Source organism: Salvelinus alpinus, chromosome 3 (genome assembly GCF_045679555.1).
Source record: "Salvelinus alpinus chromosome 3, SLU_Salpinus.1, whole genome shotgun sequence".
NCBI lineage: Eukaryota > Metazoa > Chordata > Actinopteri > Salmoniformes > Salmonidae > Salvelinus > Salvelinus alpinus.
The window spans coordinates 24,092,763-24,164,851 of record NC_092088.1 but is presented as its reverse complement, the minus strand read 5'-3'; the positions used below and the strand labels follow the sequence as shown (position 1 = coordinate 24,164,851).

The window sequence follows — 72,089 nt, the reverse complement described above, 5'->3', positions numbered from 1 at the left end:
TTAGTTGTGCTGTGTTCACTTGAACAGGTAGGTGGTGCGGTGCTCCTTCGTGGGCAAATTTTGTCATCAAACTTTGTCATCAAAGTCTGGCATTCTCTGGATTTATGCTGCTTTCAAGACAACTGGGAACTCTGAAAAAAACAAGGTCAAATCATGACGTCAGTGATCTTCACGTTGGAGCTCTAGAAAGCGACCCGAGTTCCTGACAATTCTGAGTTGGATGACCGTTCTAAACCGTATTTTCCCAGTCAAAGCTCGTTTCCGAGTTCCCAGTTGTCTTGAATTCACTGAAGTCTGAGATTTCCCAGTTCCGAGTTTCCAGTTGTTTTGAGCGTGGCATTAGTCGTGCTGGATTGACAGCATGGCCATTGTTCAATGTTTATCCTTTTAAGCTTGGAAAAGAGACCCTTAATCCTAGACATGGACCACACACCCATTCCACTGAATAGCAGGCTAGTGATTGCTTTGCAATGTTTGCAGTTGGCCACTGATTCCTTCAAAACCACTCACTGTTGAATTTGCGATTTCCAACTTGTTGCGTAATGTTTATGTCCAATGGCCGATGAGCACCAATACGTTTAATCTATAATTTCTCTTCATATGACAAGGATTGAAAAGGATTTACCAGTAGATTGTCGACTTGATTCATGATGATGACTGCTAGCTTGCTAGCTAAGATTTTGAAAGTATAATGTTAACATAATCAGTCTAATCAAAGCTACGGTAGCTATAATGTGATTTGACGTAATTTTATCTGTGACCAATGACATTGAGCCTTCTTGGATGAGGACTTCTAATGTAACTCTATGGCAGCACCCAAAGAGCATACATTTTCCAGCTCTACCCATGTGTTTAAAAAAAAATATTGTTTGCAAAATGATACACGTGACACGTATTAATGCAAAAATAACATGCAAAACCGTTTCTCTTTGCTTATTTGAGCTGTTCTTGTCATAATATGGACTTGGTCTTTTACCAAATAGGGCTATCTTCTGTATACCACCCTTACCTTGTCACAACACAACTGATTGGCTCAAACGCATTAACTTTTAACAAGGCACACCTGTTAACTGAAATGCATTCTAGGTGACTACCTCATGAAGCTGGTTGAGAGAATGCCAAGTGTGCAAAGCTGTCATCAAAGCAAAGGGTGGCTACTTTAAAGAATCTCAAATATAACATATATTTTGATCTGTTTAGTACTTTTTTGGTTACTACATGATTCCATATGTGTTATTTCATAGTTTTGATGTCTTCACTATTATTCTACAAAGTAGAAAATGGTAAAAAAATAATAAAATAAAAAACCTTGAATGAGTAGGTGTGTCCAAACTTATGACTGGTACACTGTGTATATATACACTGCTCAAAAAAATAAAGGGAACACTTAAACAACACAATGTAACTCCAAGTCAATCACACTTCTGTGAAATCAAACTGTCCACTTAAGAAGCAACACTGATTGACAATAAATTTCACATGCTGTTGTGCAAATGGAATAGACAACAGGTGGAAATTATAGGCAATTGGCAAGACACCCCCAATAAAGGAGTGGTTCTGCAGGTGGTGACCACAGACCACTTCTCAGTTCCTATGCTTCCTGGCTGATGTTTTGGTCACTTTTGAATGCTGGCGGTGCTTTCACTCTAGTGGTAGCATGAGACGGAGTCTACAACCCACACAAGTGGCTCAGGTAGTGCAGCTCATCCAGGATGGCACATCAATGCGAGCTGTGGCAAGAAGGTTTGCTGTGTCTGTCAGCGTAGTGTCCAGAGCATGGAGGCGCTACCAGGAGACAGGCCAGTACATCAGGAGACGTGGAGGAGGCCGTAGGAGGGCAACAACCCAGCAGCAGGACCGCTACCTCCGCCTTTGTGCAAGGAGGAGCAGGAGGAGCACTGCCAGAGCCCTGCAAAATTACCTCCAGCAGGCCACAAATGTGCATGTGTCTGCTCAAACGGTCAGAAACAGACTCCATGAGGGTGGTATGAGGGCCCGACGTCCACAGGTGGGGGTTGTGCTTACAGCCCAACACCGTGCAGGACGTTTGGCATTTGCCAGAGAACACCAAGATTGGCAAATTCGCCACTGGCGCCCTGTGCTCTTCACAGATGAAAGCAGGTTCACACTGAGCACGTGACAGACGTGACAGAGTCTGGAAACGCCGTGGAGAACGTTCTGCTGCCTGCAACATCCTCCAGCATGACCGGTTTGGCGGTGGGTCAGTCATGGTGTGGGGTGGCATTTCTTTGGGGGGCCGCACAGCCCTCCATGTGCTCGCCAGAGGTAGCCTGACTGCCATTAGGTACTGAGATGAGATCCTCAGACCCCTTGTGAGACCATATGCTGGTGCGGTTGGCCCTGGGTTCCTCCTAATGCAAGACAATGCTAGACCTCATGTGGCTGGAGTGTGTCAGCAGTTCCTGCAAGAGGAAGGCATTGATGCTATGGACTGGCCCGCCCGTTCCCCAGACCTGAATCCAATTGAGCACATCTGGGACATCATGTCTCGCTCCATCCACCAACGCCACGTTGCACCACAGACTGTCCAGGAGTTGGCGGATGCTTTAGTCCAGGTCTGGGAGGAGATCCCTCAAGAGACCATCCGCCACCTCATCAGGAGCATGCCCAGGCGTTGTAGGGAGGTCATACAGGCACGTGGAGGCCACACACACTACTGAGCCTCATTTTGACTTGTTTTAAGGACATTACATCAATGTTGGATCAGCCTGTAGTGTGGTTTTCCACTTTAATTTTGAGTGTGACTCCAAATCCAGACCTCTATGGGTTGATAAATTTGATTTCCATTGATAATTTTTGTGTGATTTTGTTGTCAGCACATTCAACTATGTAAAGAAAAAAGTATTTAATAAGAATATTTCATTCATTCAGATCTAGGATGTGTTATTTTAGTGTTCCCTTTATTGTTTTGAGCAGTGTATATATATGTGCCCCATCTGCCCTGAACGACGTTTCGCCACTGTTCTTAAATCATTTCAATGCACTTTTATGACTCAAAGAAGAGTCTTCAACTAAATTTATAAGGTGATTTTTTTCAGCTCTCCTAGCTGTGCCCGGAACTAGAGCAAGCACACCTGTAGTTTTGTTTTTATTTGGAACACAACCTTGCATACCCGCAACCATCCCACAATTACTGTTGTTTACGCAATCAAAAAACGGCCGTTAAAAATTGCAATCTGGGTCAGGTGGGCATCATCTGAACGCTTGTTCTAGCTACTAGCTACGTTATAAAATACAATCTTATAGTGTTAGACTTTCAAGAAGGCAAATCAGAGAAAATTATCGTGATTTTGGTGCGCATAGAAAGGATTAATGATTGCATTCAGGTGTGTGTTATGGAGCAATTCTTTTTCACAATAGACACACATTTTGTTCAGAACAACCCAGGGTATGACGCCATATCATCTTGTAACTGTACATCAAACATAGAGATAATAAACGTTTACACTGTAAACAGTATGACATGAGTTTTATGATTTGGAAATGTGAAGTGCACATTTTGGACTCACAGGTGTTTGGCTTGCTTGTATGACATCAACGCGGTATTTATTATAATCCTCGACGTCTCATCTTTCAAAATACATTTAAAGCATTTCACTCCGACAACAAAACATTTGCAAAAGTTGCCCAATAGCGGGAGGGATGGGGACAACTTCTTGTGGCGTGCAGTGCTCAAGTTCAGAATGGCTGTCAGTCAAAACCCATACAGAGCTGTGTAGCCTAGAGCATGAGCGCATACGTCAACAAATCAAATCAAATGTTACTTGTCACATGCGCCGAATACAACAGGTGTAGACGTGTTAAGTTAAAAAAAATATATATTTAAACAGCAGCAGTAAAATAACAATAGTGAGGCTAGATACAGGGGGTACAGGTACAGAGTCAATGTGCGGGGTCACCGGTTAGTCTAGGTAATTGAGGTAATGTCTACATGTAGGTAGAGTTATCTATTATGCGTAGATAGTAAACAGAGAGTAGCAGCAGAGTAAAAGAAGGGGTCTGGGGTAGCCCTTTGATTAGCTGTTCAAGAGTCTTATGACTTGGGGGACATTTTGGACCTAGACTTGTCCCTCTGGTACCACTTGCCGTGCGGTAGCCGAGAGAACAGTCTATGAATAGGGTGCCTGGAGTCTTTGACAATTTTTAGTGCCTTCCTCTGACACCTCCTGGTACAGAGGTCCTGGATGGCAGGAAGCTTGGCCTCAGTGAGATACTGGGCCATACGCATTACCCTCTGTAATGCCTTGCTGTCGGAGGCCGAGCAGTTGCCATACCAGGCAGTGATGCAACCAGTCAGGATTCTCGATGGTGCAGCTGTAGAACCTTTTGAGGATCTGAGGACCCATGCCAAGTCTTTTCAGTCTCCTGAGTGGGAATATGCTTTGACGTGCCTTCTTCACGACTGTTTTAGTGTGTTTGGAAGCACAATTGGTTACGGGACCGTAAAACGGCAGCCATCTTCTTCGGCGCCGTTCTCTCTCATTTATAGCATGTTACTTATCAGTGCCATTTTCAACCCATATGCGGGTACGAGTGTAAAGGGCTACCGAGCTTCTATGATTTGTGGCGTACAGCAGGTCAGCCACCAGGGGGAGACTCGTCGAGGCCTGGTGGCAGACGGAGTCTACATCACGAGGCGATGGCTCCCTCTGCTGGACGTGTCAGGTCTCGACGGGCTCTCCGGCCAAGACTAATTGGGGCTGATTGTGGTTGGTGGGTAATCAAGGGCTGATTGCTCCCCAGCTGTACGAGTCTCATAAAGCTGCCAGAAGGGCAGCACACACGGAGAGGGACTGGGGGAAGAAAGGTGACTTCTGTTTAGTTGGAGACGGTGCCCGAGCTAAAAGGAGGGAGTTGAGTTTTTGTGCCCGACAGGATACAGCAAGATCCAGAACCCAGAAGACGGTATCCCGGAGAGGGTCTCATAGGGGAGACCTATCCTTTTGATTTATTATTTAAATAAACACCCTTGAAACCGAGCTAATCCTACTCTGTCCATGTCTGATCTGTGTAAACGTCTTGACCAAAACCCCTGGTCTGCCACAAGTGGTGTAGAATGCGAGCATTCTGATAATGTGGTCAGATCAGGGTTGACTTTTACACAGCATCAGCATGGACGAGTTGATAGCTCAGTTCGTCCGGGCCCAACAAGCAAAACAGGCGGTTCAGGAACGAACGCTGGAGGAACAGCGACTACAAAATGTCCGCCTTGTTGAGGAAATCAAGAAGCTGCAAGGAGGAGCGTCTCCTGAATCACATCCCAACCAGTTTTTAATCAAGCTAACGGAAGACGATGACATCGAAACATACCTCTGTACGTTTGAACGGACAGCACTACGGGAAGGATGGCCAAGGCCGAAGTGGGCAAGTCTGCTTGCCCTGTTCCTCTCTGGGAATTCCCAAAAGGCGTATTGGGACCTGAACGATGAACAGGCATCTAACTACGACAGACTCAAACGGGAGATACTCAGCCACTACGGTACAGCCTGTCCCATTGGGCTCAACTGTTCCACGACTGGAGGTTCGTACCCGACGCATCTCCCCGAGCCCAGATGAGCAACCTACTGCGCGTCACCAGGGCATGGCTCCTAACCGACAATCCACCCTCTCCATCCTCGACAAAGTGGTCCTGGATCGCTTCTTAGGGGCGCCCCCGACCTTGCAGGGCCTCCTGGAAGCAGTGGAGACGCATCAGAACACTCAGGCCCTGCTGAGTGGGAGCCGGGCCGAGTCGGCGACCCGTTCGAGGAGACGGAAGGACAGCCCCACCGCTGTGTACCCCGAACCGACAGTCGGCAGGGCCAAAGGACCGCAAACCCATGGAGAGACGGCTGGGGTAGGGCCGACCCGCCACCGACGACCCCAGGTAGATGGAGACCAAAGGAGGTGTTTTGAGTGTGGCGCCTTGGGGCACATTGCCTGGAATTGCCCATCTCGAGAGGAGTTGATGCCATCAGCAAGCCCCAGAGGTGAGGTGGGTCACGTCGTGAACTATGTTACCTCCTGTTGGACGCAACACGAATCGACTGCACCCATGGTCTCGGTGAAGATTGATCAACACGGAAGCTCTGTTAGACTCCGGAAGTATGGTTACGCTCGTAACCACGAGCCTGCTGAACCAGGAGACAGAACGTGGTAGGGAGATGTCCATTTCCTGTGTTCACGGTGACACAAAGCGGTATCCAACCGTATGGACCAACATCGTGATGCCACAAGGGAGCTGCCAGATGATGGTGGGTGCAGTACTAGAGTTGCCGGTACTGCTCCTAGTGGGACGGGATTGTCCGCTGTTCGCGGCCCTATGGGGGCACGAGCTGAAGTAAAAGATACGAGCCGGCCGAAGAATAGAGCGGGGACAACCCATCGCCTGTGAGGCCCGGAAGCAACCGGTTGACCAACCTGTATCTACGGGTCTGGAGTCGGAGTCGGAGGGGGCGCCGGAACCCGACCCCCCTGGGGAACCACTGGAGGAGGAGCCCAGCCTCCCCCTCCTCGATTTCGAAGGGCCAGTCGAGACACCCACTGGGGGCCAACTGAGAGGACAATTCGGGACCTCCCAGTGGGAGGATCCGAACTTGAAAGCCGCCGCAGCCCAAGTGATTGTGGTGGATGGACAGCTACTTCCGGGGGTGAGTGACTGGCGATACACCCATTTCCAAATCAAGAATAACCTTTTGTATCAGGTATTGCGCCTACAGGGGGATCTTCGAGAGGTATTGTTGCTGCCCCGACGGTACGTGGGAACCGTTCTTCAGCTGGCCCACACCCACCTGTTGAGGGCGCACCTGGGAATGGAGAAGACCCAGGAACGGATCGCCGCCCGGTTCCACTGGCCCGGGATGAGGAGGGCCGTGGAAGACTACTGACTCAGCTGCCCGGAGTGTCAACTCACTGTCCCAAAAGCATGCTTCCGAAACTTACTGGTCCCCCTACCGGGGTGCCCTTTGAACGCATCACCATGGACATAGTGGGACCCCTGGTAAAAAATGCACGAAGACACCGGTACATCCTGGTGATAGTAGATTATGCCACCGTGTATCCCGAGGCCATTCCCCTACGGGCGGCGATATCCAAGGGAATCGCCCGGGAACTGTTCCACCTCTTTAGCCGGGTGGGCATCCCGAATGAGATCCTGACAGACCAAGGTACTGAGTTTATGTCCCGCCTAATGAAAGATTTGTGTGCTCTCCTGCAGATCAAGCAGATCCGGACCTCCGTCTTTCACCCGCAGACAGATGGGCTCGTCGAGCGGTTCAAAAAAAAGCTCAAACAAATGCTGCGGAAGGTCATCGAGCAGGACGGGAAGAACTGGGACCAGATACTACCCCACCTAATGTTCTCAATCCGAGAAGTACCCCAGTCCTCCACTGGGTTTTCCCCTTTCGAACTCCTCTACAGGAGGAGGCCACGCGGCCTACTGGACCTCGCCAAGGAGGTGTGGGAAGCTCAACCACAACCCCCTTACGCAGCGTGGTAGAGCACGTGGAGGTGATGGGGGAGCGGATGACAGCCATATGGCCAGTGGTAAGGGAACATATGGAGAAGGCCCAACGCGCCCAAACCCAGGTCTACAATCGGGGAACCCAGCCCCGAGAATTCCAGGTGGGAAACAGGGTGTTGGTATTAATCCCCACGGCCGAAAGTAAGTGCCTGGCAACATGGCACGGACCATATGAGGTGATAGAGAAGCTGGGACCCGTCAATTACCGCGTACGGCAGCCGGGGAGACGGAAACCCCAACAGATTTACCACGTGAACCTGTTGAAGAAGTGGCACGAGAGGACAGCCTTGGCCGTGTTATGGACCCAGGACGCCAACGGTACCAGTGGTGGTCCCGAGCAATGAGGACCTCAACCTAGCCCAGAAGCAAGCGCTCAGGGAGCTCGTCCATCGGAACACGGCGGTGTTCTCCGAAAAGCCGGTCTGCACGATCCTCATTGAACACCACATCCGTACCCGGCCCGGGGAAACAGTACGAAAACGGCCATATCGGATTCCGGAGGCCCGAAGGAAGGCCGTGAAGCAGGAAGTGGAGGCTATGCTGAGGATGGGGGTCGTTGATGAGTCCCACAGTACATGGTGCAGCCCCATCGTGTTGGTGCCCAAACCGGACGGTAGCCTGCACTTCTGTAATGATTTCCGGGGTGTGAACGACATCAGCTTGTTCGACGCCTACCCCATGCTGAGGGTGGACGAACTCATCGACCGATTGGGAAAGGCCCTGTACATCAGCACCCTTGACCTGACCAAAGGATATTGGCAGGTATCGTTGACAGCCTCCTCCCGGGGAAGATGGCGTTTTCGACACCAGGCGGACTGTATCAGCACCGGGTGCTCCCATTCGGTCTCCACGGAGCCCCACCCACATTCCAGCACCAGATGGACAATGTACTTCGACCCCACCAGCAGTACGCAGCGGCCTATTTGGATGATATCATCATCCACAGCCAAGGTTGGGAAGAGCACCTGACACGCCTCCAGGCGGTGCTGGACGCGCTCAGGCAAGCCGGGTTGACAGCAAACCCCAAGAAATGCAAACTAGCGTTCGAGGAGGTGGAGTCCCTGGGGTATTTGATCGGACAGGGGAATGTCAAGCCCCAGGAGAGGAAGATTCACAGTTCAAAACAAATGCCCGTTCCACGCACCAAGACACAGGTCAAGTCCTTCCTGGGACTGGCAAGATACTGTAGCCGGTTTATCCCCAACTTTGCGGCTATAGCTTCCCCCCTCACCGATCTAACCAGGGCCCGTCTCCCAAAAACAGTGAAATGGACGGACGAGACAGAAGCGGTGTTCAGGCGCCTGAAGGAAGCACTGTGCTCCCTTCCGATTCTCGTAACGCCCAATTTCCAGGTGCCGATGTTGGTCCAGACAGATTGATCATTTTCTTTTGATTTATTATTTAAATAAACACCCTTGAAACCGAGCTAATCCTACTCTGTCCGTGTCTGATCTGTGTAAAAGTCTTGACCAAACCCCCTGGTCTGCCACAGATTACATTTGTATAACTCATTAAGTATCGCTGATTGAATATGGAGACATGGGGAAAAGGGTAATGTTTATGAGTAAGTGACCTTCCAGCTGGACTTTCTCTGTTCTTAGGCTGCATCCCAATTGGCACCCTATTCCCTATATGGTGCACTACTTTTGACCAGGGCCCATAGGGCTCTTGTCAAAAGCAATGCATTATGTAGGGAATAGAGTGCCATTTGGGACGTTACCTTAGACTCTGGTCTCAGAACGTTAAAGATTTAAGAACACGGTTAGTTAGAGGTGCAGCCCAGGGCGGCCATTATAATAGTCAGTGAGCTTCACTCCAGGTCCCAAGGCACTGACCAATCATGGGGTCTGTCGACCGAGCACTGGACTGAGGGATTACTATCGACCCTCTCTCTATCTTTCTGCGGCAGCCTCTGGTAGGTGTTGAGGCGGGAGATCTCGGGGCTTAGTTCCCAAATCATGAATGTAATCAGTCCTCTAAGAATTCAATAGAGGGCTACATCGAGATTAGATGAATGAAGTATCCACATCGTTAGTCATTTCATTATCATCTCAATCAGACTTGAGTGGAATGGAAATCTACTAACACATGAATGCTAGGTCTCAGTTTGGTGAATACCAACAAAATACCCAGAATGTACTGTATGTCTGGTAGGTAGTAGCAAATAGGTCAAGATCTGTACCCCTGGAAATGTCATGATTTGCACACATCAACTTTGAAGTGTGCTTGGTGAAGAAGGAATGTGTCTTACAATGAGTGAGAAGGTTTGAAGCTGTAGATTTTAAGAGATTTGGGGAGGATGCTGTGTAACGGGATTCCTGCTTATCCTCACACATTAATTATTGCATGAGGTGCTTGAGTTGATGTAAGACGCATCCAACAGGATTTTTCCATAAACGGTGACTCAAAATGTGGTGTAAAATCTGGCAGGGAATAATAACTGTATCTTTGTGTGTACTGTATGTGTGTGCATGCTACAAATCTGCTTACAAATCCTCTCATTAAGCACGCGAAATGCATTCCACGCTATGAATCAAAATGTACTTCCAAGGGAACTTGGCATATCTCCTCAGCTGTCAAAACATCTTAGGTTAGAAACAGAGAGGAACAGGGGGGGAAAAAACATTTTGAAAGAAAGACATTGTGAAGATTGATCTGGGTATAGAGTCAACCAGCTGCACTGTTGTTCAATGGGGAAAACTGATGGCTTTCATTGTACTACACAAAGCAGGTTTCTTGTCCTCTTTTTTTGGTGAACTCCTCGCCACTGAGGAAGACAAAAATAGCTATTTTCTGCTGCGAATGGAAAGAGTGAGAGAGCGAGAGGGAGAGAGATGGGGATGAAAGAGGGAAAAGACAGTTTGGGTAACAGAAGCTTTCCAGGCTAATTGTACAGGGTCCTCATGCATACTGTAGTGTATCAGCACACTGCTCTGCGTCTGTAGATTTTTGTGCCAGCGGAAAGCATCTCCCTTGGGCGGCATAGGGGAAATGATGTGTGGCCAAAACAAGAACTTGAGAGCATTTGATTGTTTCTCTATCACACTTTTTCAAGTTACATGAAACTGGCTCCAAATGCTTTCTCTACAGTGAGGTGGTTAGCATAGGACAAGAAAATGACCTACTTAGCATAGAGAAGCAATTGTTTTTGTTTTTTAGACGTTGAAGCGTCAGGGTACAGAGGTCTATCAGAAGCACCCGGTTATAAACAATATTCCAAGCCTAATGTTATTAGTATTTTGTGATGCGTTATGCTCGATTGAACTTCTTACATAATTTTCCCCCATCCCAACTCTGAGAATGTAGCGAAAATGTATGAACCCCCCCAAAAATGGTTGCAGTCCAGTCACCAGATCTTTATTAATTAATCTGCTTGAGCAAGAAAGATTCACAGGGAAGTCATACAGCTGAATTGCATTAGGTATAAACATAAACTGATTCTGGAAGAAGGGACGGGATGCATTAGGTTGGACAACATTACTTTGCCTCAAGGTGTACAGCAATCGTACTGTAGCCAGTGTTGGAAAAAGTACCCAAGTTGTCATACTTGAATAAAAGTAAAGATACCTTACTAGAAAATGACTCAAGTCAAAGTGAAAGTGAAAGTCACCGAGTAAAATTCTACTTGAGTAAAAGTCTAAAAGCATTTGGTTTTAAATATACTTAAGTATCAAAAGTACACATCTTTTAAAATTCTTTGTTAAGCAAACCAGACGGCACCATTTTCTTGTTTTTTATTTTACGGATAGCCAGGGGCACACTCCAACTCAGACATAATTTACAAACGAAGCATGTTTGTTTAGTGAGTCCGCCAGATCAGAGGCAGTAGGGATGACCAGGGATGTTCTCTTAATAAGTGTGTGAATTGAACAATTTTTCTGTCCTGCTAAGCATTCAAAATGTAATGAGTACTTTTGGGTGTCAGGGAAATTGTATGGAGTAAAAAGTACATTATTTTCATTAGGAATGTAGTGAAGTAAAAGTTGTCAAATATAAATAGTAAAGTACAGATACTCCCAAAAATGACTTACATTGTACTTTCAAACATTTTTACTTAAGTACTTTACACCAACTTTCTTGTAATGTGAACTCTGATGTAAAAGTTTAAAAAGTGAGGGTTTAAGTTTTAGTTGGTACTCATCCCGGATCCGGGAGCACCCCCCACAGTAAAAAAGCTGACTAGCATAGCCTAGCATAGCGTCACAAGTAAATTGTAGCATCTAAATATCATTAAATCACAAGTCCAAGACACCAGATGAAAGATACACTTCTTGTGAATCTAGCCACCATTTCTGATTTTTAAAATGTTTTACAGGGAAGACACAATATGTAAATCTATTAGCTAACCACGTTAGCAAAAGACACCATTTTTTTTACTCCACTATTTTTCCACTCCATCACTAGCTATCACCAATTCGACCAAATAAAGAAATAAATAGCCACTAACCAATAAAAAACCTCATCAGATGACAGTCTGATAACATATTTATTGTATAGCATAGGTTTTGTTAGAAAAATGTGCATATTTCAGGTATAAATCATAGTTTGCCATTGCAGCCACCATCACAAATCTCCCCAAAGCGACTAGAATTACTACAGAGAGCAACGTGTATTACCAATTTACTCATCATAAAACATTTCATAAAAATAGACAAAGCATAGCAATGGAAAGACACAGATCTTGTGAATTCAGACAATATTTCAGATTTTCTAAGCGTTTTACAGCGAAAACACAATAAATCGTTATATTAGCATACCACATGTGCAAACGTTACCCCAGCATGAATTCAAGGCAACGGGAGCGATAACGTTATCATCACCAAAATATATAAATTTTTTCACTAACTATCTCAGAATTCTTCCGATGACACTCCTGTAACATCATATTACAACATACATATAGAGTTTGTTCGAAAATTTGCATATTTAGCCACAAAAAAACGTGGTTATACAATGAGAATAGTAGCAAAACTGGCCTGAAAATGTCGGGCGCCATCTTTGAGAGTGATCTAGTCTAATCGATAATAAATCATAAACTTGACTAAAAAATACAGGGTTGACAGGAATCGAAAGACAAATTAGTTCTTAATGCAATCGCTGAATTACATTTCTAAAATTATCCTTACTGTGCAATACCGGGTCCGCCAAAGCGAAGCTACACAAAACAAAATGGCGAAATATGCGTTTAACATTTTTCAACAGAACAGCGATTTATCATCATAAATAGTTCTTACTATGAGCTGTTCTTCCATCAGAATCTTGGGCAATGTATCCTTTCTCCGGTCTAATCGTCTTTTGGTCGAAAGATGTCCTCTTGTCCCGTCGAAATGGCCACTAACTTTCGGTATGTACAGGATAAGTGCCCAGCTCATGGAAGGACGTCACAAATAAATGCCTCAAAATCGCACTAAACGGATATAAATTGCTATAAAACGGTTTAAATTAACTACCTTATGATGTTTTTAACACCTATAACGGGTAAAAACATGACCGGCGATATATTACTGGCTAAACCAAGGCTTGGAAAGAGGCCAGTCCGACGTACATTGTGCGTCGAGCGCAGGGACCGAAAGAAAGCTCCTTCCGGTCTTTGGTGTTTTATACAGGCCCTGATTGCGCAATCGACTCCATTCAAATTGTCACCACTTACTGACATCTAGAGGAAGGCGTAGGCAGTGTTTGTATCCTCATAGCATTCACAGGGACATTAAAACTGACCTGGGACCAGAGGCCAAGATTTCTGAAATCTCACTCCCTGTCAGGAAAAGTTCTGTAGAATGAGTTCTGTTCCACTCAGAGACATAATTCCAACGGTTATAGAAACTAGAGAGTGTTTTCTATCCAATAATAACAATAATATGCATATTGTACGAGCAAGAATTGAGTACTAGGCAGTTTAATTTGGCAATGTCAACAAACAAAAAAAGTGCTAACAGCTCCCCCTATTGACAAAAGGTTAAAAAAACAGCTAATCTGGTTGTAAGAACATGGGTGGGAGACAGTGGCGTGTGTTCATTGATGCCAAGGGAAACCAGGCTTCCCCAAAAAATGTACATAAAAAAACATACAACAATTTGATCTCTCTGTGTTTCATAATTTTCCTTCATGAAAGAGGAGGATGGCATTGGCGTTTCTCTACAAGTAGGGGGAGTCAACATGTTTTTTCTACTTGCACACACACACACACACACACACACACACACACACACACACACACACACACACACACACACACACACACACACACACACACACACACACACACACACACACACACACACAAATCCGTACCATGGACAGCCACATCATATTTAGCTTACGTTGATTGGACTAAGTCGTTTTTTGGTATCTTTTACTTTTCACTGTATTAGACTAAGCATAGGTGATTAGATGATGTTGAAATGTTGAAGTTGAAATGGTGAATGGTGCTGAAATAGTGGAGGCAGCTCCTGTTTTCTTTGCGACTTGTGGTAACTCTCCGTTGTTCTAAATCAATAGTAGTTTAGTAGTCCAAAAATGTCAAACATGAACTTGCTTGACCATGCAATATGTTTTGTGGACTTCACTGGACAGATGTTGCTCTCCGGTTTTGTAATGAAACAAACGTGTGGTTGAATTTCTTCTGCCAGTGTGTCTTGTCGTCTCGGCCTTAGGCCTGTATATTCACGGTGTCAAGGCATATGAACTAACAGGTTATAGAGCAAACAACGCAATTTCACAACACATAGGTTGTAATATGACTTTTGGGGGGTGGGGGGCTTGGCTTCCCCATGCATCCCTACTGGTGGTAGATCTGTTTGTCTGCTTGACCTTAAAGGAAGGATTTACCCATTTTGAATATTGTATTGTTTTTCTATATGATGCAAAACTCGTCATACCGGCTGTATTTCTGAACGGGGACCAGCTCAGATAAACATGAAATGACCCCGGGAATCGATAGAACATCGCTCAGAGATGCACAAAAATTACATAACATTCAAAATGGGTGAATTTTTGCTTAAAGCATGTCTTCAGTAATTGGGAGTGAATTCCCCCTAGATACAAGTGCCACAGTATAAGACACATTGAAAAAAAACTCATCTTTAATTGGTGGACAGTTTGACGTCATGCTTTCCTGTGTACCTGTCATTGTGTATAAACACAAGCCTATCTTTAGTGCTGTCTCATCTGTCAACTGCCACGCTCTCCCCCTACCAGCAACAGCACCTCAACACATGAGCTTGGATATTTGGCAGGTTTATGTGGTCCTGTATGGCTGTTAGTAGAGCATGGCACTTGTACCGTCAGGATTGTGGGTTTGATTCCCGGGGCACCCAAATGTCAAATTGTTGCATGCATGACTGTTAGTTGCTTTAGATAAAAGTGTCTGCTAAATGGCATATATTTTCCCCTTCCCTCTCTCCATATCCTTCGCATAATTCACGCCTTGTTTAAAGTGGGCTAGGCCTCTGTGGACAAAAAAAGAGGATTCTGAAGCAGGAATGTAAAAAGTGGACACTGACTATCTTTGAGCTTGTGCATCTGCTGTGCTACAATGTGTGCGTGGTGGATTTAGCCTGTTTGTTTTGGACAATTTGTTCGTCGCTAAAACCTTTTGGGACAGAATTGCCTCCAACCAAGCCAATTTGGATTGGTGTCTCCCCCAGTATACTCACAGCTCCATCATCACTCTCAAAATGTTTATCAAAAACACATTTGTCTTCACATGAGATGTAATGTTATTGTGTCATATGTGTCATAGATCAATAGACTTGAAAATGTCACTAATATTGTGTTCAGTAAATTTGCGCACCCACTGGATGGTAAATGGTGAGAGGTAATGAGAAGGGACCACTTAGCATGTTGTGCAAAGGAACTGCTGTGACAAACGTGTCATAGTCGTACGCTTGGCGGTTTTCCAAAGGTCTCACTGACCGTAGACTGCAGGGACTCAAGATAGGATCTGCAACATGACCGACATGTTCAATACACTCCTGACCCATTTCTTCAGCACACCAGCAGCAATAAATAGACGCTGGGCTAGGGACCTTTAAATGACATTTTCACATCTTCTGTCACCAGAGACATGTTGGCTTCCTCATCCCCACTTCCTGATGATTTATGCAAATGAAATGGGAGCAAGCGGAATTCTCAAACGGATGTTCTGAAAGAACGCCATTTGACTTAACAGAATGATTTACAGAATTGGTATTTCATAATGCATTTGAAATAATTGCGGAAAGGAAGATGATGAGTCAGCCACAAATTCACCAAGAGCAGCATACTGACATTTCGGTTCTATCTTTTTATGGTCTATGTGCTCTACTGAATGACAGGCTCCAATTATAAGTTGGATGTACTGTAGGTGAGTTCATGTAATGCATAACATTAAGTTCAGGCTCATCCTCGGTGTTGACATTTTGGCTAAATGTGTCCTTTCTTGGAGTCAAATTCTACAAAACTAGTTAGGCACCTGCAGAAACATCATTAGATAGTTTCATTCAGACTTCACACAGTCAAATGCTAGGCCATTCACAGTGATGGCACAGACTGAATATTCACCTAATTCACTCACAGGTCAGGAAGAGGAGCTCTCTCAGGAATATTTTCCTTAACTGGCAGAAGCTCTCACCCAAACCAACCCGCAGGGTGACTTTTTAAAATGTTTTGGGCATTCACGGCACTAGTTATGAAACTTGTTTGGATTCTAAACTTACGATATGTCATAACTCACAGAAAGCCATTACATCCAACATTATGACAAGCCACAGGTGATAGATGGACATTCTAATAGCTGTTTCGAATAAGTAGGAAAACTAGCTAGGATTTCATTGCTCCCCGTACAGGATACCACAATTATGAGGAAACAGGTAATGTTCAGTGACGTGTATTCATGGATGCCAAGGCTTCCCCAAATATTTTCCCTCTGAAAATGTTTACATTGTAAAGTAATTTCTCTTTCGTCTCGCTCTGTGTTTTCATAATTGTCCTTCAATTTGTAAGTGGCTGAATCTCACCAGAGAAAGCAACCGAGCGAGGGAAACAGTTAGATCCAAATCGCTGTCTCAGTATGTGTAGCCCATGTATCTGATGCTGTCTGGACAGTTGTTGCCACTGTAGCATTTGATTGATTGATGCCAGCAAGCATTTGGCCTCCCTTGGTAAAAAATTATAATAACAATCAGCTCATCTGTGGGTTGTCCTGGTGCAGCAAAAGGCCGCCCAAGGGAGGCCAGTTTGGATATGGCTTCACACCAATCAAATGACATCCTAAGCAAAACGTAATTTTCAGAAAAAAAACGTGTCTGTTTCTGTTGATGTCCTGCAGTAGCTAGCTTGCTAAATCGGCCCTTTCCTAAGCTATGGATGGAGATGGGCATTTGGACTTGATTCTCTGTGCAGGCCAATGATTATGACGCCGATTTGGATCTAACCATAAATTAATATGTTGTGCCACTGGCCTGAGACGATTGAAGTTCAATATGTAGGCTAGTAGGCTCACGTTAACTAGCTAGCTAGCTAACTTAGCTGGTTCATTGCTGCCACGCAAGGATGCTTTCTAGCCTATGGCAACAAAACTAAAAGTGTACTGTATGACAGAGCCATAGGCCATTTTTCCAACATGAAAGAGAGGATGGCATTGGCATTCAACTAGTCTACAAGTAGGGTGACTCAAATTTGTTGTTTTACTTGTGCCCGCACGCACGCACACACAGACAGAAATCAATACCATGGACAGCCACATGATTTTAAGAAACATTGATTGGACTAAATTGTTTTTGATATCTTTTAAGTTTGTTTTCAGTGTGTTAAACTAAGCATACAGTGCATTCGGAAAGTATTCAGACCCCTTGACTTTTTCCACATTTTGTTACCTTACAACCTTATTATAAAATGTATTAAATATGTGTTTTCCCTCATCAATCTACACACAATATCCCATATTGACAAAGAGAAAACAGTTTTTATTTTTATTTTGTGGAAATACACAATTTATATAAATATTCAGACTCTGCTATGATACTCGATATTGAGCTCAGGTGCATCCTGTTTCCACTGATCATCCTTGAGATGTTTCTACAACTTGTGGTAAATTCAATTGAGTGGACATGATTTGGAAAGGCACACACACCTGTCTATATAAGGTCCCACAGTTGACAGTGCATGTCAGAGGAAAAACTAAGCTATGAGGTCGAAGGAATTGTCCGTAGCGCTCCGAGACAGGATTGTGTCGAGGCACAGATCTGGGGAAGGGTACCAAAACATTTCTGCAGCATTGTAGAATGGCACACCTATATAGAGGAAGACACAAAGCAATTAGTGGTCCCGGCTGTGTACTAAATGTCTTTACACTAAGTAAATATCCCCTGAGGAGGGTGCTGTCATGTTGTCTTCCTCCGGCTGGTCACTGAACTCTCACATGTCTCCCACCCCAAGATCCCCAAGATCGACCCAGAGGGGCGTGCGCCAGACGAGACCTCCGGGTCTCGACGGGATAGAGCGTCTGCATTGCCGTTTGCTCTCCCCCACCTGGAAATTAAAGAATTGGAGCGACAGGAACCATCTTGTTATTCGGCTGTTCGTGTCTTGCTTACCTGCCATCCACTGGAGGGGCGCATGATCCGTGACCAGCCGGAATTGCCTACCCAGGAGATAGTACCTCAGATATTCCAGGGCCCACTTAAATTGCCAGTGCCTCCCTGTCTATCGTTGCGCACTTCCGCTCCCTGTCGGACAGCTTGCGGCTTCTGCCCTCTGCCCGTCCCCTTGGGACAGAACAGCCCCCAAGCCGGTGCTGGAGGCGTTGGTGTGTACAGTGAAGGGATGCTGGAAATCTGGTGCTCTCAACACCGGCTCCGAGCACAGCGTGTCTTTGAGGTGGAGGAACGCCTCAGCTTCCGATGTCCATACCACCCTCACCGGGTTCCTCTTCTTAGGATCAAGGGAGACACTCAAGTGTTTAAGTACTATATCTCTTGACACAATGATGAAAATAATCATGGCCTCTAAACATTCAAGCTGCATACTGGACCCTATTCCAACTAAACTACTGAAAGAGCTGCTTCCTGTGCTTGGCCCTCCTACATAATAAACGGCATAATAATAAACAGCATAATAAACGGCTCTCTATCCACCGGATGTGTACCAAACTCACTAAAAGTGGCAGTAATAAAGCCTCTCTTGAAAAAGCCAAACCTTGACCCAGAAAATATAAAAAACGTTCGGCCTATATCAAATCTCCCATTCCTCTCAAAGATTTTAGAAAAAGCTGTAGCACAGCAACTCACTGCCTTCCTGAAAACAAACAATGTATACGAAATGCTTCGGTCTGGTTTTAGACCCCATCATAGCACTGAGACTGCACTTGTGAAAGTGGTAAATTAGCTTTTAATGGCGTCAGACCAAGGCTCTGCATCTGTCCTCGTGCTCCTAGACCTTAGTGCTGCTTTTGATACCATCGATCACCACATTCTTTTGGAGAGATTGGAAACCCAAATCGGTCTACACGGACAAGTTCTGGCCTGGTTTAGATCTTATCTGTCGGAAAGATATCAGTTTGTCTCTGTGAATGGTTTGTCCTCTGACAAATCAACTGTAACATTTCGGTGTTCCTCAAGGTTCCGTTTTAGGACCACTATTGTTTTCACTATATATTTTACCTCTTGGGGATGTCATTCGAAAACATAATGTTAACTTTCACTGCTATGCGGATAACACACAGCTGTACATTTCAATGAAACATGGTGAAGCCCCAAAATTGCCCTCGCTAGAAGCCTGTGTTTCAGACGTAAGGAAGTGGATGGCTGTAAACTTTCTACTTTTAAACTCAGACAAAACAGAGATGCTTGTTCTAGGTCCCAAGAAACAAAGAGCTCTTCTGTTGAATCTGACAATTAATCTTGATGGTTGTACAGTCGTCTCAAATAAAACTGTGAAGGACCTTGGCGTTACTCTGGACCCTGAGCTCTCTTTTGACGAACATATCAAGACTGTTTCAAGGACAGCTTTTTTTCATTTATGTAACATTGCAAAAATCTGAAATGTTCTGTCCAAAAACTATGTAGAAAAATGAATACATGTTTTTGTTACTTCTATGTTAGACTACTGCAACGCTCTACTTTCCAGCTACCCGGATAAAGCACTAAATAAACTTCCGTTAGTGCTAAATACGGCTGCTAGAATCCTGACTAGAACCCCAAAAAAATAGCATATTACTCCAGTGCTAGCCTCCCTACACTGGCTTCCTGTTAAGGCAAGGACTGATTTCAAGGTTTTACTGCTAACCTACAAAGCATTACATGGGCTTGCTCCTACCTATCTTTCTGATTTGGTCCTGCCATACATACCTACACGTACGCTACGGTCACAAGATGCAGGCCTCCTAATTGTCCCTAGAATTTCTAAGCAAACAGCTGGAGGCAGGGCTTTCTCCTATAGAGCTCAATTTTTATGGAATGTTCTGCCTATCCATGTGAGAGACGCAGACTCGGTCTCAACCTTTAAGTCTTTATTGAAGACTCATCTCTTCAGTAGGTCCTATGATTGAGTGTAGTCTGGCCCAGGAGTGTGAAGGTGAACGGAAAGGCACTGGAGCAACGAACCGCCCTTGCTCTCTCTGCCTGGCCGTTTCCCCTTTCTCCACTGGGATTCTCTGCCTCTAACCCTATTACAGGGGCTGAGTCACTGGCTTACTGGTGCTCTTCCATGCCGTCCCTAGGAGGGGTGCGTCACTTGAGTGGGTTGAGTCACTAACGTGGTCTTCCTGTCTGGGTTGGCGCCCCCCCTTGGGTTGTGCCGTGGCGGAGATCTTTGTGGGCTATACTCGGCCTTGTCTCAGGATGGTAAGTTGGTGGTTGAAGATATCCCTCTAATGGTGTGGGAGCTGTGCTTTGGCAAAGTGGGTGGGGTTATATCCTGCCTGTTTGGCCCTGTCCGGGGATAATCGGATGGGGCCACAGTGTCTCCTGACCCCTCCTGTCTCAGCCTCCAATATTTATGCTGCAGTAGTTTATGTGTCGGGCGGCTAGGGTCAGTTTGTTATATCTGGATTATTTCTCCTGTCTTATCCGGCGTCCTGTGTGAATTTAAGTATGCTCTCTCTAATTCTCTCTTTATCTCTTTCTTTCTCTCTCTCTGAGGACCTGAGCTCTAGGACCATGCCTCAGGACTACCTGGCATGATGACTCCTTGCTGTCCCCAGTCCACCTGGCCGTGCTGCTGCTCCAGTTTCAACTGCTCTGCCTGCGGCTATGGAACCCTGACCTGTTCACCGAACGTGCTACCTGTCCCAGACCTGCTGTTTTCAACTCTCTGGAGACAGCAGGAGCGGTAGAGGTGCTGACCTGTTGCACCCTTGACAACTACTGTGATTATTATTATTTGACCATGCTGGTCATTTATGAACATTTGAACATCTTGGCCATGTTCTGTTATAATCTCCACCCGGCACAGCCAGAAGAGGACTGGCCGCCCCTCGTAGCCTGGTTCCTCTTTAGGTTTCTTCCTAGGTTTTGGCCTTTCTAGGGAGTTTTTCCTAGCCACCGTGCTTCTACACCTGCATTGCTTGCTGTTTGGGGTTTTAGACTGTGTTTCTGTGCAGCACTTTGAGAAACAGCTGATCTAAGAAGGGCTATGTAAATAAATTTGATTTGATTCTTTGTCATGTTGGACAGTGGGGTGGCGATGGTGGCATAGCCTGGGATGAACCGCCTGTAGTAACCCATTAGGCTCAGGAACGAGCGGACCTCCTTCTTGTCCCTGGGTCGTGGCCACTCCCGGATGGCCCGGGTCTTCTCCACCTGAGCTTTGATCAGACCGCTGTCGATAGTGTAGCTGAGGTATTCAGCCTCGTTCAGTCCCAGGCGGCACTTCTTCTGGTTGGCTGTCAGGCCGGCCACCTCCAGGCTGGCCAGCACAGAGCGCAGCTGGCAGAGGTGGTCCTCCCAGTTCTCAGCGTATTACCACATCATCAATATAGGCGGCGGCAAAGGCCTGGTGAGGACGTAACAGCATGTCCATAAGCCTCTGGAAGGTGGCGGCCGCTCCGTGCTAGCCGAAGGGGAGGCGGACGTACTGAAATAGCCCACCCGGGGTGGCAAACGCGGTTTTGTGGCGGTCTTCAGTGGCCAGAGGCACCTGCCAGTACCCCTTTGTGAGGTTGAGGGTTGATATATAGTGTGCTTTCCCAAGCCACTCAATCAGCTCATCAAGCCTCGGCATGGGGTAGGCATTTAAGCTGGAGATGGCGTTGAGGGCTCTGAAATCATTGCAGAAGCAAATAGACACATCGAGTTTTGGCACCAGCATGATAGGGCTAAACCATTTGCTTGTGGACGGCTCAATGACCCCCATCCCCTCTTTCCGTACCATCTCCCGGCGTGTCTCTGGTAACCTGTAGGGTTGGAGATGGACCTTCTTCCCCGGATCAGTGGCTATGCGATGATGGATCAAGGAGGTCTGCCCCGGAAGGGGGGAGAAGACCCATTGGTTCTGGCGGATAACCTTTTCAAGGTCTCGCATCTGCTGAGCCGTAAGAGTGGTGCCTAAAGGCACCTTTTCTGGAAGACCTTCCTCTCCGTCTGCCTTAAGTCCCATGAGCACCTGTGCCTCTCGTTCCACATATACCACATCAACCTGTTGAAAGCCTATCTCCTGAGGGTTCCGTCGTCCGGGCTGACTCACCCTGTAGTTGACTGGGGCGACTTGCTCGGTCACCACATATGGGCCCTGCCACTGAGCCAGGAGCCTGTGTTCCAGTGTAGGGATGAGAAACAGTAGCTTATCTCCTGGGCGGAACTGTTCTAGCTGTGTCGTTCTATTGTACGCCCGGGCTTGGGTTTCCTGTGCTTTGGCCATGTGTTCCCACACCACCGGCCATATCCCTGCCATTTGGTTCTTCATTAAGGTGACGTGTTCAATGAAGGAACAGTACTGGCAGGGTTGGTTCCTCCAGGCCTCCTTAGCCAAGTCAAGGTTGCCACGACAGGGCCTCCCATAGAGCAGCTCGAAAGGCGTGAAGCCAGTGGATGCCTGAGGGACCTCCCATCCCGGTCCACCACCCGGCGTAGCATGCTTTTGATGGTTTAATTCAGCCGTTCACACAGCCCATCCGTCTGGGGGTGGTACACACTGGTCCTTATTTGTTTGACCCGGTATAACTGACACAGTTCCTTCATCAGTCTGAACATGACAGGCGTGCCCTGGTCGGTCAGGATGCTGGCCGGGAGGCCCACTCGGGTACCTTTGTCATGGCTTTCGTTGCCATTGACCTCAGGGGAATAGCCTCTGGGAACTTCGTTGCATAGTCCACCACCACCTAGATGTACTCATGTCCGTGCACCGAACAAGGAAGGGGTCCCACCAGGTCTATGGCTATACGCTCCAATGGGCCTCTATAATTGGGAGAGGGATAAGAGGGTTACGGTGTGTTCGCTTGGGAGCAGTGCGTTAGCAGGTGTCACAAGATTTGAATGCTTAGCAACATCTTGGGTAATCCTCGGCCAATAGAAACACCCCAGCAACCATTCTGTTGTCTTCTCCCTGGCGAGGTGGCCCCCTAGTACATGTGTATGGGCCATGTGTAACACTACATCTCTGTATGAACGGGGCACCATTAGCAGTTCCTGTTCTACCCCTCTACGTTTGGCCACCCAGTACAAGAGACCCCGCTTGATGGCGTAATAAGGAGTGGTTAACTCACCTTCCAAGCCAATACTCCTCCCATCTATCCTCTTCGAACATCCACATCGCCTGGCGAAGGTCGGGGTCCCGGTGTTGGGCGGGTCCGAATTGGCCCATTAGCTCTTCTGACAGGGTTAAGTTGTGCGTGTTGGGGCGAGGGAGGGGGCGCTCCTGGTTGGGGTGCTCTCCCTCGATGACTCCTGAAACACCTGGCATATCTGCTCCCTCTGGAGCTCGTTGACTTGACACAGGATGGGGGTCTGGTTAGATCTGGCTCCCACGGGTCGCTCTCGAACCCCCTCCAGGTGTCTTCCTCCGTGGAGTCCTGGAACAAGTGCCTCAGACGGTCATCGGGGGAGTCTCCTGTCCCTCCCTGGTCTGACAAGGAATCACGGTTGCCCTGCCATGTCTCCTTAGCTTCATCTCGTTCCTTCCCCTGCAGTGTGCGCCATCGAGTTCGTCTCCGGGTGGGCTCTGAGTGTGCAAGTGCTTGGCGATTAGAGTTCGGACTCCGTGCTCTATCTGGGCCACTCTTTCGCCCCCGACGATCAGGGTGGTCTTCACTACAGGGGTATGGAATCGAGGCGGGCGCGTTGGCCAAGACCTCCTCCCGTACCAGAGACAACATGCTTCCCGAATCCAGGAAGGCCTCCAAGTCCGTCACTCTTACGTGCACTGGCATACTCCGAGCCAGGGCCAGCTCCACATGCCAACATACCTGTGGCGCGGAACATTCCACCTGGTCACGGGGGGTGGCTGATGATTCAGTGGGCATAGGGACATCTACACTGGGGCAGTGTCTAGCCATATGACCATACAGTGGGGAGAACAAGTATTTGATACACTGCCGATTTTGCAGGTTTTCCTACTTACAAAGCATGTAGAGGTCTGTAATTTTTATCATAGGTACACTTCAACTGTGAGAGACGGAATCCAGAAAATCACATTGTATGATTTTTAAGTAATTAATTTGCATTTTATTGCATGACATACGTATTTGATCACCTACCAACCAGTAAGAATTCCAGCTCTCACAGACCTGTTAGTTTTTCTTTAAGAAGCCCTCCTGTTCTCCACTCATTACCTGTATTAACTGCACCTGTTTGAACTCGTTACCTGTATAAAAGACACCTGTCCACACACTCAATCAAACAGACTCCAACCTCTCCACAATGGCCAAGACCAGAGAGCTGTGTAAGGACATCAGGGATAGAATTGTAGACCTGCACAAGGCTGGGATGGGCTACAGGACAATAGGCAAGCAGCTTGGTGAGAAGGCAACAACTGTTGGCGCAATTATTAGAAAATGGAAGAAGTTCAAGATGACGGTCAATCACCCTCGGTCTGGGGCTCCATGCAAGATCTCACCTCGTGGGGCATCATTGATCATGAGGAAGTTGAGGGATCAGCCCAGAACTACACGGCAGGACCTGGTCAATGACCTGAAGAGAGCTGGGACCACAGTCTCAAAAAACCATTAGTAACACACTACGCCGTCATGGATTAAAATCCTGCAGCGCACGCAAGGTCCCCCTGCTCAAGCCAGCGAATTACCAGGCCCTTCTGAAGTTTGCCAATGACCATCTGGATGATCCAGAGGAGGAATGGGAGAAGGTCATGTGGTCTGATGAGACAAAAATAGAGCTTTTTGGTCTAAACTCCACTCGCCGTGTTTGGAGGAAGAAGAAGGATGAGTACAATCCCAAGAACACCATCCCAACCGTGAAGCATGGAGGTGGAAACATCATTCTTTGGGGATGCTTTTCTGCAAAGGGGACAGGATGACTGCACCGTATTGAGGGGAGGATGGATGGGGCCATGTATCGCGAGATCTTGGCCAACAACCTCCTTCCCTCAGTAAGAGCATTGAAGATGGGTCGTGGCTGGGTCTTCCAGCATGCCAACGACCCGAAACACACAGCCAGGGCAACGAAGGAGTGGCTCCGTAAGAAGCATCTCAAGGTCCTGGAGTGGCCTAGCCAGTCTCCAGACCTGAACCCAATAGAAAATCTTTGGAGGGAGCTGAAAGTCCGTATTGCCCAGCGACAGCCCCGAAACCTGAAGGATCTGGAGAAGGTCTGTATGGAGGAGTGGGCCAAAATCCCTGCTGCAGTGTGTGCAAACCTGGTCAAGAACTACAGAAAACGTATGATCTCTGTAATTGCAAACAAAGGTTTCTGTACCAAATATTAAGTTCTGCTTTTCTGATGTATCAAATACTTATGTCATGCAATAAAATGCAAATTAATTACTTAAAAATCATACAATGTGATTTTCTGGATTTTTGTTTTAGATTCTGTCTCTCACAGTTGAAGTGTTCCTATGATAAAAATGACAGACCGTTACATGATTTGTAAGTAGGAAAACCTGAAAAATCGGCAGTGTATCAAATACTTCTCCCCACTGTATGTGTTGTACTTGAAACACTGCATGTGGCTCTGAGGCGTGGCCTTACTAAAAGGCTTGAATATGGGGATAGGTGCTGGCCTTGTCTACCCTCCTGCTATCCATGGGGCATACCACTGGAGTTGTCTTCTCGCCCCTACTAATGGCAGCAAGGCTTTTAGTAAACAAGTATAACTCAATGCACTGGACTAGGTGGTCAACTTTAACTGGATTTGCCTGACCAACTATCCTCTGCATGGTGATGGGTAATTCCCTCAAACACTTGTCTATGACCAGGGTTTCTAACATTTCGGCCATGGTTTTTGTGAGGCATAGCCACCCCCTTAGCAGACGGATAAGTTGGTTAGAGTTGGCCCGTCGGTGACTCCTCTTCAGCGTACTTCTAGTCATGAAACCTTTGGGCCCGGTCTCTGGGGTTCAGCTGATAGCGGGACTGAATCTCCGCGTTCAGATGTGCGTAATTCGCGGCAGCCCCTTCCTCAATGTCATGGTATGCCGCCTGGGCTTTGCCTGTGAGCAGGGGAGCCAGGTGGCCCGCCCAGTCATCCTGAGGCCATCTCTCTCTCTGCGCCATTCGTTCAAAGGCCAGAAGGTAGGCCTCCACATCTTCATCCTCCATCAGACGTGGAATCAGCGCGTTGACGTTGGGCATCCTACGGTCCCTGGGAGACGGGCGGTCTGCTATTTCGGAGCTGAGGAGGTCTAAAGTCTCCTGCTGGGCGATGGCGCAGGCTGCTAGCTGACGTAGCAATTCTTTGCTCATGCCTATCAGCAGTTAGTGGGCTTCCCAAATAAAAATAATTATCACAGCCACCGGAAAGGTTGTGGTCTTCCCTCAAAGTGCCAGCATTCTCCACCAGTTGTGGACGGATCAGCTTTTCCGAAGCACCCTAACACAGGCGGGAGGCATAAAATTAACAGACCAGAGGCAGTGGTTGTGGTTCCTTTTCTTTTTTGTTTGTTTACTAAAACGGGTCTTCTTTTGCCTGACAAAATAACTCCAGCACAGGGAACGTCCAATGCTGAAAAACCAGCGTAACAAAACAAATCAACATAAACTAAGCCATTGACCAAAAGGCTGTGGCCAAAAAAGGGAAAGCAAAACAACAAACGGCTACTCCCCATCCTCCCCTAGCTCCTCTCCTGGCACACCCATATAGAGGAAGGCACAAAGCAATTAGTGGGCTCAGCTGTGTACTAATTGGCATTACACTGAGTAACTATTCCCTGAGGACAGTGCTGTCGTGTCGTCTTCCTCCGGCTGGTCACTGAACTCTCACATTATTTACAAACATTTCTAAAAACCTGTTTTTGCTTTGTCCTTATGGGGTATTGTGTGTAGTTTGAGGGGGATTTTTTTTTCATCCATTTTTAGAATAAGGCTGTATTGTAACAATATGTGGAAAAAGTCAAGGGATCTGTATACTTTCCGAATGCACTTTATGTGGACTTGTTGATTTAATGTTTAGATGTTTAAGTTGAAATGGTGCTGGATTATCTGAGACAGTGCTCCTGTTGTCTTTGTGCTGACTTGCGGTAACTCTGTGGTTCTAAATCAGTAGTTTCGTAAACTGTCAAACGATAACTTGCTTGGTCATTCTGCAGGTGATATAGCTGTTAGTTACATGCAATATTTGCTTTGTGGACTTCACCGGACAGATGTTGTTCTCCGGTTTTGTGATGGAACATACAGTGTCAAGAAAAGGTATGGGAACCCTTTGGAATTACCTGGATTTCTGCATAAATTGGTCATAAAATGTGAACAGATTTTCATCTAAGTCACAACAATAGACAAACACAGTCTGCTTAAACTAATAATGCACAAACAATTATACTTTTCATGTCTTTATTGAACACACCGTATAAACATTCACAGTGCAGGGTGGGAAAAGTATGTGAACCCTTGGATTTAATAACGGGTTGACCCTCCTTTGGCAGCAATAACCTCAACCAAACATTTTCTGTATTTACGGATCAGACCTGCACAACGGTCAGGTGGAATTTTGGACCATTCATCTTTACAAAACTGTTTCAGTTCAGCAATATTCTTGTGATGTCTGGTGTGAACCATTCTCTTGAGGTCATGCCACAGCATCTCAATCGGGTTGAGGTCAGGACTCTGACTGAGCCACTCCAGAAGGCACATTTTCTTCTGTTGAAGCCATTCCGTTGTTGATTTACTTCTGTGTTTTGAGTCGTTGTCCTGTTGCATCACCCAACTTCTGTTGAGCTTCAATTGGCGGACAGATAGCCTTACATTCTCCTGCAAAATTTCTTGATAATCTTGGGAATTCATTTTTCTGTCGATGATAGCATTCTGTCCAGGCCCTGAGGCAGCAAAGCAGTCACAAACCATGACGCTCCCTCTATCATACTTTACAGTTGGGATGAGGTTGATGTTTGTGTGCTGTGCCTTTTTTTCTCCACACATAGTGTTGTGTGTTCCTTCCAAACAACTCAACTTTAGTTTCATCTGTCCACCGAATATTTTGCCAGTAGCACTGTGGAACACCCAGGTGCTCTTTTGTGAACTTCAGACGTGCAGCAATGGGTTTTTTGGACTGCAATGGGTTCTTCCGTGGTGTCCTCCCATGAACATCATTCTTATTTAGTGTTTTACATATTGTAGACTTGTCAACAGAGATGTTAGCATGTTCCAGAGATTTCCGTAAGTCTTTAGCTGACACTCTAGGATTCTTCTTAACCTCATTGAGCATTCTGCGCTGTGCTCTTGCAGTCATCCTTGCAGGACGGCCACTCCTAGGGAGAGTAGCAACAGTGCTGAACTTTCTCCATTTACAGACATTTGTCTTACCGTGGACTGATGAACATCAAGGCTTTTAGAGATATTTTTGTAAACCGTTCCAGCTTTATGCAAGTCAACGATTCTTAATCTTCTTAGTCTTCTGGGATCTCTTTTGTTCGAGGCATGGTTCACATCAGGCAATGCTCCTTGTGAATAGCAAACTCAAATTTTGTGAGTGTTTTTTATAGGGCAGGGCATCTCTAACCAACATCTCCAATCTCGTCTCATTGATTAAACTCCAGGTTAGCTGACACCTGACTCCAATTAGCTTTTGGAGAAGTCATTGGACTAGGGGTTCACATACTTTTCCCAATCTACACTGTGAATGTTTAAATTATGTATTCAATATAGACAAGAAAAATACAATAAGTTGTGTGTTATTAGTTTAAGCGCACTGTGTTTGTCCATTGTTGTGACTTAGATCAAGATCAGATCAAATTTTATGACTAATGTATGAAGAAATCCAGGTAATTCCAAGGGGTTCACATACTTTTTCTTGCCACTGTATGTGTAGTTGAATTTATTCCGCCACTGTGTGACTGTTGTCTTTTTGTTTTCACATCCTTATTGTATATCACTGTGGCGTATGAACGAATGGGTTATAGAGCAAACAACACAATTATCACAACATAGGTTGTAATATGGCTTTTTTCCTGGCTTGCCTTCAACAGTGATTTTACCCACGCACCACTACTGGTTATGTTAGGGGTGGGCAAACTTCTTGACATCGAGCCAAAAGTATTTTGTTTGACACAAGAGATCCAAGCACTCACTTGAGAGCTTTCCAACAATGTGCAGATTGAATTCTGCTGCTTTTCCAATGAGAGTGACGCTGCTAACTCTAACAGCTGATAAGAAGCAAACTTCACACATCCCTTAAGGATGCATTATCCTCTGTATCTGTCAGCCAAATGACAACAACAATGTTAATAAATACTAATAGCTCTAGCCCCAAAAAAGTTACACTTGTTGACAGAGTCCTAATTGGGATATTACTTTTTGGCAAGCAGACTTGGCAAGTGACCCAGGTCTATAGCCCTTTTATGACCCACTTTCCACCATATTGTGGATATATTTGTCTGAGTGAAAGTGGGCCAGGCCCTTCCCATGAGCCTCCACACGCAGACAGGAATTAGATTTATTACCCAGCATACCCCCTGGGAGTCCACTGTCCCCTGCCCTGTCTTGGCAGAATCGATGAGACAAAGGGGGGAAAAAGAGAAGATGGCGGCTATTTTTGAATGCAGGACACCAAGATAAGAGAGAAAGAGGATGGAGGAGTGAGATAATGTAAAAGTGGTTACAGCCTCTCTTAACACTTGACCTTTGGTCAAGTTTGACTACGCAGTAATGACACTAGTGAGCGACTTTTCTCTGTGTGTCGACGTGGAGAAGGCTATCGTATATGTTGACACATGAGTTCATGCATCGGTGCTCTTTGACTCCTTTCCTTGTGCCAGTGTATGCATTAGCATGCAAAATATGTTTCAATAAATTACTCACGGGCCTAGTGCATGCATAGCTTTGTCACATAACTCACACAATAATCATTGCACACAGACTAAGGACGGAGGTCTCACTATTTCGTTTTTTAACTCAAGAGACCCACATTTAGCACAGAGCAGAATTCTTCATGGATGTGATGGTTGTTATACTGTAGCTAAAAGCCATGAAATGGAAAAGCCACTACATCACAATGGAAGAAGTACAATAAAGTCCTATTGGCAATAAATCACACCTTACCCTCTGCACTTAGCATCAATCCAAAGCCTCCACTCTCATTCATCAATGATTGATAATATATCATAAAAACATTCTCTAAGCCTTAATGTGTGTTTATCATGAAATCCTTTCAAATGAGAACAGGTTGAGGGAATGGTTAGTCTCTAGTAAACAGTTTACATTATACATGTGGACTGTCGTTTGTCTTCAAATTGCTTGCAGTCGTCTTGGCAATGCTTCTTCTCTGCAGGTTTCCACCAACCTGCACAGATCTAAAGACAACAACAGAGCCGGTGTGTTTGCACTTGAAGCTCCGAAGGCTTTTCAAACGACAGACAGTGAGACTCCCTGCGAGTCCGTGTTGAGCAGCGCTAACAGATGGTTTGCATGTGTCTGTGTACATACGCCACATATGTAGGTCAGGTGCACCATGGTAGCTGGTTACCATGGGAACTGGGTATCAAATATGTCTGAATGCAATCTCCTGTCAAAATCATCTTTCTCTCTCGCTGGCTGAGGCTCTGGATGCACTCTCTCAACCCCACTCTTATGATGTAACCCTTTCAGATCATGCCATCAGATGTGAGGATTCCAATCCGATATAAAAATAAACACTGGTACCATTAGTTTGTGATGGTATGCTTTCTACTCTGCTGAGGAAAAGCAATTGGCATTATGCATTTATTGGATAATACATCAGCAATCCAACATATAAGCTATTTGGTTTGTAATAAATGTGTATGTGTCAATTCTATGTGCTTACTGACCTTAAATGCCATATATCCCTTGAATTGAATGCATTGACTGTCTTGTAGCTGATCACATTTCCTACAAATGACCTTGGGAATACAGAGGGAGGAACACAAAGGGATTCTCCCTCAGTCTCTCCCTTACACATACATGCACAAGTGTGCGCAAACACTCACCAGTACACGTATACACACACACACACACACACACTCACACACTCTACAGGGGAAATCTCACGTGATTGGGTGGATGGATGAGCTAATGATGCATGTTGAATGCTGATGAGGTGTGCTTGCTGAGATGTGCTGTAAGGGTAGAGTACAGTCTCTCCCTCATTTATCAATGTCAGATACCAGCGTCATCCCTATGCCTCCCCTGGGTAGACCCTACACACACACGCGCACACACACACTTGGAAAAGGCATGCAAAATGCACTTATGTATGAACCACCACACACACACACAGTCTTAGTTTGTCTGTGTGAGGCTTCGCTGCGTTCTCCTATCACATATCTGTTGTGGTGCAAACCCTTAGAGGGTCCCATCCACTTCACAACACACTCACTACACACTACTCTAGCAAGTTTAATCCATGTTCTCCTCTGGTGGGTATTCAAGCTGCTCTCCTCTGTCCTCAAAATTGCAAATTTCTCCAGTACGAGCTAATGAGGAGGAAAATTAGGTTGACGGACACTTGGGGGAAGTCATTGGGGTCATTTGAATGAAAGGGCATACAAACATGCTGGGGGGGTGATTTACAGTATGCACTGACTGACAGACTTCAATCAAAATCAATGTTTTTCCCCTTGATAGCTATTCCTATATCAGTTTAACAATATAATTCCCATAAATCATGCATTATTAGTCCAAAGCTTCTGATCAAAGCAGCTTCGTGGGTGGAGTTTATGGGGGGCTGAGTAGGGTTCTGGTCTCGCGTCTGTTGTTTGATCAATGTTTTCTTGTGGTTGGCTAAATACTCCAGGCGGCCGCATATGCTCTACCCACAGGCCAGACTGGTGCAGCTGAAATCTATCTGATGATTCAGGGATGGCAATCTTTGTCTTTCTGCCACTAGAGTGAGCCAACGCTCTGTTCAGATCCAAAACGCAGTCACACTCACTGTGATCAAATGAGCGACCTGATATCCATCCACTAGACAGAGACCAACAACATGGCGATAGGTCGAATGCTGTTCTACTGCAATGCAGATTTGAAGGAGACAGAGGACTTTGAGGCTTTTGTGTTCTCTTGCTTTATGGTTTGACAATACTGCAAAACCACAGGAAGCCTCTGAGTTAGGATGATAGAACCCTGTGAGTGCAGTCTGAAGGACAAACAAAACTGAACGACTGAATGGAGGGAGGGAGGGAGGGAGGGAGGGGAAAGGGAGGAAGGGAAGAAGGAAGGGGAGAGCTGTCAGGAAACATACCTTGCAAGTTTGTCTTCGCTTGGACGTTTTGAGGAGGGGAAGTTGTTTTGACAGGAATGAAATTGAAATGCACATGGACCCACATGAACCTCACATGAAAGTCCTAGATTAGAGGAATTGCATTGCAGTTTGCTGTATTACTCTGATGCCCAAACAAATTTGTACAACAAACATTTCTATTGACCTTTTTCCTGTCAACATCAGAAGCTTTCCTACAGATGAGGCACAGGACCTCCTCAAAAACTGGTTGAATCAACATTGTTACCATTCCATTTCCACACAAAAATAAAAATTGGTGATGTTGAGTCTATACTGAACGAAAATATAAATGCAACATGTAAAGTGTTGGTCCCATGTTTCATGAGCTGAAATAAAGGATCCCAGAATTTTTCCAAAGCTTATTTCTCTCAAATTTTCTGCACACATTTATTTACATCTCTGTTAGTGAGCATTTCTCCTTTGTCAAGATAATCCATCCAACTGACAGGTGTGGCATATCAGAAAGCTGATTAAACAGCATGATCATTACACAGGTGCACCTGGTGCTGGGGACAATAAAAGGCCACTCTAAAATGTTCAGTTTTGTCACACAACACAATGCCACGGATGTTTCAAGTTTTGAGGGAGCATGCAATTGGTATGCTGACTGCAGGAATGTCCATCAGAGCTGTTGCCAGAGAATTGAATGTTCATTTCTCTACCTACGTCGTTTCAGAGAATTTGGCAGTACGTCCAACCGGCCTTACAACCGCAGACCACGTGTAACCACATGTGGACCTCCACATCCAACTTTTTCACCAGCGGGATCGTCTGAGACCAGCGACCCCGGACAGCTGATGAAACTGAGGAGTATTTCTGTCTGTAATAAAGCCCTTGTGTGGGGAAAAACCCATTCTGATTGGCTGGGCCTGGCTCCGAAGTGGGTGGGCCTGGCTACCAAGTGGGTGGGCCTATGCCCACCCATGGTTGCACTCCTGCCCAGTCATGTGAAATCCATAGATTAGGGCCTAATGTATTTATTTCAATTGACTGGTCAGAGACATGGCTGTGTGGTGCTAGGATGACAACCTCTCCCTCAACGTGATCAAGACAAAGGAGATGATTGTGGACTACAGACAAAGGAGGACCAAGCATGCCCCCATTCTCATCGACAGGGCTGTAGTGGAGCAGGTTGAAAGCTTTAAGTTCCTTGGGGTCCACATCACCAACGAACTGTCATGGTCCAAACACACCAAGACAGTCGTGAAGAGGGCACGACAATGCCTATTCCCCCTCAGGAGACTGAAAAGATGTGTCATGGGCCCTCAGATCCTCAAAAAGTTCTACAGCTACACCATCGAGAGCATCCTGACTGGTTGCATCACTGCCTGGTATGGCAACTGCTCGGCCTCCGACCGCAAGAGGGTAGTACGTACGGCCCATAACATCACTGGGGCAAAGCTTCCTGCCATCCAGTACCTCTATACCATGCAGTGTAAGCGACCCTAAAATTGTCAAAAACTCCAGCCACCGTAGTCATAGACTGTTCTCTCTGCTACCACACAGCAAGTGGTACCGGAGTACCAAGTTTAGGTCCAAAAGGCTTCTTAACAACTTCTACCCCCAAGACATAAGACTCCTGAACAGCTAATCAAAAGGCTACCCGGACTATTTGCATTGTCCCCCCCCTTGCTACTGTTATTTTACTGCTGCTCTTTAATTATTTGTTATTTTTCAAATATATATATTTTTTAATATTTCATTTTTTACTTATCTATTTTTTTTACTTAACACTTATTTTTCTCAAAACAGCATTTTTGGTTAAGGGCTTGTAAGTAAGCATTTCACTGTAAGCTCTACACCTGTTGTATTCGGCCCATGTGACAAATAACATTTGATTTGATTTGATGTTGCGTTTATATTTTTGCTCAGTACACATGGGAATCTGATCAGATTTACAAAAAGTCATCAGTGTAAGGGAAATGTCTTTTTTTCACCCAACTGTTGACCTAAATCCAATGACATGGTGACATTTAATTTTTTATTTTTTTTGTGTTGAATTCACTTCAGTTGACAACTGAACCAAATATAAATCAAAACTAGATGTTGAAATTACGTCTGAGCCCAGTGGGAAGTGTCATCATCAACAGAGGATATGAATCACTTCCCAACCAGGAATCTGTCTAACCACCACAGGAGACAAGTCTTGCTCATTTTCCTTGCTTGACAGTTTAATTTACCTCTTGGCAGGCCTACAATGGAGTCCCAGTCAATGGGTTTGAGACTTCGCCATTTCCATGTAAAGGACTCACGACGACCAACATGTGAAGTTGATAGGAGCATTTCAAAATGGGTGTCAAATGAAAGCTAAGTCTCTATTTTTAGGAAATGAAAGCATATATATTTTTTCAAATAATTTCCATCTATGAATAATTGAAGGCTTTGATTTCTGGTCAAACGGATGGAAAAGGGGTCTAAGAAAACATCTCATAAAAAGTCTTAAGGTATTAGAAATATATCAAAACACAATGTTGAAGTACAGACCCTTGCCAACTATACTGAACAAAAATATAAACGCAACATGCAACAATTTCAAAGACTACTGAGTTACAGTTTATATCAGTCAATTGAAATGAATTCATTAGGTCCTTATTTATGGATTTCACATGATTAGGAATATAGATATGCATCTGTTGGTCACAGATACCTTTTTAAAAAGGTAGGGTGTGGATCAGAACCAGTCTGGTGTGACCAACATTTGTCTCATGCAGAGCGACACATCTCTTTCGTATAGAGTTGATCAGGCTGTTGATTTTGGCCTGTGGAATGTTGACCCACTTATCTTCAATGGCTGTGCGAAGTTGCTGGATATTTTGGCGGGAACTGTGAAAATGCTGTCATACTCATTGATACAGAGCATCCAAAACATGCTCAACGGGTGACATGCCTCAGTATGCAGGCCATGGAAGAATTTAGACATTTTCAGCTTCCAGGAATCATGTACAGATCCTTGTGACATGGGGCTGTGTATTATCATGCTGAAACACGACAATGGGCCTCAGGATCTCTTCACGGTATCTCTGTGCATTAAAATTGCCATCGATAACATACAATTGTGTTTGTTGTGAAGAAGCCGGGTGTGGAGGTCCTAGGCTGGTGTGGTTACACGTAGTCTGTGGTTGTGAGGCCGGTTGGACGTACTGCCAAATTCTCTAAAACGACCTTGGAGGTGGCTTATGGTCGAAAAATGAACATTAATTTATCTGGCAACAGCTCTGGTGGACATTCCTGCAGTCAGCATGCCAATTGGACGCTCCCTCAAAACTTGATACATCTGTGGCATTGTGTTGTGTGACAAAATGTGACTGCACATTTTAGTGGCCTTTTGTTTTCCCAGCACAAGGTGCACCTGTAGAATGATCATGCTGTTCAGTCAGATTCTTGATATGCCACACCTGTCAGGTGGATTATCTTGGCAAAGCAGAAATGCTCACTACCATGGATGTAAACAAATTTGTGCACAACATTTGAGAGAAATAAGCTTTTTGTGCGTAAGGAACATTTCTGGGATCTTTTATTCAGCTCATGAAACACGGTACTACCACTTTACATTTTTGTTCAGTGTAATATCAACACTTATACTTAGTTTTGGAGAAATAATATGCCTTCTAAACATTGCCTAGTGTCTTGTCATTCTGTTACCAAAAACCCACATATCTTTTAAGATCTTTTCTAATTTCTCTCCCCAATGAGGAGGGAGGATAACGAAAGTTCACAGAAGTATCAAGTAAAGGTAGACCTACCAATTAGGTGTAGTGTTTGTACTAAAAATCAATTTCGTTTAAATTAAGTGATAAACGAATTTTGTTACCAAATCGGTGACAGAATTACCTACAAATCAGTAACAGAATTACTGCAATTAAATTGGCTATAATGGTAAATCATAGTAGCTACAAACCAGGGTTGGGTCACCTGCTACTGTCCTCCCTTGCACTGGCATACTGTTTTTCAGCTCATAACTGTTCTCTTTCTCTTTCTGTCTTCTGGTGGTCAAGGCAAGAGCGTGAAAACAATCTGGACAACCTCTTGCTCTCCCTCTCTCTCTGCCTTTCTCTCTCTCTCTCCAATTAATGTCACCCTCTTACTGACACCTACCCATGAGCCCCCTCTTTTGATTTACTGTAACCAGCATCCTCATCTTCTGCTCCAAAAAGTGGAGACTTCATTGTTGTTGAGTGTATTGTGGAAAGCAAAGCCAACAAATCACTCAAATGTAACACATGTAAATACCATTGAGAGTGATGACATACATGTTGCACATTTCTACAGAAAGTGATTTGTCTTCATAATAAAAAATAAAAAAAATGTAACCTTTATTTAACTAGGCAAGTCAGTTAATAAGAACACATTCTTATTTACAATGACGTTCTACACCGGACAAACTCAGACGATGCTGGGCCAATTGTGCACCGCCCTATGGGACCAATCACAGCCGGTTGTGATACAGCCTGGATCATTAACAAGCCCACTGACGCTTACGACTTCCAACACTGGTAGCAGACAATAAATAACATTTTCATTTTGCAGAGGCCATCCCTGAGGTAAACTATGACCAGAATGAGTGTCTGTGTGTCTGGCCTACATGTATTTTTTGTCTGGAAAATGACTCTGAAAACCTTTTCTTTCTTTTTTTTACACCAAAGGGGAAGGCTTTGAAATAAGCCTTTGATATATCAGGCTACAACAGATAATGTTTAAAACCTACCAGGGTTAAGGTGAACACTTGTGCCTACAAACGCATATTCAAATGTATGCACAAGATACATGTAATAAGCCACAAAGAGAACATAAGGAATTAACTGGTAATAAAGTATTATAATCCTTTACAAGGCAATACATTTTTCAGTTGCAATGTTTGAACCCAAAGGCTTTCAAAAATAATTGGTATTTCTTTAACACATTACACATGTCCTGAATGCCTTGAGACCATCGGGTCTGTTGTGCTACTGCATCAGGACTGTGCATATAGGGCCATCTTGAGGTTTTAAAATGAAATACAATGTAATGACATGACAAAAACACTGTCACGCACTAGTTTTCGGTTATTTTATTCTAAACTGCGTTAATTGTTCCAGTGAGCTGATTGGTTGTTCCAAGTAGAGTAGCTCAGGGGATACAGGTGATAGTAATCAAAGTCTTAGCCCAAAAACACAAGTGCATGGAATTTGGGCTCATACTGTGTAAATTGAACAATGTGTTAGAAAGTATTTTGTTTTATTCTTGTTTTGAACATAGCGTCATACCTACCTTTTTTTTAACCCTTTCACATACCAAAGCAGGTTAATTTCCCTATCCTTATAGGTGTACACACAACATATTGCAGATCTATATGTCTGAAGTGAATTTAACATGGTGTACATATCTTTACACATCTTGGTATTATTGGAGGACAACAAACTCTGCTGGTTGTGTTACAGATGTGTTCATTTGAGAAAAGGGCTATACCACAGTCCAGTCCAAGATCATTAACCAAGACCCAGGATGAAGAGACCCAGCTTTGTAGGGAACAACAAGTACTTAACAGTTGATATACCCTTTGTAAATGGACATCTTGCAACCAAATATCCTAGCTCATATTGGAGAAAGGGTACCTTTATAAAATTGGAAATGTGAATGAATTATTTTGGGGTTTGATGTGTGTACTAAAGGGTGAGATCATTTAAAACCCCAAAGAAGACGCAATTTGACCACAGGTTCCTCATTTCTCTGGTCACTGGATCGTATTTCAAGAGCAACTGAAGGCAAACGACCTCTTAGAAAATGGCCTATCTGGGATCGATATTAGTCAAACGTTTATTCTTGTGTCAAAATGTACTACAAAGTGTAAATAGGATCATGTTGGTCATAAAGTCAGTCTCATCCAAAATTGAGATTTGCAAGATAATTAGGAAAAAATATGTATTTTGCTGAATGAAGGGTACCGTAACAGTTTTGATTTGATCTCAAAACCTGCCAAAAAAACTCAAACCTAGCAAAAACCTAAAACTGACCCTGACCTTCACCAAACCCATGACCTAACTTTAATCGCCAAAAAATGATTCTGAAATGAAATATCGGTTTGGGTGTGAGGCATGCCCTTATAGCCTTTTCCCATTCCCTAATGAGAAGTTGAAACCAAGGCTTAATCAGGAGGTTCAGTTCCCTTTAAAGGGTGACTGCATTTCCTGATTTGGCTTTGTTTGAGATTTGGTTTATTAAGAAATGCTAGCCGCCATAGTGCCCCACAGCGGAGGTGTCATAATACCCATAAAACAAGGTGGTCAAACAGCGAAATGGTTCCAATAATTTTTTCACCATTCATTTTTAAATTAGCATTTCAAAAACCGCTCTGTGCTCACAGGGGAAAAAACTGGCTCCAAATTCCCTCTATTTGTGTCACTACCTGGACCTACCATTTGGTTTTGAAGATTTGAAACCAAACCATATGATTTGAATTAAAAGTATTTTAATAAACATGAAAAGGTGAATGTAAGCAGTGCTCATCATTTCAAATAGGCTACGTGTCATATTAAACAGCATATAAACACTGGAAAGCAGGACAGCAGCGGAAAATATCCTCTCCACACTTGCAGAACCACTGGGGACGCTAAACACCCTTTTAGCCACTCTTGCCAGGGTTTTATGAAAAATAACCCATTCAATAAATTACACAATGAAAATGGGACAATATTTTCATGTTGCACATCTTTTAGTTGTATCAATGTATAGTTGGTTTGAGGTTTTGAAGTCATTGAAATTTGGAGCTATTGACCTTTTAAAAAGTATCCCATGTATATTGTGTAATTTACTGACGGTCCCTAACTAGCCCATAGGGATATCAAATGTCACACCAAATTGACCATGAGTATTATGATCAGAATGGTCATTTGCATCTGTGCTCAGAATATATGATTACTTGGGTGCTGCCAGCTGTGGGCATTAGGGAAGAATTCTATAAACCCAACCCACGGGAAAACGTACAATACCCTTCATTTTGTGACACCATGTTTTCGTATTATTTTGCAAATCTCCGTTTTGGACGAGACCGACTTTATGACCAAAATTATCATATTTACAGTGTAGTCAATTTTGACAGTAGAATACATGTTTCTTACTCATATCAATGCCACATATTACATTTTCAAAACGAGAAGTTGCTTTTAGGTGCATTCGCTCTTGAAGTTTTCAAAACCTCAATAGGAAAAATTATTCAGCACAGATATACGACTAGACTTCCGTTGTTTAGACAATATTATACACCTGTTGTATTCAGTGCATGTGACAAATAAAACTGATTTGATTTGAATAAAATAAAGTAACTTCGAATGTCCAAACTACAATGTAAAATGGCACATGTGGAAAGTCAATGGTAGACTTGACCCTACATTTAGAGACACTTGTGATTCGTAAAAATATGTGATTCATATTTTTCTTCATGCTCGTTAACCAAGAACATATTAGATGAGGTCACCCAGCTAGGAATAGCCAACTTGCTGGTGCTCCGTGGCCCCAAGGTGTTACACAGTCCTTGTGGATTCTCAGGGATCTACAGGCCATATAAATCAAGGTGTAGGTCAACATTCCCCTACAATATTTGAAAACGACATTTAAAAAGTCCCACCTTGCCTCCTTAAAAATGTAAACACGCCAAATCTAATAAAATCACTTTTCTAAACATAAGGCCAAAATATTTTATTTTTTTGTAAAACACAGGCAGACCACAGATCTGAATTTTAATGGCCTGGAATGTTACGCAGCTCGAGAAGGATACCCAAGGATCATCCCCCCTCCGAACGCCCACGCACGCGAGAGGGGGGTGAAAGTGCTTTGTCAATGTGGACAGACGACGCTGGGAGCGGCAGAGATTGAAACAAAGTTTACGAATATCTCTCTCGGAATAAGAAAGCAGAACTGTTGGATTCTAAACATTGTTTCAAATCTCCCTTCGTCGTGGACCGGGACACTGAAATACAGTAAGTCACGTCGCTACTTTGTAACACTAACCCTGTGTGGCACTGATGAACTCGAATGACAACCGTTTCGTCGCTGAGATAGCAATAGCCGTGACTTGAATATCGTCTTCTATGCAACAAGTAGTGGTCTTGAATGGGGTTTTAACTGAAGATATTCAGTTCCAATATTTACACTCTATAGCTACAGAGCACGTATAGTAAAGCTTTTAAAAAATAAATAATTAGCAAGCAACTTTCTTCGTTTTCTATGCGCAATGGTGCTCGAGCCAATATTCACTGTCGTAGTGATTCCCTGGTCTACGGTTTGGTAAGAAACGATCGAAAATTGAATTACGCACATTTTTATTTTAACGTTTTTTACCGAAGATTACAGCTACGATTTGGTTAATTCAAGGTCCAGGAAGCTATAAAACATGTTTTTGTCCTAGTACTAGTGAGAAAAAATACAAATCACAGTTTACCAATTTTTGCATTAATCCGCAGCCACGGCCTAAATTATTTTGGATGAAATAAATGTATCCTAGTCTACATGTGCTTTCCAGGAAATGCAGGATTTACCCACACTGTAACTCGTAAGAGACATACATTCCCGATCATATTCCTGTTTTTGGCGACTCAATCATCAGATACTACTAGCCTAGATTGCAACATGCACTCTCTATTTTTGTTAAAACCGATAAACAGTAATGTAGTTTTGAGTTTGCCCCTTGTCTGGGTGGTGAAGACCGTTATGAAATCCTCACCACAACATAATTTCACCTTCTGTGATTTCTAGTCAATAATTGTTGTTTTTGTGCCTCAAAAGTTTCTTCTTAATTTTCTTCATCTTTCAGACTTTCAACCTTTAATGCATTTTAGCACTGACATTTTTGGGGAAGTAGTTAACCATGATGGTAAGACTGGCCCTTCACCTGGTTGCAACATACGCTGTCTGCCTGTCTGTGTGTCTGGGTGCGTCAGTCCGGGGAGATCCCTGCCTCATCATCAGTGAAGTCAACGCAGACAACCCCAAACTGGACACCACTGAGTTTGTTGAGCTCTACCACACCAGCGGCCAGAGGGCCTCACTGGAAGGCTACACCCTGGTGTTCTACAATGGAAACGGCAACATAGCCTACAAAGTACTGGACCTGAAGGGCCACACCACAGATGACCGAGGCTTCTTCCTGGTTGGCTCGGTGGACATGCAGCCAAAACCGGCCATCCCCCTCCCACCCAACACCGTCCAGAATGGCCCAGACGCCATCGCGCTCTACCACACGTCTGCGGCACGCTACGGGGAGAAGATGAACGCCACAGCCGTGGGGCTGGTGGATGCCATCGTGTACATGACGCGGCGTTCCGGGGGCGTGGAAGTCCTGGCTGAGACGTTGACCCCTGGGGAGTCGGCCTTCGTGGAGGACGAGGGGGCCCACGAGGGGGACGAGTCCATCGAAAGGTGCCTGATCTCTGGGGAAAGCTGGGGCTTCCAGGTGGACCTGCCATCACCTGGCCAACGCAACCGCTGCAACCCCCCTGATCCCAGCACTGCCACCACGCGTATCAGCGAGCTGAAGCTGGGAGGGGGGCAGGTGGACGGGTTTGTGGAGCTAAGCGAGTCCCAGGCTGCAGGGCCTCTGGTGCTGCTGGTGCTGGACGGGCGGACGGACACGGTCAGTGAGAGTGTCGACGTGCACACCTCCAGGGAAGGCCTGATCTCCATCACCATCGACAAGAACAACATGAAAGGTCAGTGAACCTGTACCTGGAGGAGCTCCTACTGGTCTTCAGGGCTGAGAAAAGCTTCATATCTCTTCATTGGGTCTTGCAGAGATTTCTATGAGTCAAGGAGCTGGACCTGTGTATTTTGTGTGTGAAATTATATCTATGCAAATTGTTTCACGTCCTGTGTATGAAAAGTGCCGTGTTTGTTGGTGTGAAAGCTATGTTGAGTGATTAAGTTCTACTATGTTATACATCAGGAGATGAGTCGGGGGCAGTGGCGTTGTACAGTGGCAAGGCCTCTGACTTCCCTGTAGGCAGCCCCCTGAGCCAGACGCAGCCCCTAGACGCCTTTGTGTTCGCTGGACCAGGAAACCAACCCAGCGCCAACCTCACAGAGACCCTTATACCAGGCAGACAGCCCTATCAGCTCAGCGCCAGGTAATCCACCCATCCATACTCATCCAGCCACCCATCCATCTATTTATCTGTCTTAGGCTGAAGTACTAACCTTGCTGGTCTTTCTCAGGTTTGGGGAAGGAGGCCTCTACCTCAGTCGCTGTGGTGTGGCCAGTTGGACCAGAGACCCTGGTGTATTCTGGGAAGCGCCACAAACCCCCGGACAGCCCAACCAGTGCCCATGGCCAAAGATCTGCCCTCACGCCACTGGTGAGTGTTGCATATTTCTCTATCACATTGACACCTTTACATTGGGGATGCTTTCGATTGGTGATACACATTAGTGCATATAGGCAAATCGATTAGCTTCTAATCAATCATAGCCAATTAAATTCAATAAACATTTAGGATAATGAACATACATTGAATAGAATATAATTGCTATCTAACAATGTGTTTACAAACACGGGTGTAAGAGCAATTTAATGTAAATAGTTACCAAATTGAAGAGACAATCTAATTTATCAAAATAGTAGTGAGTTTTGACCTGTTGCAATTTGGTAAATCTCCTTTTTCCGCTCTTCAGTGGTCCCTGGGGGTACGGAAGTGCCCCCTCACCTCCCTCCCTGGGGTCGGGGAGACTTTCTGATCAGCGAGGTAAATGCTGACAACCCGGGCTCAGCCGAGGATGGCGAGTTCATCGAGCTGTGGCACCCGTCGGGCCGCCGCGTCTCTCTGCAGGCCGTGTGGCTCCTCCTGTTCAGCGGACACAACAGCAAGCCCTACCGCGAGATCAGCCTCACAGGCCACTTCACCACTGCCCAAGGCTACTTCCTGGTGGGCAGTGATAGGCTGGTCCCGGCCCCCTCGATCCGCCTGCCACCCAACACCATCCAGAACGGACCGGACGCAGTAGCCCTGTACCGCAGCCCCTTCAGCCCGCCCTCTGCCTTTCAAACAGGGATCCCCACCCAGGGGTTGCTAGATGCGGTGGTGTATCGGCTGAGGGGCTCGGACAAGGACACCCAGGAACTGAGCGATGCTTTGACCCCAGGACAGCTCCCCCTGCTGGAGGACTCGGAAGTGCAGCCTGGAGACGAGGCCTTGAGCCGCTGTAACGGCCTCCTGCCCGCCGACCAGTCTGCTTTCGTGGTGAGGACCCCTTCCTGTATTACTTCAGCAGAGGCTATTTTTCAGAGGCCTTAGCTATGGTACACTGAACAAAAATATAAACACAACATGTAAAGTGTTGGTCCCATGTTTCATGAGCTGAAAAAGATCCCAGACATTTTCCATATGCACAAAAAACGTATTTCTATCAAATTGTGTGTGCAAATTTGTTTACATCCCTGTTAGTGAGAATTTCTCCTTTGCCAAGATAATCCATCCAGCTGACAGGTGTGGCATATGAAGAAGCTGATTAAACAATATGATCATTACTAGGGTTGTACATTTTGGGGAATATTCAGAGGTGGAAACTTTCTGTGGGAATATATGCAAATTAATATTAATACCAATTAAATGTAGATGTAAAATTTATATATATTTTTCACCTTTATTTAACCAGGTAGGCTAGTTGAGAACAAGTTCTTATTTGCAACTGCGAACTGGCCAAGATGAAGCATAGCAGTTCGACACATAACAACACAGAGTTACACATGGAATAAACAAACATACAGTCAATAATACAATAGAAAGAAATAGGGGGGAAAAGTCTATATACAGTGAGTGCATATGGAGACAGAAACATAAACCTTTTACCTTATCATAAGTAAACCTAATTACAAATGATTAAATCCTTCCAATATAAATTTTTAAAACTATTTAGTTACGAATTGAACTTTAATTAAATGAGTAGACTCTTCACATGGGATGATTTCACTGAACAACAAAAGAAAGGGAATATTGAATGATCCCCAATGATCCATCGCATCTCCCAAAAACGTTTTCAAAATACTTCTGTAAAATGATAGTCTAGAAACTAAAGCTTTGGTTGTCTTCCTCTCAGGCTTCCATGTCTTCTCCCTGGACCTCCTCAATGTCCACCTCTTGAACATCAGACTCTGAAGCCTCATCTTCACTGTCACTTTCCAACCTTGTTGAGGTTAGCTCGTTGTCAGGCTCAAAAAGCCCAAAATTTGCCCGGGTGGCAACCAGTTTTTCAACCCTTGTATTGGTCAGCCTGTTGCGTACTTTGGTGTGTGTGTTCCCAAACAAGGACCAGTTTCGCTCTGAGGTGGCTGATGTTGGTGTGATTTAGAAGATGATGGAGGCAACAGGGGAAAGAGCCTCAGATCCACAAAGTCCATTCCACCAGGTGGCTGATGTGATATGTTGGCACAACTGCCATATTGCATCTCCATTCCAAAGCCCTTACTTGGAAGTGTACTTCGCCAGACTGCCAAGAACCTTGCCTTCATCCAGGCCAAGGTGGCGAGACACGGTAGTGATGATACCATAGGCCTTGTTGATCTCTGCACCAGACAGGATGCTCTTGCCAGCATACTTGGGGTCCAACATGTACGCTGCGGCGTGTATGGGCTTCAGGCAGAAGTCTTCACGCTTTTTGATGTATTTCGGAACTACAGTTTCCTCTGCTTGGAGCAACAGTGAAGTGGGCAGGGCAGTACGGATTTATTTTCTTACATTACAAGCTGAGTCTGAACATCAGACAGGATTGCATTGTCTCCCTCAATCTGTGCAATGGCTACTGCTATAGGTTTCAGGAGTTTCAGGCTGCTTACCACTCTCTCCCAAAATACATAATCCGGGAGGATCCTCTTGATTGGGCTGGCCACATCGGCAGACTGTGATATGGCCATTTCTTGGAGAGACTCCTTCCCCTCCAGGAGACTGTCAAACATGATGAAAACACCACCCCAACGGGTGTTTCTGGGCAGCTTCAATGTTGTGCTCTTATTCTTCTCACTTTGCTTGGTGAGGTAGATTGCTGCTATAACTTGATGACCCTTCACATACCTAACAATTTCCTTGGCTCTCTCGTAGGGTGTATCCATTGTTTTCAGTGCCATGGTGTTCTTGAGGAGCAGATTCAATGCATGAGCAGCACAGCCAATGGGTGTGATGTGAGGGAAGGACTCCTCCACTTTAGACCAAGCAGCCTTCATGTTCGCAGCATTGTCTGTCACCAGTGCAAATACCTTCTGGGGTCCAAGGTCATTTTTGACTGCCTTCAGCTCATCTTCAATGTAGAGACCGGTGTGTCTGTTGTCCCTTGTGTCTGTGCTCTTGTAGAATACTGGTTGAGGGGTGGAGATGATGTAGTTAATTATTCCTTGCCCACGAACACTCGACCACCCATCAGAGATGATTGCAATACAGTCTGCTTTCTCTATGATTTGCTTGACCTTTCACTTGAACTCTGCTGAACTCTATGCTGGGCGAAGAACATTCAGAAATCTCTTCCAATACACATTGCCTGTGAGCATCAGAGGTGAACCAGTTGCTTACACAGCTCGAGCAAGACATTAATCAGCATTTCTCTGACTACGTTCCTCCATTTAGTAAAAAAAAACTTCTGATTCCTGGAGGACCATGAGCTGTTGCTAATGATAAGGTGTCTGATTCATCATTTTCATTTCAAATAGAAGTAGAAGGACTTTTGTCAGAGGTTGCTTGTTGTGAGCGCTGATGGAACTTTATGCACTTGGCCAGATGATTCTGCATCTTTGTTGCATTCTTCACATATGATTTGGCACAGTATTTGCAAATGTAAACAGCTTTTCCTTCTACATTATCTGCAGGTAAATGTCTCCACACATCAGATAGTGCCCGTGGCATTTTCCTGTAAAGTTGATAAAAATGAGTTTTTAAAAACAAATACAATTCCATGTACATATAAATTGTTAAGCGGTTAGATTAAACAACTCCTTTGTAAGATAAATGTTTTTAAATGAAACATGTATGGAAAAAGGTGAATTTACACTAGTAGGGTGTATCCGGCTCAAGCAAGCTAAAACCTACATGGTAGCAAAAACTAACTAGCAGAAATTGTTAACAAGTTAGAAATTATTTAAACACACATTGCTGTAGGCTACTATTTACTAGTTAACCTCTCTGGGATATTCGGGACGCTAGCGTCCCACCTCAACAACAGCCAGTGAAATTGCAGGGCGCCAAATTCAAAACAACAGAAATCCCATAATTAAAATTCCTCAAACATACAAGTATTTTACACCATTTTAAAGATAAACTTGTTGTAAATCCAGCCACAGTGTCCGATTTCAAAAAGGCTTTACGATAAAAGCACACCAAACGATTATGTTAGGTCAGTACCTAGTCACAGAAAAACACAGCCATTTTTCCAGCCAAAGAGAGGAGTCACAAAAAGCAGAAATAGAGATAAAATGAATCACTAACCTTTGATGATCTTCATCAGATGACACTCATAGGACTTCATGTTACACAATACATGTATGTTTTGTTCGATAAAGTTCATATTTGTATCTAAAAATCTCAGTTTACATTGGCGCATTATGTTCAGTAGTTCCAAAACATCCGGTTATTTTGCAGAGAGCCACATCAATTTACAGAAATACTCATAATAAACATTGCTAAAAGATACAAGTGTTATGCATGGAATTTTAGATCCTCTTCTCCTTAATGCAACCGCTGTGTCAGATTTCAAAAAAGCTTTACCGAAAAAGCACACCATGCAATAATCTGAGTACAGCGCTCAGACAACAAAACAAGCCATACAGATATCCGCCATGTTGTGGAGTCAACAGAAGTCAGAAATAGCATTATAGATATTCACTTACCTTTGATGATCTTCACCAGTTCGACAAATGTTTGATTTGTTCGATAAAGTCCATCATTTATGTCCAAATACCTCCTTTTTGTTTGCGCGTTTAGTACACAATCCAAACTCACGAGGCGCGGGCAAGTCCAGGCGAAAGTTCAGACGAAAAGTCTGAACTTATTACAGTTCGTAGAAACATGTCAAACGAAGTATAGATTGAATCTTTAGGATGTTTTTAACATAAATCTTCAATAATGTTTCAAATTCCTTTGTCTTTAGAAATGCGATGGAACGCAGCTAAATCTCACGTGAGCGCGCGTGATCAGCTCATGCCAGACCCCTGACTCATTCAGCTCCCATTCCCCCTCCTTCACAGTAGAAGCATCAAACAAGGTTCTAAAGACTGTTGACATATAGTGGAAGCCTTAGGAAGTGCAAGCGGACCAAATTTACACTATCTTGGATAGGCAAAGAGTTGAAAAACTACAAACCTCAGATTTCCCACTTCCTGGTTGGATTTTTTTCTCTGGTTTTTGCCTGCCATATGAGTTCTGTTATACTCACAGACATCATTCAGACAGTTTTAGAAACTTCCGAGTGATTTCTATCCAAATCCACTAATTATATGCATATTCTAGCTTTTAGGGCTGAGTAGCAGGCAGTTTACTCTGGGCACCTTTTTATCCAAGCTACTCAATACTGCCCCCCTGTCCCAAAGAAGTTAACAAGAAATCATGTATTTCATATAAAATATATTCACCCCACCCAGTATTGTAATCCAAACTTACTAAATAGCATGTAGTCCTTGGCTCAGACAGTGTAGTAGTGTGGGCTCAAAAGCGTCTCATTAGTGTGCAAGATCTTGAGAATCAGCTGTACATGTGATGGAAGAATGCACTGTGCATGCAGAGGGTTGCAATTCCATTGAATTGGGGATAGTTTAACCAAAATATGCCACAAGACCTAGAATTGCCTTATGTGTATCCCACAAAAAAGGGTCACTGTTATAAGCTAACTTTTTTTGTTGAATTTAAGCAAAATTCCCCAAATTCCCGGGCTTAACTTCCCATGGAAAATTTACGGAAATTTACCGGAAAGTTTCCGACCCTTTGCAACCCCAATCAGTACACAGGTGCACCGTGTGCTGGGGACAATAAAAGGCCACTCTAAATTGTGCACTTTTGTCACACAACACAATGCCAACGATGTCTAAAGTTTTGAGGGAGAGCGCAATTCGCATGCTGACTGCAGTAATGTCCACCAGAGCTGTTGCCAGAGAATAGAATTAGTTAATTTCTCTACCATATGTCGCCTCCAACGTCGTTTCAGAGAATTTGGCTGTACTTCCAACAGCAGGCCACGTGTATGGCGTTGTAGGGGCGAGTGGTTCGCTTATGTCAACGTTGTGAACAGAGTGCCCCATGGTGGCAGTGGGGTTATGGTATGGGCAGGCATAAGCTATGGACAACCAAGCCATTTGCATTTTATCGATGGCAATTTGAATGCAGAGAGATACTGTGACGAGATCCTGAGGCCCATTGTCGTGCCATTCATCTGCCGCTTCAGCATGATAATGCACAACCCCATGATGTAAGGATCTCTGCATGATTCATGGAAGCTTAAAATGTCCCTGTTCTACCATGGCCTGCATACTCACCAGACATAGCATGTTTGGGATTCTCTGGATCGACGTGTACGAGACCACGTGTTCCAGTTCCCGCCAATATCCAGCAACTTCGCACAGCCATTGAAGAGGAGTGGGACAACATTCCACAGGCCACAATAAACAGCCTGATCAACTCTATGCAAAGGAGATGTGTTGCGCTGCATGAGGCAAATGGTGGTCACACCAGATAGGGGTGAGGCTCACCATCTTTTTTTTTTAAAGGTACCAACTGATGCATATCTGTATTCCCAGTCGTGAAATCTATAGGTTAGGGCCTAAAGAATTCATTTCAATTGTCTGATTTCCTTATATGAACCTTAAACTCAGTAAAGTATTTGAAACTGTTGCATTTTATATTTTTTCTAAAACAACCATAGTATGCCATGCCCTTTGCCCTCAAGGATACTTGCAGTCTTTTCACTATAAAATATATATCTCTCCCAATTTTGTTAACTTATTGGAATGGAACAACTCTAAATCAAATTTATTGTTCATATACACATGGTTAGCAGATGTTATTGCGAGTGCAGCGAAATGCTTGTGCCGAGTACTCGGACAAAACAAGTATTGTAACGGATATGGAGAATTTCCCAAATACGAATATGACACGGGTGATTTTGTAATTATCCGTGATTGGGGGGGAAAATAAATTTTCAGCTGCCAGCACGCATCTCTCTCTCCCTCAAACAGTGTGAAGTGCTGTCTGCTCCAAACAACTATTGGCTAGTTCTTCTGTCTGTAAAGAAACGGGGCGGGGTATCAGTTGAGCCTGCCGCAACGATTGGATTAGAACAAGCCGCTCTCCCTCGGCTCTCATTTTCCCCGGACAGACACTCACACAGTCAGTCGTCTTAGGGCACAAGTCTCCCCTTCTCCAAACATTGTGTATAAATCAGAATCCGTAGCTAGTCATTGTTGTTCAATAGTTATTTCCTGTTGACTTTGCTCAGGCTATATGGTGGTTTTAGTCTGTCACCCTGTCGTTCTCAACTAACATCAAGGCGGTGACCCGTTCCTGTAGGTTCATGCTCTACAACATTCGCAGAGTACGACCCTGCCTCACACAGGAAGCGGCGCAGGTCCTAATCCAGGCACTTGTCATCTCCCGTCTGGATTACTGCAACTCGCTGTTGGCTGGGCTCCCTGCCTGTGCCATTAAACCCCTACAACTCATCCAGAACGCCGCAGCCCGTCTGGTGTTCAACCTTCCCAAGTTCTCTCACGTCACCCCGCTCCTCCGCTCTCTCCACTGGCTTCCAGTTGAAGCTCGCATCCGCTACAAGACCATGGTGCTTGCCTACGGAGCTGTGAGGGGAACGGCACCTCCGTACCTTCAGGCTCTGATCAGGCCCTACACCCAAACAAGGGCACTGCGTTCATCCACCTCTGGCCTGCTCGCCTCCCTACCTCTGAGGAAGTACAGTTCCCGCTCAGCCCAGTCAAAACTGTTCGCTGCTCTGGCACCCCAATGGTGGAACAAACTCCCTCACGACGCCAGGTCAGCGGAGTCAATCACCACCTTCCGGAGACACCTGAAACCCCACCTCTTTAAGGAATACCTAGGATAGGATAAAGTAATCCTTCTAACCCCCCCCCTTAAAAGAGTTAGATGCACTATTGTAAGTGGTTGTTCCACTGGATATCATAAGGTGAATGCACCAATTTGTAAGTCGCTCTGGATAAGAGCGTCTGCTAAATGACTTAAATGTAAATGTACTTGGGGTTGTTTAGTAGGTCTACTTTGTCTGTCCATTGCTGACGTTGTTTGTCGTGATCCAAGCCACTGCATGCTTGCTTGCTATTATTATATCTTCTCACCCAGGCATGTTTACCGAGCGTCAGATCATTAGAAAGTAAAATGACAAATGTAGATTGTTTTTATTTTGATTGATAAAATGTTGTGGCATAAGACGTTTTGCTTCTCTCAAAAGTGAAACAATATACGGGGCAAGCAAATTAGCCTAGCTTCATCTCTAAATCTGTGTCTGGAATAAATGCAGGCAGTAGAAGCCAGCCATGCATTAGGCTATTTATTAGCCGTCGTTGATAATTGGACTAAGTAAGTTAATGATGTGCATTTTCATATGTCGGGTCGTTTAACAATGTGTGTGAATGAACATAACGATGTGCTCTGAGATGCACTCTTGAGTGATAGTGCAGTGATGTGCACTTGTGGTATAGGCTTTACCGGCATTTAAACCACACTTATGGGTTTTCCGATCACGAGTAAATCTGATTACGAGTATCAGGTGTGCTTAAAAATGGATACGATCACGAATACAAGTATGACAACATCGGCACAACCCTGCTCTAACCAGTTGTATTTTGCTCATTGTTTGGCTATTGCGTAACTAGAAAGAAAGCATTTACTTATCTGGCATCTTCCTGTGTACTAGAAAGAAGATATTTGGGACGTTGTCCCAGTCTGTCTATTAGATAGCCAGGGCACCTGTTCAATTGGCAAGCTATTGTACCATTGAACGCCTATCAATTCTATTGTTCTTCAGGTGGCCCCACCCACACCTCTGAGGGAGAACTCTTGTCCCCGCCCACCCCCTCCCCCTGAGGGTGTGGTCATCAGTGAGGTGGGCGGTGCCCGCTGGACCAACCACAGCCGGCAGAGGGGGTTTGTGGAGCTGCTAGGACCGCCCCTGACCTCCCTACAGGGCCTGGTCCTGACAGTGTTTGAAGAGAATCGCACCGGTACGACCATGGCCCTACCCCTGACTAGTATCACCGACCACAACGGCTTCTACCTCATCGGGAACGTCACCGGAGCAGGTGAGAGCAGGGTGATGTTCACTAGGCATGAATCAGGAAGAAAATGGTGTGAAACGGGGAGGGACTATTTGCACAACATTTTGAAACGTTTTGTTGCCCTAAGAAACAGATAAACGGAACAAATAAAACAAAAAAAAATATTTCTCTCACACGTTCCCTCCCTCACCTGGTCTATAATCTCTCCACTATCTCGTTCACAGACCAGGTGTTTCCCGAGGGGGCCACAATTCCGGCCAATGGAGCCGTAGTGCTGTGTTCTGACACAGTCACTGTGTGTAGAGCTGGTACCACCCTAACCAACAGCACTCTCCGAGACACCCTAGTGTTCAGTAATGACCTGAGACTTCTCATTAAACTCTCAGCCACCAGAGGGCAGCAGGTGATGCCTGTACTCAGGTAGGAATGAAATTCACTTGTTTTTACTGCTGAGAATAAAACTCTTCATCAAGGTATATAGATCAAGTGAAGCTAGACAGTCTTTTCTTAGGGCCCGGTTCAGTCCGATCCGCTTTAGCTGACATCCGCATAGCTGATGTTTTGACAGTGTCAGAGGTGGAAATGCGTTAGAAAGCTGTCAAATCCACAAGCGGCTGCGCGAATTATATCTAAACCGGACATTTCCATTGACTGCACCGAGTCGGATTAAGAGAAATCCCATGCAGCCTTGTTTACAAGTTCAAACAATGGAATGTGAGATGTAATCTACACCACAATTAGGCTGATAGAAATTCTCGTAATTTTTTTTCTTTAATGATTTTCAATTTGAGCATTATTATTTCTATTAGGGCCAAGACGATACCAGTATCTCAATATTCTTTCCAGGGCAAAAATGAAAACACGAAGCAGACAAATCTGGTCCTTTATAAACCTGCTGTATGTAAAATATTGTGTGCTATAGCTTGGAAAATAAATTAAAGGTGACTGGATGACAACATAATGATGTTTGTTTCCAACATTAGGGCTGGTTTCCAGTGATGCTGGTATCGTCCCGGCCCTATTTCTATATAGGCTACGCTTTCTCGTTCTAAACTTCTAATGCGAGTGGGACAGGTATGGGTTCGTGACAATGATCACAAGAGCAGCTGCTCACCGATTTGACAGCTCAAACATCAGCTATGTGGGTGTCTACTATCGCCAGTTAACATCGATCTGATTGAATCTAGGCCTTAATGTCAATAAATATACCTTGCATGTGTGTGCACGCGCATCTCTGTGTACGCTACAGGTCAGTGGAGGAAGGTCCTGTGTCTCTCAGCCGTTGCTCCTGCTGTGAGGCGAGAAGCCCTTCATCCTGGACCAGCTCCTCCCCCACCCCACGCTTGACTAACATCTGCCCCAGCCCCGCCTTCTCCAGCGACATCGACCTATGCTTGGCGCCCCTCTCCGGTGATTGGCAGGAGCACCCAGGAAGTAAGCCATGTCATCCATATTTCTTGGGAAATGGGGCTTTTTATGAGGATTTTAAGAAAAGGGAAGTGTAAATGGAAATTGACGCCAGTAGCACACATTTCCGGAATGATTAGAGGAATAATTCTGTCTGCTGCATGACTCGACAGTTTGTCTGATATAGCGTATTCGAGGTGTTATATTTTTAAGTACGTAATACATAATATAATGTTCAATCAAGTGGTCTCAACTCAATAGTATCTCTAATGGCTTATGTACCGTCCTTAACCATACTAACGCTCACTCTTTCCTTCTTTCTCTCTATCTGTTGCTCTCTTTCTGTCAGACTGCAGTGGGCTGGTGCAGGGTCACAGTGAGATGGATGTGGCTGGCTACCTGGAAGAAAGATGTCACTGTGGTATCTCTGCCCTCTACCTGCAGGGTGAGATACAACACTCTTGCATTACAGAGACAACAAGCACACACAGACACAGTTGCAAACAAGGGCACACCAGTGGAGGCTGGTTACTTGAACATGTTTGGATGGCAGACCCATGGTATAGGCGCAGAACGCACAGAGAGGACAAAGTGTCTTTTTAAAAAATCATCAAAGACAAATGTATTTTAACCTAAAACATTTAATAGACATATTATGGTGAATGAGAGGGCTACTTAGTGTGGGGAAGGGATCACAGCAGTGATTGAATGAGGCATGAGTTGAAGTGTTCAGAGGCTTCTGTGTAGGACAGGCTCATCATGGATGGATGGAGTTCCAACACTTCCACTGAGGGCAGGACAGGATTTGACTGGGATAGACCAAAAACAATAACACGACACGGTTACAAAAAGTGATGAGAAGGATTTAGTCCAAGCAAGGATTAAAATCCCGTTGAGGTGTAGTAATGTCAATGTGTATGTGATTGACTCTACATACAGTAATGAGAGAAAATGGACAGGGCTACTCGGTGCTTGGAGAGGAAACATTCATTGCGCCACTGGATGAGACGACAAATGAGACATGGCTTCAGTTCTTATCAGGAGGGAATTGACACTGGGAACAGGAGGGGACTTTTTAGGGGGTGGATCAGCTTTAATATTGCGAACAGATTGTATCTTCCAATGTAATTGTCTGCATCATTTCCAATGCCCTATACAGATATATATATACAGTTGAAGTCAGAAGTTTACATACACTTAGGTTGAAGTCATTAAAACTTGTTTTTAAACCACTCCACAAATTTCTTGTTAACAAACTATAGTTTTGGCAAGTTGGTTAGGACATCTACTTTGTGCATGACACAAGTAATTTTTCCAACAATTGTTTACAGACAGATTATTTCACATATAATTCACTGTATCACAATTCCAGTGGGTCAGAAGTTTACATACACTAAGTTGACTGTGCCTTTTAAACAGCTTGGAAAATTCCAGAAAATGATGTCATGGCTTTAGAAGCTTCTGATAGGCTTATTGACATCATTTGAGTCAATTGGAGGTGTACCTGTGGATGTATTTCAAGGGCTACTTTCAAATTCAGTGCCTCTTTGCTTGACATCATGGGAAAACAGAAAAGAAATTAGCCAAGACCTCAGAAAAACAATTGTAAACCTCCACAAGTCTGGTTCATCCTTGGGAGAAATTTCCAAACGCCTGAAGGTACCACGTTCATCTGTATAAACAGTAATACGGTGGTATATACACCATGGGACCATGCAGCCGTCATACCGCTCAGGAAGGAGACACGTTTTTTCTCCTAGAGATGAACTTAACTTTGGTGCGAAAACTGCAACTCAATCCCAGAACAACAGCAAAGGACCTTGTGAAGATGCTGGAGGAAACCGGTACAAAAGTATCTATATCCACAGTAAAACGTGTCCTATATTGATGTAACCTGAAAGGCCGCTCAGCAAGGATACAGTAGAAACGTTCATATGCCCAGCAGGTAAAGCATCATAGCATCATTACCTCTGCAAGCTCCTTGTGGTTGCCCTTGTTAGCTGAAGTTCCCCTTTCATCGTTCCCCTTTGCTTTGTCCCACAACGTAGCGGTACGAAGCAACGTGTCCCCTACAGGTCAACACTTACATGCCCAAAAATACAGTATCTCTGTATCTTAACTTCTCGTTGTGTTGCACTGTTTGAATACGCAGACCTTTGTCCATTACATGATCGACGCATCTTTTTCCCAGAAACTTGAATTTGATGTGAGAAATGAAACGGGTTCTTAAACAACAGGTCATCTACAAGTGTCTGCTAGGTGATGCCCCGCCTTAGCTCACTGGTCACCATAGCAGCACCCACCCGTAGCACGCGCTCCAGCAGGTATATCTCACTGGTCACCCCCAAAGCCAATTCTTCCTTTGGCCGCCGTTCTCTGCTGCCAATGACTGGAACGAACTGCAAAAATCACTAAAGCTGGAGACTCTTACCTCCCTCACTAGCTTTAAGCACCAGCTGTCAGAGCAGCTCACAGATCACTGAACATGTACATAGCTCATCTGTAAATAGCCCATCCAATCTACCTCATCCCCATACTGTATTTATTTATCTTGCTCCTTTGCACCCCAGTATCTCTCCTTGCACATTCATCTTCTGCACATTCTACCATTCCAGTGTTTTAATTGCTATATTGTAATTAATTTGTCACCGTGGCCTATTTATTGCCTTGCACATTCTACCATTCCAGTGTTTTAATTGCTATATTGTAATTAATTTGTCACCGTGGCCTATTTATTGCCTTACCTCTTTTATCCTACCTCATTTGCACATGCTGTATATAGATTTTTTTCTACTGTATTATTGATTGTATGTTTGTTTATTCCATGTGCGACTCTGTGTTGTTGTATGTGTTGAACTGCTTTGCTTTATCTTGGCCAGGTCGCAGTTGCAAATGAGAACTTGTTCTCAACTAGCCTACCTGGTTAAATAAAGGTTAAATGAATATAATATATATATATTTTTTTTTAATCCACTACATTGTCGTTAGCTAGCCAGTCTGACAGAGAAATCTGCACTCTGGTAGCTAGCTAGCTAGTTGCTACTAAAGTTAACAGGGCAAATAGTGCAATATATTTCAAACTCGACACAGAAATAAAGTTTTAAGACCAAGAAAACAGTATATAATGTACCTCCTCCGTCTCCTGTAGTTTGAAGCAATGAATTTGAATGTAACAATAGCCTAAATATGCTTAACTATTTCAATCTATCCAACAATTTAACCAACTCACAAAGTTTTTAAATCTCATAGTACTGCGTTCATTGTCTGATCCTTTGATTGGATGGACAACATGTCAGATCATACTGCAAAAGCATTGATTGGTTGGAGGACGTCCTCCGGAGTCGTCATAATTATCATGTAGGTCTATGGAAGGTGGCGAGAAGCACCAGCCTCTAGGTTTTGTATTGAAGTCAATGTAGCCAGAGGAGGATGGAAAATAGCTGTTCTCCGGCTACACCATGGTGCTACCCTAAACGGTGCTGTTGAGACTACTGTAGACCGTCATTGCAAAACTGTTTTAATCAGGTATTTGGGCACGTGAATATATTGTATAGTTTTAACTAAAAAGGATAATGTAAAAAATAAAAAAATATTTACTGAGTAGGATGGTCCTCCCCTTCCTCCTCTCATGAGCCTCCACTGGGGCACACTCAATACATTTCCTAATTGATATACCCGCACATAATATTGTGCAATACTCTGTTTTTTGTCATCCAATATTGAGGATGTGGGATTTGGTTTTATGTTTTCTATAATAGTAGAGTAATTGTAGTGTGTGTGTGTGTGTGTGTCAGTGGCCAACTTCTCCTGTGCTGCCGGGTGGCTGCGTGTGCAGGGAAACATCCAGGCCCTGTCGGACCACCAGAGGGCCCTCATCCTCCAGACCTCCCCCACCCAGGGGGACACCTGTAACGGCCCGGCTACTGACCGACACATGAGCACTGGTGAGCCCCCGCTTGAACAACATTCACTAACCTGGGTTGTGTTAACTAGGCACAAAACGGAAGAAAACTATCCGAAATGGGGAGGTTCTATTTAAATTATTTTATTTGATATTTTGCATGTGGGGATTTGTTAGAATCACCTACTTTCGAAAGAACCTATCAAAAGTGTCTGTTGGAAAGTAGAGTGGCAAATGAGGTGAGCCACTCCTTCCCATCCTCTGGTTATTCTTGCTTCTCTTCCTTACTATGTCAGCCCCCCTTACTATGTCAGCCCCCCTGACATAGCTCACAATTTTAGCTTTTCTGAAATCTCTGCCGAGCGAGGAGGAAAGGAGCCGACCTGATCCTTGCCTCCCACTTTTACATTGCAACCCCATTGGACATCATTCCACCTGCCAATCAACATTGTCTATCTCTGACTGTAGGCTACATCCCTTGTTGCATGGTGTGATTTTATCATTTTGACAAAATTTGTCTACTAAAATGAAAGGGAAAGACGAGTGAGTGTTAGACTTTGGCGGTATACCAGGTGTTTGTCAATACCATTTGAAACTTTCTTTTGAAGTGTTTTAATACACTTTGTATAATTGTAGCTACTTTTTAAGTAAATTACCTGCAGTCAACTTGTGCAATACGTTAGGTGATGAAGAAGATTGCGTTCTTCATTTCACCTGAATGGCGTTGTGTGGGCGAGCGGTTTGCTGATGTCAACATTGTGAACAGAGTGCCCCATGGTGGGGTTATGGTATGGGCAGGCATAAGCTATGGACAATGAACAGATTTGCATTTTATCAATGGCAATTTGAATGCACATAGATACCATGAAGAGATCCTGAGGCCAACTATTGTGCCATTCATCTGCTGCCATCACCTCATGTTTCAGCATAATAATGCACAGCCCCATGTTCCAAGGATCTGTACATTTTTCCTGGAAGCCGAGTGTGTCCCAGTTCTTCCATGGCCTGCATACTCACCAGACATGTCACCCATTGAGCATGTTTAGTATGCTCTGGATTGACGTGTACGACCGCGTGTTCCAGTTACTGACAATATCCAGCAACTTCGCACAGCCATTGAAAAGGAGTGGGACAACATTCCACAGGCCACAATCAACAGCTTGATCAACTCTATGCAAAGGAGATGTGTCATGCTGCATGAGGCAAATGGTCACACCAGATACTGACTCTTTTTCTGATCCACGCCACTACCTTTTTTTAGGTATTTGTCACCAACGGATGCATATCTGTATTCCCAGTCACGTGAAATCCATAGACTAGTCTCCCAGTCCCTGCCGCTGAAAAACATCCCCACAGCATGATGCTGCCACCAACATGCTTCACCGTAGGGATGGTGCCAGGTTTCCTCCAGACGTGGTGCTTGTCATTCAGGACAAAGAGTTCGATCTTGGTTTCTTTTTTGGTCTCCCAAGTGGTGCAGCAGTCTAAGGCACTGCATCTCAGTGTTAGAGGTGTCACAACTGGCTGCGATTGGGAGTTCCATAGGGCGGCGCACAATTGTCCCAACGTCGTCCAGGTTAGAGTTTGGCCGTCATTGTTAATAAGAATTTGTTCTTAACTGACTTGCCTAGTTAAATCACAGACTACAAAAGGAAAACCAGCCACGTTGTGGACACCGACGTCTTGCTTCCGGATAAGCTAAACACCTTCACTTGCTTTGAGGATAACAGAGTGCCACTGACGCGGCCCGCTCCCAAAGACTGGGTTCTCCGTGGCCGACGTAAGACATTTAAGCATGTTAACCCTCGCAAGGCTGCCGGCCCAGACGGCATCCCTAGCGCGTCCTCGGAGCATGCGCAGATCAGCTAGCTGGTGTGTTTACGGACATATTCAATCTATCCCAGTCTGCTGTCCCCACATGCTTCAAGATGGCCACCATTGTTCCTGTACCCAGGAAAGCAAAGGTAACTGAATTAAATTTCTATAGCCCCATAGTGCTCACTTCTGTCATCATTAAGTGCTTTGAGAGACTAGTCAAGAATCATTTCACCTCCACCTAACTGCCACCCACTTCAATTTGCTTCCTGCCCCTATAGATCCACACCTATTTAAGAATGCTGTTCATTGACTATAGCTCAGCATTCAACACCATAGTACGCTCCAAGCTCATCATCAAGCTCGAGGCCCTGGGTCTGAACCCCACCCTGTGCAACTGGGTCCTGGACTTCCTGACGGGCCACACCCAGGTGGTGAAGGTAGGAAACAACACCCCCACTTCACTGATCCTCAACGCTGGGGCCCCAAAAGTGTGCGTGCTCAGCCCCCTCCTGTACTCCCTGTTCACCCATGACTGCGTGGCCAAGCACACCTCCATCTCAATCATCAAGTTTGCAGACGACAGAACAGTAGTTGGCTTGATTACCAACATTGATGAGACAGCCTACAGGGAGGAAGTGAGGGCTCTGGGAGTGTGGTGCCAGGAAAATGAGCTCTCATTCAACGTCAACAAAACAAAGGAGATAATTGTTGACTTCAGGAAACAGCAGAGGGAGCACGACCCTATTCACATCGACGGGACCGCAATGGAGAAGGTGGAAAGCTTCAAGTTCCTCGGCCTACACATCACAGACAAACTGAAATGGTCCACCTACACAGACAGTGTGGTGAAGAAGGCGCAACAGCGCCTCTTCAACCTCAGGAGGCTAAAGAAATGTGGCTTGGCACCTAAAACCCTCACAAACCTTTACAGATGCACAATTGAGAGCATCCTGTCGCGCTGTATCACCGCTTGGCATGGCAACTGCACCACCCGCAACCGCAGGGCTCTCCAGAAGGTAGTGCGGTCTGTCCAACGCATCACCGGGGGCAAACCATCCGTCCTCCAGGACACCTACAGCACCTGATGTCACAGGAAGGCCAAAAAGATCAAGGACAACAACCACCCAAGTCACTGCCTGTTCACCCTGCTATCATCCAGAAGGCGAGGTCAGTACAGGTGCGTCAAAGCTGGGACCGAGAGACAGCTTCTATCTCAAGGCCATCAGACTGCTAAATAGCCATCACTAGAACATAGAGGCCGCTGCCTATATACAGTTGAAGTTGGAAGGGGGGGGGGGGGCTGGGCTATCTTCTGTATAGGTTGGCAACTTTGAAGAACCTCATATTAAATAAATGTTGATTTGTTGAACAATTTTTCTGGTTACTACATGATTCCATATGTGTTATTTCATAGTGTTGATGTTTTCACTATTATTCTACAATGTAGAAAATAGTGAAAATTAAGAAAAACCCTTGAATGAGTAGGTGTGTCGTAACTTTTGACTGGTACTGATATATATACATACATACATACATACATACATACAGTTGAAGTCGGAAGTTTACATACAATTAGGATGGAGTCATTAACTCGTTTTTCAACCACTCCACAAATGTCTTGCTAACAAGCTATAGTTTTGGCAAGTTGGTTATGTAATGAGAGAAAATGAACAGGGCTACTCGGTGCTTGGAGAGGAAACATTCATTGCGCCACTGGATCAGACGACAAATGAGACATGGCTTCAGTTCATATCAGGAGGGAATTGACACTGGGAACAGGAGGGGACGTTTTAGGGGTGGATCAGTTAGGACATCTACTTTGTGCATGACACAAGTAATTTTTCCAACAATTGTTTACAGACAGATTATTTCACTTATAATTCACTGTATCACAATTCCAGTGGGTCAGAAGTTTACATACACTAAGTTGGCTGTGCCTTTAAACAGCTTGGAAAATTCCAGAAAATGATGTCATGGCTTTGGAAGCTTCTGATAGGCTTATTGACATCATTTGAGTCAATTGGAGGTGTACCTGTGGATGTATTTCAAGGCCTACCTTCAAACTCAGTGGCACTTTGCTTGACTTCATGGGAAAATGAAAAGAAATCAGCCAAGACCTCAGAAAAAAATTGTAGACCTCCACAAGTCTGGTTCATTCTTGGGAGCAATTTCCAAACGCCTGAAGGTACCACATTCATCTGTACAAACAATAGTACACAAGTATAAACACCATGGGACCACGCAACCGTCATACCGCTCAGGAAGGAGACACGTTCTGTCTCCTAGAGATGAACAAACTTTGGTGCGAAAAGTGCAAATCCATCCTAGAACACAAAGGACCTTGTGAAGATGCTGGAGGAAACAGGTACAAAAGTATCTATATCCACAGTAAAACAAGTCATATATCGACATAATCTGAAAGGCCGCTAAGCAAGGAAGAAGCCACTGCTCCAAAACCACCATTAAAAAAGCCAGACTACGGTTTGCAACTGCACATGGGGACAAAGATCGTGCTTTTTGGAGAAATGTCCTCTGGTCTAATGAAACAAAAATAGAACTGTTTAGCCATAATGACCATAGTTATGTTTGGAGGAGAAAGGGGGATGCTTGCAAGCCCGAAGAACGCCATCCCAACCATGAAGCACGATGGTGGCATCATCGTGTTGTGGGGGTGCTTTGCTGCAGGAGGGCTGGTGCACTTCACAAAATAGATGGCATCATGAGAATGGAAAATTACGTGGATATATTGAAGCAACATCTCAAGACATCAGTCAGGAAGATAAAGCTTGGTCGCAAATGGGCCTTCCATATGGACAATGACCCCAAGCATACTTTCAAAGTTGTGTCAAAATGGCTTAAGGACAACAAAGTCAAGGTATCACAAAGCCCTGATCTCAATCCCATAGAAAATTTGTGGGCAGAACTGAAAAAGCGTGTGCGAGCAAGGAGGCCTTCAAACCTGACTCAGTTACACCAGATCTGTCACCCAACTTATTTTGTCACCCAACTTCTGTCACCCAGCTTAATATCTGTCACCCAACTTAATACATTCACCCAACTTATTGTGGGAAGCTTGTGGAAGGCTACCTGAAATGTTTGACCCAAGTTAAACAATTTAAAGGCAATGCTACCAAATACTAATTGAGTGTATGTAAACTTTTGACCCACTGGGAATGTGATGAAAGAAATAAAAGCTGAAATAAATAGTTCTCTACTATTATTCTGACATTTCACATTCTTAAAATATAGTGGTGATCCTAACTGACCCAAGACAGGGAATTTTTACTAGGATTAAATGTCAGGAATTGTGAAAAACTGAGTTTAAATTTATTTGGCTAAGGTGTATGTCAACTTCCAACTTCAACTGTACGTAGTCTTGAAATCACTGGCCACTTTGATGGATGGAGGCCACTGTGCTCTTGGGGACCTTCGATGCTGCAAAAATGTTTTGGTACCCTTCCCCAGATCTGTGCTTCGACACAATCCTGTCTTGGAGCTCTACGGACAATTCCTTTGACCTCATGGCTTGGTTTTTGCTCTGACATGCACTGTCAACTGTTGGATCTTATAGACAGGTGTGTGCCTTTCCAAATCATGTCCAATCATTTTACCACAGGTGGACTCAAATCAAGTTGCAGAAACATGTCAAGGATAATCAAAGGAAACAGAATGCACCTGAGTTCAATTTCGAGTCTCATAGCAAAGGGTCGGAATACTTATTTAAATAAGGTATTTCTGTTTTTTATTTGTAATTTGCAAAAAACTCTAAAAACATGTTTTCGCTTTGTCATTATGGGGTGTTGTGTGTATATTCAACTACCTTGAGTATTTGAAAAGTTGGTATTTTCAAATAAACTACAGGTCTATTGACTATTGTGCTTAGGAGCTGTCCAGTTCCTCTTTGGATATCTTCACATTTTGTTTTACAAAGTGGGATTAAAATGGATTTTGTCTTTTTTTGAAGCGGAAGAAATATAATAAATATATATATATGAAACACTAATATACCTTGATTATATACGTTTTCACCCCCTGAGTCAATACATGTTAGAAACACCTTTGGCAGCGATTACAGCTGTGAATCTTCTTGGGCAAGTCTCATAAGAGCTTTGCACACCTGTATTGTGCAATATTTGCCCATTATTATTTTCAAAATTTTTCAAGCACTGTTAAGGTGTTGGAGACAACAATTTTTAAGTCTTGCCATAGATTTTCAAGCAGATTTTAAAGTCAAAACTTTAAAAACTTGGCCACTCAGGAACATTCACTGTCTTCTTGGTAAGCAACTCCAGTGTAGATTTTACTTTCTGTTGTAGGTTGTTGTCCTGCTGAAAGGTGAATTTCTCTCCCAGTGTCTGGTGTAAAGCAGACTGTGTTTAACTCCATTTTGTTTCTTTTCATCCTGAAAAACTCCCGTCTTTGCCGACGTCAGGCATACCTATACCATGATGCAGCAATCACCATGCTTGAAAATAAGCAGGCAGTTACTCAATGTTTTTGGATTTGCCCCAAACATGAGGCTTTGCATTTAGGCCAAAAAAGTGTATTCCTTTGCTGTTTTTTGCAGTATTACTTTAGTGCCTTGTTGCATGTTCTGGAATATTTGTATTCTTTTCACTCTGTCATTTAGGTCATTGTGGAGTAACTACAATGTTGTTGGTCCATCCTCAGTTTTCTCCCATCACAGCCATTTAACCAGGGGTGAAAGTAGATTACATTTCTTCCCAGTACAGGACCACCTATGTGTGCACGCACATGCACTCAAAAAATGTATCTGCCTAACAGGCCCACCCCTGGAAGTTCTGCCGCCCTAGGAGAGACACAAAATGTCCACCACCTCCTATCCCCGCTAAACTAAAATAGTGTACAGTGGGGGTTGGCAATGGGTTTGGCCTCAGGCCAATTTGTTTCTTAGCTAATAGTCGGCAAAACATAATAGCAGCCCAATTCAAAGGCCTATGATACAATTTTGAACATATCTGGTTAGTAGGCTATATAACTAGTTCAACGTCAATAACATATCCTAATATTTTCAGTCTGATTACGCTCACAAAATTCACCAATGTCTCTTTTGAAATTAGTTTTCTATATTTCTTTGAGCATAGATTGGGGAAGAACTGCTTCCAATCAAGAAAATGTCGCTCTGAAAGTCTCAAAAGAAAGGTGGATAATAAAAATAGACGTTTCAGGGAAGAATGGACAGAGAAATAGGCATTCTTACTGTATTTCTCCAATGTCAAACCAGAGTGTCTTGTTTGCAATGAAACGGTTGCTGTTTGCAAATAATTAAATATTAGACATCATTATGAATCTAAGCATTGCACTTTCAAAAGTTACCTTTCCACACAGACAGAGGCTCGACCGATGCAGAAAACTGCTGGCTACTCGGCTGTTGCTTAACCCAACAACAGCACTGCATCCTTAAAAGCTGCCTTGGTTTTAACATTTTCAGAAAGTGAAAAGCTCAATTAATAGGGACAAAATAGCAAAGTCAATTTTTTGTCTCCAATTTTGAAGGCCACTGCTCAGTTTCAGAATGTCATCGAGACTAATCAATATATCCCCATATGCATCAGTCACGTCTTTTGTGGGCATTGTAAAGCTTGTTTATAGCATAAGGCATCATGGAATTAAGCATTGTCATAGAACGCTTTATATTATCTGGATCCACACCAAACCAAAGCCCAGACACAGAGGTATTTAAAGAGTGCATGGTGACCGATATTAAAGGATTTGGCTATACCGACAAATCTATGGATAGCATAATTGAGTCCGTCAAACAGGTAGGCCTACTTCCTTTTTTTTTTTTTTAATAGGAAGAAATGTGCTCCAACAAAGCCCTCTTGTTTTTAGTTAAGTTTAATTCAAATTAAGAAATTTGTTGAAATGAATTGCTTTCAGAACTTTCTGTCCACCTCCGTTTTGATTATGCCACAGCCGCTCCAAAGCTAATGTCTGCCCTCTTGCCTTTTTTCTGTTGACTTTCTCCTGCACACTCTCTCTCCTTGTTAATGATGGAAAAAGTGTCTGTCTCATGCTATTGTAATACATTTTGTCTCCAGTCTATGGGTTACAGACCAACCACAGGGTACAACTCTTTCTACCGTAGGCTACATCATTTATGTTAAATACATTTGGTGGAGTGCTGCATCTCTCTGGCAACAGCTCTGGTGGACATTCCTGCAGTCAGCATGCCAATTGTACACTCCCTCAAAACTTGAGACATCTGTGGCATTGTGTTGACAAAACTGCACATTTTAGTGTAGCCTTTTGTCCCCAGCTCAAGGTGGTATACATTATAATGTATAATGATAATGTTGTTTAATCAGCGTATTGATATGCCACACTTGTCAGTTGGATGGATTATCTTGGCAAAGGAGAAATGCTGTAAACAAATTTGTGCTTAACATTTGAGAGAAATAAGCTTCTTGTGCATATGGAGAATTTCTGGGATCTTTTATTTCAGCTCATAAAACATGGGACCAACCCTTTACCTGTTGCGTTTTAATATTTTTGTTAAGTATATTTTCCGCCCCTGCCTTTGGCAAAGTGGGCACTGCTTATGGGGCGGCATCAGCGTTCACCTAAATAGCCCTCATGCCACTGGGTGGGAGAAGTTATCATTGTTTTTGGGCAGACTAATGTGAGGTGTTATGTGTTGGTGGAGGTGCAGAAAATGCTGCATTCGATTAGGCGGCTGCCAGCTGCTATATGGGCAGGCCGGCAGGCTGTGGGGCCTTATCATATAATTATATTTAGAATCCCTATTAATTCAATGGCATCTCTGTGAGCCTAGTCATAAAGATGTATCATTTAACTTTTAAAATGTATTTATTACCTTTTGTTGTGGCATAAACACAACCAGTCATGATGTTTTCATCTAATTGTCAAAATCACTTCAAAGGGATCCTTTACTAGGCTACCTGCGCACGTTCATCCACTCGCAGCATATTTACAGCCTCCAAACAGTGGTGAATGGAAAGAGACATGTGTTACACAAAACACCCAAAGTATAATGACATCTGGCGATTGTCATTAGGCCCGAATTTATGTGTCCACTGCTGTCTGTGTCGGCCACTCATATCTGCCTTGGCTAAATTGAAGTGTTCTCATCAAACCACATCGCATTTTGTAGCGTAGGCTATAGGCCTACCACACGTTTTCAGTCCATTCGCTAATATTTCATGCCTCTGACAAATGGTAATGATAAATCATGGTGTAATAGCCAACAGTTTTCTTGACATATTGTTTTCACTATTGTGATGGGCTCATGTTTTACCGGTACGGCATACCCCCACTATTTATTTTGCCAGGACACCGTACTAGACCATACTGGCCTCGTGGTGACATGGTGACCTCCCTAAGGAGTTTCCTTCCCCTCCAGCAGCTCAGAAGGACGACTGCATCTTTCCAGTGTCTGGGTGGTTTTATACATCATCCACAGAATAATGATTAACTTGACCATGCTTAAATATGTATTCAATGTCTGTTTTGTTATTGTTACCCATCTACTAATCACTTCTCTTTTTTTATGAGGCTTTCAAAAAGTTACCTGGTCTTTTGAATACTTGACTGACGGACCTTTACTAATGTATGTTTTTGTCTGGATTCCTTCTGTGTTTTATAGGGCCCTAGAATACTTACGCAAACCAGTGCTTGACTTGGGATGAAAGAGGTGCAGGAACTGTCTTTTCTCAAGTTGGTCCATTTAGACTATGTTCACAGAAATTCCCAAATTACATTCTGCTATAGAGACCTTTTTGATTATTCACTGTTAAGGGTTTATACACATTTTGGCAGATGGAATTTCATGACTTTTCCATGACTTTTAACCAAATCTCCATGACCAATAATTAGTGGCGTCTATGTAGCCTACAAGAAAGTCTGAATAATGTGGTATTGACATTAGAAGGCCGCTGGTCTCTAATCCCATGTTTGCCTACTATCTCCTGACGTTGTGCCCTTGATCAAGGCACCAAACCCACCAAAAAGTAGAATAACTGCACTGTTAGGCTACTGTATAAAACACATGGTCAACCATCCATCTGGAAGCTATTGGGTGTACAGGCTTTAGATCTAGCCCTAACACACACCCGAGTCTGCTTATCAAGGCCCTGTTGAGCAGCTGATGTTTAGGCTACGATGAGGTGCGTTAGAGCGCGGCTTGAACAAAAGCCTGCACATCCAGTAGCTCTCCTGGAGGATGTTTGACCACCCTTGATATAAAATATTACAAAATTGCAACCAAATAATTGTCTTTATACAATTATAAATGATTACATTTGTGTTCATTTGTAAACATTTGTAGAATTTTCTTTTCACTTTGACATTATGGAGTATTTTAGATCAATGACAAAATTACAATAAAATCTATTTCAATCCCACTTTGGAACGCAACTCTATAGGCACTGTACTAGCCGCTGAAAAGATTGGAGATGTAATATTCCTCCATCTTTCGTTTTACTACTGCCCTTAACCTCCCTATGTGACTGCTCTACCAGCCTCTGTTTGCACCCACATTTGCACCCACATTTAAAAAAGGCCCAGGCCCTTTTTTTTTCTTTTCAGGTTAATGTACCTAAGTTTTCATTTTTGTCTGCACAGCGTTCTGAAATGTTTTGCTACAGTTTTCCCTATTGAACACAACCCTGTTCTTAACCCGGCACACGCAAACAGCCTGAACACACCACACTTATAAAGCTTTATTGAATACCTGGATGTAGCTCTCTTGATATGTGTGAGCAAACATTGATTGGAGGAAATATCTCATTGCCTTAACATGGGTATATTCACTAGTAAGCAAACAGAACTAAACGGACCGAAACAAGGAAGGACCTTCCTGAATTTGTCCAATAGATACTTTAGCGTAGCAAAATTGTTTCCATTTGTAGTAAAGCTTTTTGCTACGGTGCAAAATGTTTCGCTACAGTCATCGACTAAGGTTAGCACCCCCGGAGAACACACCACACACTGACCACTAGTGTTGAGTTGTAGAAGGCCTAAGTACAAATGAACTAACAATAAATGAAGACTAAGGATATTGGTGAAGAGCCAATCAAAGACAAGGATATTGGATGGAATGAAAACAAACCAACCCACAGGATAGCGCTGGAAGCATTTAGTTTAGTCCTCCTGCATTATACTGTATTTTTACACATCATCTGTATCCTTTACTTAGTCCAGTGGGATAGATTATCTGTAGTTGCTGTGTCAAGATTGAGTGTTTCGGTTATTAACTGTGGAAATATGTGCAAAGGTGAAGGACAGATTCTTAACTCAAATTTGACCATTATTGTCCAGAAGGTGGCGATCTTTGTACAGATTTAGACATAGCCAATGGTCATACCAGATTTTGGAGACTTCAGATATGAGTCCATGGACCCTAGCATGCACAGAGCTCCTGATGTTTTTTATTTATTTAAGATAAGCATGGCTGACAATGTGAGTCGAACATGCTCATTTTGGGAGCATAGTTCAGTGCACAGGTTTATTTCCTATGGGCTGGTTTTCTAGGCACAGACTAAGCCTTCTCTGTAAGCTTCGAGAATAGCCATTTAAATGGCTTTTTAGGCTTAGCTGACTGATGGTTGTGTTCTTTTCAGAGTCTGCCCTGGGCCTTCATATTGGCCTGGTGATTGGAGTTCTACTGCTACTGGGACTGGGGGCAGCCCTCTTTACCTACCTCTACAAAAAGAGGTGAGACCACACACAAACACACATTCAAGCCACACACGCACAGTCTCGAATGTGCAAACATACTCAGACGTGCTTATGTACGCACACATCCTGCCTCGGTGGTTAAGTGAAGAGGCATCATTTCACTGTATGCAGCTGTACATAATAGTTACACAGATGTCCCTTTTACGCCAATGTGAATAGAAACATGATTAGCTATCATTATCTTGTCTCAACCCTTCTGAGAAAACAATATACTTTAGTTCGTTCACTTAATAATTGTGCCGTTGTAGCAGTTGTCAAAAGCTGTGTGTATGCTTTTTGTCCTTAGGCGACCACTGGACTATTACTCCATGGAGTTGAATGAGCATGGAGAGGGACTTTCTGAACTTTAAGTGTGTGTGTGTGTGTGTTTGTGTGCGTGCGTGCATGTGAAGGAGCATTCTTTAACGCTGGTGAGTGAAGGGAAGTTGTCCTGCCTGTCTTTTTTCAAACATTGTGTTCTTTTGTCTGTGTTTTTGAATGGGGATCTCCCACTAGATAAGGGACCAGCACCATTTTTGTAAATGTGTACGACTTGCCATGCTTTTACATTCCCTACATCATAATTCCCAGTAAATGTTGCACTAGTTTTACTACTATGTCATAATCATGGTTTCACTGTCTTGTGCGTACATTTTTTTCCTTCATATTCTTTTTATTAAATCTATCTGAAAGTGTATGAAGTAACAAGACTACAAATCTAAAAAGCAATCATGAGTTACCGGTACTGAAAGTTCTGTTGATTTGTTTGGTTAAAATGTGAATGCTTGTGATGAACCAGTGATTATAGTCTGTAACAATCTTTTTTTTAAACTTAAAAAAAAAAAAAAAATGGCAGAATATATGTTGTTTACATTCTATTAGTTGAGGAATAGAAAAGGAATATGAAAGACCATATGGAGCCTCTCCTCTCCTGGAGTACTTTATAAGCACAAAGCTATTTTATGATACTCCCCCCCCCCACCCAACTGTTAGAAATTATGATTTAATAAGAATAGTATTTTTATTATTGGAAAAATTGGTCTGTATTAATTTGAAACCGTTTGTATTCTAGCTGGCTTGCAAACTGCTATTGTGCCTTTTTACTTTTATGAGGTCAAAAGGCCTGATCTGATGAGTATTTTGTAGAGAAGAACTATAGCAATGTCTGTGAGAGCCTTGTGTGTAAATTTGTTTTAAATGTTCTCAGGGGGAACCAAAATGTAGAAGAAACCATAAATACAACCAATCACATTAAAAAGGGTATTTACTGTTAGACACAAATGGAAGTAATTATAGGTTTGCCGAAATGTTCATGATCAAATTCAGAGCAAAAACCAGGCTGTCCTTTTTGTATTCAATTCTGTTATTTTCAATCTGCTGGAAGTGCATTAACTTTGATCAGCTCCTTGCCATGGAATAGCATAAGACAGTGGTTTTCAACGATTTTCAAGGACTGCCCTATACAACACAATCACTCCAGTTCTTTAAAGTTTAGTGGTCATAGCACAGCCTTGTTTTTGCCCTAGATTTGCTCTTTATAAAAGAATAGAACCGTTTGTGGCTTTGCTATCAAAATAATTGTTTAACTGCTTTGAAATGTCTCATTGTTTTGTTTTTGTGGCCAAATGTATCTAGATCAATACTTTATGTAAAGGGAATTTGAAGAATGTCCTTTTTTTGTCATTTTATTGCTCTTTTTAAACCACTTAATCGTGTTAGTACATTTCAATTGAATGCACTTTGGTAGATATATTTTTTCATGCCATGTAGCTAAGTTTGTATTCAAATAAATTGATATTTCTTTAGATGTATGAACATCTTGTCTGTATTTCCTTTTCTATTCCACTATCGGTCAACAAACCCACCTCTCCCTCTGTTTCCCTCCTTTCATGTTCCTGTTAAAGGAGTTGGAGTGGACTCAAGTGATTTAACTTTTACTGTTGAAAAGCGAAACCCCAAGTATAAACACAGTGAAGTACACACCCGAAAGGGTAAACAAATGTTTTTAGCAAGATAGTGTCTTTTAGACACAACTGCAAACTCCAAGGAGAAGGGCAATCAAGGACTGATTGCTTGAGGAGCAATGGAGAACAAAAGAGGAAAGGCCACCCCGCTATGTCATGACATACATGGACAACTGAGATGTGCCTTTTTATTAAGTAAATCAGGTGTTAAATGAGGTGAAAAGGAGACTGGAGTGCCACTTTTAAGGGACAAAATGAATGGGTCTGTATAATCAAAGTGGTGCCTCACCTTCTGCACTCATACCTGCAGCTGTAATTTCTCCTAAATGGACCTCCTACTGTTTCTTAGCCCTCAAAGAGCCCCCTGCCCAGTATGGGTGCACTTAACAAGACCTGACAATTATGTGATTGATATGTTGAAAGCCAGTGTGAGGGTCTGCACTCGGGCTTCAATGGATTGTGGCCGGTGCCACCATAAAGAACAACAAAAGATAATAGTGCAAAGTGCTAAACCCACTAGCATTTTTTAGCACATTGCACTAGTACATTTTGTTATTAATTCGAGCATGAATTAAATAGTGTGTGATTTTTATATATATATATATATATATATATATATATATATATATACAGTATATCACAAAAGTGAGTACACCCCTCACATTTTTTTTTTTAAATATTTGAGTATATCTTTTCATGTGACAACACTGAAGAAATGACACTTTGCTACAATGTAAAGTAGTGAGTGTACAGCTTGTATAACAGTGTGAATTTGCTGTCCCCTCAAAATAACTCACACAGCCATTAATGTCTAGACCGCTGGCAACAAAAGTGAGTACACCCCTAAGTGAAAATGTCCAAATTGTGTGGCCACCATCATTTTCCAGCACTGCCTTAACCCTCTTGGGCATGGAGTTCACCAGAGCTTCACAGGTTGCCACTGGAGTCCTCTTCCACTCCTCCATGACGACATCACGGAGCTGGTGGATGTTAGAGACCTTGCACTACTCCACTTTCCGTTTGAGGATGCCCCACAGATGCTCAATAGGGTTTAGGTCTGGAGACATGCTTGGCCAGTCCATCACCTTTTACCCTCAGCTTCTTTAGCAAGGCAGTGGTCGTCTTGGAGGTGTGTTTGGGGTCGTTATCATGTTGGAATACTGCCCTGCGGCCCAGTCTCCGAAGGGAGGGGATCATGCTCTGCTTCAGTATGTCACAGTACATGTTGGCATTCATGGTTCCCTCAATGAACTGTAGCTCCCCAGTGCCGGCAGCACTCATGACACTCCCACCACCATGCTTGACTGTAGGCAAGACACACTTGTCTTTGTACTCCTCACCTGGTTGCCACCACACACGCTTGACACCATCTGAACCAAATAAGTTTATCTTGGTCTCATCAGACCACAGGACATGGTTACAGTAATCCATGTCCTTAGTCTGCTTGTCTTCAGCAAACTGTTTGCGTGCTTTCTTGTGCATCATCTTCAGAAGAGGCTTCCTTCTGGGACGACAGCCATGCAGACCAATTTGATGCAGTGTACGGCGTATGGTCTGACCCCCCACCCAGGCTGACCCCCCCACCCCTTCAACCTCTGCAGCAATGCTGGCAGCACTCATACGTCTATTTCCCAAAGACAACCTCTGGATATGACGCTGAGCACGTGCACTCAACTTCTTTGGCCGACCATGGCGAGGCCTGTTCTGAGTGGAACCTGTCCAGTTAAAC

At 44.0% G+C, this 72,089-nt stretch overlaps 1 protein-coding gene across 1 annotated transcript; it reads left to right on the top strand.

Moving 5' to 3' along the window:
* Nucleotides 1-40,101: 40,101 nt before the first annotated feature.
* Nucleotides 40,102-70,211, top strand: LOC139570378 (uncharacterized). The gene is made up of 12 exons (XM_071392211.1): nucleotides 40,102-40,286; nucleotides 41,120-42,014; nucleotides 42,248-42,428; nucleotides 42,517-42,656; nucleotides 42,973-43,538; nucleotides 51,322-51,595; nucleotides 51,796-51,991; nucleotides 52,821-53,005; nucleotides 53,328-53,423; nucleotides 56,773-56,922; nucleotides 68,300-68,393; nucleotides 68,704-70,211. Exons 2-12 carry the CDS (start codon nucleotides 41,174-41,176, stop codon nucleotides 68,765-68,767), a joined length of 2,787 nt encoding a protein of 928 aa, XP_071248312.1. The 5' UTR covers nucleotides 40,102-40,286; nucleotides 41,120-41,173; the 3' UTR covers nucleotides 68,768-70,211.
* Nucleotides 70,212-72,089: the final 1,878 nt, after the last annotated feature.

Coding starts and splice junctions, on each gene's coding strand:
- LOC139570378 (XM_071392211.1), top strand. CDS start 41,174: ATGATGGTAAGACTGGCCCTTCACCTGGTTGCAACATACGCTGTCTGC. Junction 42,429..42,516: donor CCCTATCAGCTCAGCGCCAG/GTAATCCACCCA, acceptor GGTCTTTCTCAG/GTTTGGGGAAGGAGGCCTCT. Junction 56,923..68,299: donor TGACCGACACATGAGCACTG/GTGAGCCCCCGC, acceptor TGTTCTTTTCAG/AGTCTGCCCTGGGCCTTCAT.